Raw genomic sequence first — 72,089 nt, forward strand, 5'->3', positions numbered from 1 at the left:
CACCACATAAAGCAAAATAAAACAACATTAGCAACATAAAACTACATAACCTGCATAAAAAACATAAATCAACACAAAAACCATAACACAACATAAACAACATAAAAATCTGCAACCGAATTAATTATCACAAATTATCATAAATTAACATAAATTAACATAAATTAACATAAATTATAGTAATTTCGATTAAAGCTAAATGACCTAAATAACACCACATAAAGTCACATAAGCAACATAAAACTACGTAAACTGCATAAAAATACATGAAGCAACACAAAATAACATAAAGCAACACAAACAACATAAAAATCTGAAACCGCATTAATTATCACAAATTTACATAATTTTACATAAATTTACATAAATTTACATACATTAACATAGATTAACATAGATTAACATAGATTGTAGTAGTTTTCTGAAAGCAAAAGGACCTAAATAACACCACATAAAGCCACATAAGCAACATAAAACTACATAAACTGCATAAAAACACATGAAGCTACACAAAATAACATAAAGCAACACAAACAACATAAAAATCGGAAACCGCATAGATGATCATAAATTTACATAAATTAACACAAATTAACATACATTAACATAAATTGTAGTCATTTTTCTGAAAGCAAAAGGACCAACATAACACCACATAAAGCAACATAAGCAACATAAACAACCTAAAACTACATAAACTGCATAAAAAAACTTGAAGCAACACAAAATAACATAAAGCAAAACAAACAACATAAAAATCTGAAACCGCATAAATTATCATAAATTAACATATATTATCATAAATTAACATACATAATAGTAACTTCAATGAAAGCAAAATGACCAAAATAACACCACAGAAAGCAACATAAAACAACATTAGCAACATAAAAATACATAACCTGCATAAAAAACATAAAGCAACACAAAGGCCCTTATTCAGATATTATCGCAGTACAAATTTGTTCTCAAAATAGGCAAAACCATATGCACTGCATGTGGGGCAGATGAGTTTGAAGAAACTCAGGAGACCGAGGTGTGCTCCCTACCACCAGTGCTGTGCCTAAACATGTGCAAAGGGGGCCGTGCTATCGAATGGGCTTATCTCCCGAAGGAGACGGGCCCCGTTTTTCCCTTAACCCCTCTCAACCATAAGGCCGAAGAGGGGAAAATAGGGAACAGTGGGTCCTCTTTACCGAAGCTTAGAGAGAACCTCTTTCCTCAACCCCCGGAAGGGTTAGGACGGTGGGTCCTCCGCACCCGAAGGTTTGGAGAGACCCTCAGTGGACTTCCTTCCACCTTGCGGCTCAGGGTCGGCCTCGGGGGGACCGCAGCTCTCCCCAAAAGGCGAGAGCTTTGGCACGTTGGGGAAATGGAAGGCCCGTAAGGGTCGACCACACAACCCAAAAAAACGTAACAAACTACAGAAAACAGAAAACGTGAAAAGTGCATGAACGTGAGAAGAAGAGAAATAAATAATAAAGAGGACCCCAGCCAGAGGGCCGGGGTGGGGGTATGAAAAATTGTCCTACCCCATCCAAAATGACGAGGTAAGGACGTGAAGCACTAACCTAGAGGGAAGTGCGCAGTGCTAGTGCCATACTAGTGCATGGTGATTTTGGGATCACCCGTGCATGTTCGGCACCCCCGAGTTTCCCAGGGGGCACAGTGCAGCCTCGGACTCCAAGCAGCCGACCGATCAGCGTCCGACCAAGTCTTTCTCTGCTCCCATCATAGGGCACTTTCCAGCCCCTGGCATGGGAATGGGTACTCCACTGGGCTTTTCGAAAGACTCCCTTAGGGGCTGCACCCCCCTCAGAAGAGCAATCTAGTCAGTCTCAGTGTTTCTCCGATCCCAAGCTGGGCCTTTCGCGGTCTCCCCATCAGAGGCTACGAACCTCTAGAACAGGAGCCATCTACTCAGTCCCAGCCTTTCTCCGCTCCTTGGGAATGGATACTAGACTGAGCCTTTCGCTGGCTCATCCTTCCGGGGCTACGAACCCCGTCAAGAGAGTCAAACTACTAGGCTTAGTGTTTCTCCCCCCTCTTACCAGTGGATTTAAGGAAACAACACCTCCTACCAAAGGCAGAGGTGAAGGTACTCAGCCAGACTTTTCACCACTCCCAGGCAAAAAAGAGGGGTCCCACACCCTCCGCCCATCAGAGCAGCTACTCAGTCCAGCCTTTCTCTATTCTCTGCCAGAGGCCAGTCCATACCCACTGATTAGAACAGATACTACACTTGATCTTAGCCAAAAGGCTGAGATAACATGTGCAGAGAGAGTTACATTTGGGTGGGGTGTGTTGAAACTGAAATCTAAATTGCAGTGTAAACATAATGCAGCCAGTATTTATCCTGCACAGAAACAAAATAACTCACACAAATCTAACTCTCTCTTTACAAGTTACATCTGCCCCACCTGCTGTGCACATGGTTTTTCCCATTTTGAGAACAAATTTGTACTGTGATCAGATCTGAATAAGGGCCAAAAAAACATACAGTAACACAAACAACATAAAAATCTGAAACCGCATAAATTATAATAAATTATCATAAATTGTCATAAATTAACATAAATGAACATACATTAACATAAATTAACATAAATTAACATAAATTGTAGTAAGTTTAATGAAAGCAAAAGGACCAACATAACACCACATAAAGCAACATAAAACAACATTAGCAACATAAAACTACATAACCTGCATAAAAAACATAAAGCAACACAAAAACCATAACACAACATAAACCACATAAAAATATGCAACCGCATAAATTATCATAAATTATCATAAATTATCATAAATTAACATAAATTATAGTAATTTCAATGAAAGCAAAATGACCTAAATAACACCACATAAAGTCACATAAGCAACATAAAACTACATAAACTGCATAAAAATATATAAAGCAACACAAAATAACATAAAGCAACACAAACAACATAAAAATCTAAAACCACATACATTATCATAAATTTACATAAATTAACATACATTAACATAAATTAACAGAAATTGTAGGAAGTTTAATGAAAGCAAAAGGACCAACATAACACCACATAAAGCAAAATAAAACAACATTAGCAACATAAAACTACATAACCTGCATAAAAAAACATAAAGCAACACAAAGGCCCTTATTCGGATATTATCGCAGTACAAATTTGTTCTCAAAATAGGCAAAACCATATGCACTGCATGTGGGGCAGATGAGTTTGAAGAAACTCAGGAGCCCGAGGTGTGCTCCCTACCACCAGTGCTGTGCCTAAACACGTGCATAGTAATTTCAATGAAAGCAAAATGACCTTAATAACACCACATAAAGTCACATAAGCAACATAAAACTACATAAACTGCATAAAAATACATGAAGCAACACAAAATAACATAAAGCAACACAAACAACATAAAAATATGAAACCACATAAATTATCATAAATTATCATAAATTACCATAAATTAACATAAATTATAGTAATTTCAATGAAAGCAAAATGACCTAAATAACACCACATAAAGTCACATAAGCAACATAAAACTACATAAACTGCATAAAAATACATAAAGCAACACAAAATAACATAAAGCAACACAAACAACATAAAAATCTGAAACCACATAAATTATCATAAATTTACGTAAATTAACATACATTAACATAAATTAACAAAAATTGTAGGAAGTTTAATGAAAGCAAAAGGACCAACATAACACCACATAAAGCAAAATAAAACAACATTAGCAACATAAAACTACATAACCTGCATAAAAAAACATAAATCAACACAAAAACCATAACACAACATAAACAACATAAAAATCTGCAACCGAATAAATTATCACAAATTATCATAAATTAACAAAAATTAACATAAATTAACATAAATTAACATAAATTAACATAAATTAACATAAATTATAGTAATTTCAATTAAAGCAAAATGACCTAAATAACACCACATAAAGTCACATAAGCAACATAAAACTACGTAAACTGCATACAAATACATGAAGCAACACAAAATAACATAAAGCAACACAAACAACATAAAAATCTGAAACCGCATTAATTATCACAAATTTACATAATTTTACATACATTTACATAAATTTACATACATTAACATAGATTAACATAGATTAACATAGATTGTAGTAGTTTTCTGAAAGCAAAAGGACCTAAATAACACCACATAAAGCCACATAAGCAACATAAAACTACATAAACTGCATAAAAACACATGAAGCTACACAAAATAACATAAAGCAACACAAACAACATAAAAATCGGAAACCGCATAGATGATCATAAATTTACATAAATTAACACAAATTAACATACATTAACATAAATTGTAGTCATTTTTCTGAAAGCAAAAGGACCAACATAACACCACATAAAGCAACATAAGCAACATAAACAACCTAAAACTACATAAACTGCATAAAAAAACTTGAAGCAACACAAAATAACATAAAGCAACCCAAACAACATAAAAATCTGAAACCACATAAATTATCATAAATTAACATATATTATCATAAATTAACATACATAATAGTAACTTCAATGAAAGCAAAATGACCAAAATAACACCACAGAAAGCAACATAAAACAACATTAGCAACATAAAAATACATAACCTGCATAAAAAACATAAAGCAACACAAAGGCCCTTATTCAGATATTATCGCAGTACAAATTTGTTCTCAAAATAGGCAAAACCATATGCAATGCATGTGGGGCAGATGAGTTTAAAGAAACTCAGGAGACCGAGGTGTGCTCCCTAACACCAGTGCTGTGCCTAAACATGTGCAAAGGGGGCCGTGCTATCGAATGGGCTTAACTCCCGAAGGAGACGGGCCCCGTTTTTCCCTTAACCCCTCTCAACCATAAGGCCAAAGAGGGGAAAATAGGGAACGGTGGGTCCTCTTCACCGAAGCTTAGAGAGAACCTCTTTCCTCAACCCCCGGAAGGGTTAGGACGGTGGGTCCTCCGCACCCGAAGGTTTGGAGAGACCCTCAGTGGACTTCCTTCCACCTTGCGGCTCAGGGTCGGCCTCTGGGGGGACCGCAGCTCTCCCCAAAAGGCGAGAGCTTTGGCACGTTGGGGAAATGGAAGGCTCGTAAAGGTCGACCACACAACCCAAAAAAACGTAACAAACTACAGAAAACAGAAAACGTGAAAAGTGCATGAACGTGAGAAGAAGAGAAATAAATAATAAAGAGGACCCCAGCCAGAGGGCCGGGGTGGGGGTGTGAAAAATTGTCCTACCCCATCCAAAATGACGAGGTAAGGATGTGAAGCACTAACCTAGAGGGAAGTGCGCAGTGCAAGTGCCATACTAGTGCATGGTGATTTTGGGATCACCCGTGCATGTTCGGCACCCCCGAGTTTCCCAGGGGCACAGTGCAGCCTCGGACTCCAAGCAGCCGACCGATCAGCGTCCGACCAAGTCTTTCTCTGCTCCCATCATAGGGCACTTTCCAGCCCCTGGCATGGGAATGGGTACTCCACTGGGCTTTTCGAAAGACTCCCTTAGGGGCTGCACCCCCCTCAGAAGAGCAATCTACTCAGTCTCAGTGTTTCTCCGATCCCAAGCTGGGCCTTTCGCGGTCTCCCCATCAGAGGCTACGAACCTCTAGAACAGGAGCCATCTACTCAGTCCCAGCCTTTCTCCGCTCCTTGGGAATGGATACTAGACTGAGCCTTTTGCTGGCTCATCCTTCCGGGGCTACGAACCCCGTCAAGAGAGTCAAACTACTAGGCTTAGTGTTTCTCCCCCCTCTTACCAGTGGATTTAAGGAAACAACACCTCCTACCAAAGGCAGAGGTGAAGGTACTCAGCCAGACTTTTCACCACTCCCAGGCAAAAAAGAGGGGTCCCACACCCTCCGCCCATCAGAGCAGCTACTCAGTCCAGCCTTTCTCTATTCTCTGCCAGAGGCCAGTCCATACCCACTGATTAGAACAGATACTACACTTGATCTTAGCCAAAAGGCTGAGATAACATGTGCAGAGAGAGTTACATTTGGGTGGGGTGTGTTGAAACTGAAATCTAAATTGCAGTGTAAACATAATGCAGCCAGTATTTATCCTGCACAGAAACAAAATAACTCACACAAATCTAACTCTCTCTTTACAAGTTACATCTGCCCCACCTGCTGTGCACATGGTTTTTCCCATTTTGAGAACAAATTTGTACTGTGATCAGATCTGAATAAGGGCCAAAAAACATACAGTAACACAAACAACATAAAAATCTGAAACCGCATAAATTATAATAAATTATCATAAATTGTCATAAATTAACATAAATGAACATACATTAACATAAATTAACATAAATTAACATAAATTGTAGTAAGTTTAATGAAAGCAAAAGGACCAACATAACACCACATGAAGCAACATAAAACAACATTAGCAACATAAAACTACATAACCTGCATAAAAAACATAAAGCAACACAAAAACCATAACACAACATAAACCACATAAAAATCTGCAACCGCATAAATTATCATAAATTATCATAAATTAACATAAATTAATATAAATTATAGTAATTTCAATGAAAGCAAAATGACCTAAATAACACCACATAAAGTCACATAAGCAACATAAAACTACGTAAACTGTATAAAAATACATGAAGCAACACAAAATAACATAAAGCAACACAAACAACATAAAAATCTGAAACCACATAAATTATCATAAATTATCATAAATTACCATAAATTAACATAAATTATAGTAATTTCAATGAAAGCAAAATGACCTAAATAACACCACATAAAGTCACATAAGCAACATAAAACTACATAAACTGCATAAAAATACATAAAGCCACACAAAATAACATAAAGCAACACAAACAACATAAAAATCTGAAACCACATAAAGTATCATAAATTTACATAAATTAACATACATTAACATAAATTGTAGGAAGTTTAACCCCTTCCCGACATTTGACGTACATTTACGTCATGGTCGGGAAGCACTTCCCGACACATGGCGTAAATGTACGTCATGGATTTAAACTGTCACCGCGTCTATAGACGCGGTGACAGTTTCAACATGTCTGCTGTCCCTGACAGCAGACATGTCCGTGCATGCCCAGGGGGGGCTGCGATGCCGCCCCCCCGTCGGCGATCGCTGTGATTGGCTGTTCAGTGTGAACAGCCATTCACAGCGTTTTCCTGTGTCACCGGCGAATAACGTTCGCCGGTGACACGGGATCAGAGGTGATTGGTGCTGTAAAGTACAGCACCAATCACCGCGGGGTGTAAGGGTGACACTGGTGTCACCCCACCTCACCCCGCCCGCCCCCAAAGGCCGTGATTGGTCCGTCGGACCGACGGACCAATCACAGCCAAGGAGGGGGATTTAAACTAACGGTGACTGCACTGCAGACGCCATTCCGGTCTGGAATAGCGTGCAGTGCGGTCACCGTACCCCCCTGCCGCCATATACTGACCAGAACCTTGCTCCATACTTACCTGATCGCTGCTTCATCACTGCTTGATCACTGCTTGATCTGTGCTTGTAGTGTGCTGGATGCTTCCTGGATCCTGTTGCTACTTGTGCCTTCCTGTGCTGTGAAATTGTGCTGCTGCAGTGTAATAGCTAGATAGAGAGATAGATAGAGAGAGATAGAGAGATAGAGAGAGATAGAGAGAGATAGAGAGAGATATAGTGTCAGAGAGTGCTATATTTTGTGCTGCTGCAGTGTGATATAGTTATAGATAGAGAGAGAGAGATAGAGAGAGATAGAGAGAGAGAGAGAGATAGATAGAGAGGCCTAGTGACAGAGTGCTATATTTTGTGCTGCTGCAGTGTGATAGTTATAGAGAGATAGAGAGAGATAGAGAGAGAGAGATAGAGAGAGATAGTGACAGATTGTGCTATATATTTTTTATATAACTGACTGCTGCCCCCTCCTTTTGTGCTGATCAGTATAAATTAACTGATCAGCAACTTTTTGGGGGCGCAGGTTTTTTTTATATATAGATATACCTGTCAGTGCTGCTGCTGCAGTGTCATAGAGTGATAGATAGTGAGAGATAGAGAGATAGAGAGAGATAGTGACAGAGAGTGATAGAGAGTGCTAAATTTTGTGTCTGCTGCCCCCGCCTTTTGTGCTGATCACTATATCTGAGGTGATCAGCAACTTTTTTGGGGGTACAGAGGTTTTTTTTTTTTATATATACCTGTCAGTTGCACTGTCAGTTGCACCAAAGGTTGTGCACCTGCTGCACCTCACTGGTAATCAGTGTCGCATCACTGATCACCTTTTTTTTTTGTGTGTGTGCTGTGGGGTCTTTTTTTAATTTTTTTTTTACACACACTGTGATTTTGTGGGTGTCCTGTGGCCGCTGTGCGCTGATCAGTGACGTACATCACTGATCATCTTTTTCGGCACAGGGTTGATCTATTTTTTTTTTTTGATCAAATTCCTGTTGCCTTTGAGCGCTGTTCAGTGACAGACGTTACTGACCAACATCTGTGCTCAATTTTTGGCGCAGGACCTTTTTTTTTTTTTTTTTAACCCCTTCAATTTTTTTATTTTTAACCCCTTCATTTTTTTTTTTTTTATTGGTATAATGTATTTTTTTTTTCTGCACTACATACTCACTACACACTACATACCCCCCGGGTTGAAATAAAGTTTGTACCCCCCCCTACACTATACACGTGTTGAAACATTTCACTACCAGTAACACAAAAATAAAAATGGCATCCCAAATGTCCTCCCAAATGTCCTCCCAAATGTCCTCCCAGTCATCCAGGAGAATGTATTCAGTGGAGGAGGCATATGCCATGCTTGCCTCTGACTCAGACACAGCCAGTGATGCAAGCGGGGAATTTGAAGGATTCGTCTTAAGCTCCTCTTCCTCCTCTGGTGATGAGGGACCCCCTCAAAGACGCCCCCGTAGAGCAGCTGAGACCCCCCCCAACAATTGATCTCGTATGGACCCCACCACCAGACAATTTTGAGCCCCAGGTTCCTGAGTTTTTGGCCATGCCAGGAATCCAATTTGATTCCACAGGTCTCAGAGAAATTGACTTTTTCAAATTATTTTTCTCTGATGATTTTATAAATTTAATGGTGGACCAAACTAATTTATATGCCCAGCAGTTTATTGCTCAAAACCCCACGTCATCATTTGCTAGGTGGACCCCTGTAGATGCAGTAGAGATGATGACGTTTTGGGGTCTGGTGTTTCATATGGGCATAGTAAAAAAGCCAGAAATTAGGCAATATTGGAGTACAGATGTTCTGTACAGTACTCCATTTTACCGTATGGCCATGACCCGGACTCGATTTGAGACAATTCTTAAATTTATACATTACACCGATAATGCACAGTGCCCACCCAGAGATGATCCCACCTTTGACCGGCTATTCAAAGTCAGGCCGGTCATTGATCATTTCAGTGCCAAATTTGAAGAGGTGTACATCCCTGAAAAATTTATTTGTATCGACGAGTCCCTTATACATTTTAAAGGAAGGGTTAAATTCCGCCAGTACCTTCCCAGTAAGAGGGCAAGGTATGGCATAAAAATGTATAAACTGTGTGAAAGCACCTCAGGGTACACCCACAGGTTTAGGGTTTATGAAGGGAAGGATTCAAGAATTGAACCGCCAGAATGCCCCCCCTCCCTCGTAGGTGTTAGTGGGAAAATTGTCTGGGATTTAGTGCACCCCTTCCTGGATAAAGGTTATCACCTCTATGTGGATAACTTTTACACTAGCATCCCCCTGTTTAAGGCCCTTGGTTCAAGAGGTACAGCAGCTTGCGGTACTGTGCGCAAGAACCAAAGAGGCCTCCCAAAAACGCACATTGCCCAAGTAATGAGAAGGGGTGAAAGCAGGGGAATATGCAACGAAAATATGTTGTTGGTCAAATATAAGGACAAGAGGGATGTCCTTATACTGACAACAATTCACGGAGACAGTACCACCTCCGTCCCTGTACGAGGTACCAGTACCCACACCTCCCAACCTAATTGTATCCTGGATTACAATAGGTACATGGGCGGAGTGGATCTTTCAGATCAGGTACTGAAGCCGTACAGTGCCCTGCGGAAAACAAAAATCTGGTACAAGAAGGTGGCCGTGTATGTCATCCAGATGGCACTGTATAACGCTTACGTGCTATTCCGTTCTACCGGCCAGAGGGGGACATTTATGCACTTTCAAGAGGAAGTCATAAAGGGCCTAATATTTGGGAACCAGCAGGCAGAGGGCCCCAGTACTTCTAGTACTGGCCCCCGTATTGTACCAGGGCAGCATTTTCCTGATGAAATCCCCTCCACTGGAAAAAAGGGCAGGACACAAAAAAGGTGCAAAGTTTGCTATAAAAAGGGAATAAGAAAGCAAACTATTTTCCAGTGTGACACTTGCCCCGACAAACCCGGCCTATGTATAAAGGAGTGTTTTAAAATATACCACACATCTATGGAATATTAGGTTCATAATTTCACCGTGCTTCGGGGGTCTTGCAAATGCCACATAGCACCCACCATTCATTCCACCAGAATCTGAGCCGCAAAATCCAAAAATCACTCCTTCCCTTCTGAGTCCTGCCATGCACCCAACTGGTATTTTTTGGTCACATGTGAGGCATTGCCGTACTTGGGAGATATTGGGGCACAGATTTTGGGGTGCTTTTTCTCCTTCATTCCTTGTAAAAATGAAAAATTTTGAGCCAGAACTGCATTTTTGTGTAAAAAAATGTAATTTTTCATGTTCACTGCCCAGTTTTATCAAAATTGGTGAAACCCCTGGGGGTTTGAAATGTACACTATACCCCTAGATGAATTCCCTGAGGGGTGTAGTTTGCAAAATGGGGTCACTTGTGGGGGGGTTCCACTGTATTGGTGCTTTGGGGGTCTTGCTAATGCGACATAGCACCCACCATCATTCCACCAGAATTTGTGCTGCAAACTCCAAATATCACTCCTTCCCTTCTGAGTCCTGCCACTTTTTGGTCACACATGAGGCATTGCCGTACTCGGGAGAAATTGGGGCACAGATTTTGGGGTGCTTTGTCTCCTTCATTCCTTCTGAAAATGAAAAATTTTGAGCCAGAACTGCATTTTTGTGTAAAAAAATGTAATTTTTCATTTTCACTGCCCACTTGTATCAAAATTGGTGAAACCCCTGGGGGTTTGAAATGTACACTATACCCCTAGATGAATTCCCTGAGGGGTGTACTTCGCAAAATGGGGTGACTTGTGGGGGGGTTCCACTGTATTGGTGCAACATAGCACCCACCATTCATTCCACCAAAATCTGTGCTGCAAAATCCAAAAATCACTCCTTCCCTTCTGAGTCCTGCCATGCACCCAACTGGTATTTTTTGGTCACATGTGAGGCATTGCCGTACTTGGGAGATATTGGGGCACAGATTTTGGGGTGCTTTTTCTCCTTCATTCCTTGTGAAAATGAAAAATTTTGAGCCAGAACTGCATTTTTGTGTAAAAAAATGTAATTTTTCATGTTCACTGCCCACTTGTATCAAAATTGGTGAAACCCCTGGGGGTTTGAAATGTACACTATACCCCTAGATGAATTCCCTGAGGGGTGTAGTTTGCAAAATGGGGTCACTTGTGGGGGGGTTCCACTGTCTTGGTGCTTGGGGGGTCTTGCTAATGCGACATAGCACCCACCAAAATTCCACCAGAATCTGAGCTGCAAAATCCAAAAATCACTCCTTCCCTTCTGAGTCCTGCCATGCACCCAACTGGTATTTTTTGGTCACATGTGAGGCATTGCCGTACTCGGGAGAAATTGGGGCAAAGATTTTGGGGTGCTTTTTCTCCTTCATACCTTCTGAAAATGAAAAATTTTGAGCCAGAACTGCATTTTTGTGTAAAAAAATGTAATTTTTCATGTTCACTGCCCACTTGTATCAAAATTGGTGAAACCCCTGGGGGTTTGAAATGTACACTATACCCCTAGATGAATTCCCTGAGGGGTGTAGTTTGCAAAATGGGGTCACTTGTGGGGGGTTCCACTGTCTTGGTGCTTGGGGGGTCTTGATAATGCGACATAGCACCCACCAAAATTCCACCAGAATCTGAGCTGCAAAATCCAAAAATCACTCCTTCCCTTCTGAGTCCTGCCATGCACCCAACTGGTATTTTTTGGTCACATGTGAGGCATTGCCGTACTCGGGAGAAATTGGGGCACAGATTTTGGGGTGCTTTTTCTCCTTCATACCTTCTGAAAATGAAAAATTTTGAGCCAGAACTGCATTTTTGTGTAAAAAAATGTAATTTTTCATGTTCACTGCCCACTTGTATCAAAATTGGTGAAACCCCTGGGGGTTTGAAATGTACACTATACCCCTAGATGAATTCCCTGAGGGGTGTAGTTTGCAAAATGGGGTCACTTGTGGGGGGGTTCCACTGTCTTGGTGCTTGGGGGGTCTTGCTAATGCGACATAGCACCCACCAAAATTCCACCAGAATCTGAGCTGCAAAATCCAAAAATCACTCCTTCCCTTCTGAGTCCTGCCATGCACCCAACTGGTATTTTTTGGTCACATGTGAGGCATTGCCGTACTCGGGAGAAATTGGGGCACAGATTTTGGGGTGCTTTTTCTCCTTCATACCTTCTGAAAATGAAAAATTTTGAGCCAGAACTGCATTTTTGTGTAAAAAAATGTAATTTTTCATGTTCACTGCCCACTTGTATCAAAATTGGTGAAACCCCTGGGGGTTTGAAATGTACACTATACCCCTAGATGAATTCCCTGAGGGGTGTAGTTTGCAAAATGGGGTCACTTGTGGGGGGGTTCCACTGTCTTGGTGCTTGGGGGGTCTTGATAATGCGACATAGCACCCACCAAAATTCCACCTGAATCTGAGCTGCAAAATCCAAAAATCACTCCTTCCCTTCTGAGTCCTGCCATGCACCCAACTGGTATTTTTTGGTCACATGTGAGGCATTGCCGTACTCGGGAGAAATTGGGGCACAGATTTTGGGGTGCTTTTTCTCCTTCATACCTTCTGAAAATGAAAAATTTTGAGCCAGAACTGCATTTTTGTGTAAAAAAATGTAATTTTTCATGTTCACTGCCCACTTGTATCAAAATTGGTGAAACCCCTGGGGGTTTGAAATGTACACTATACCCCTAGATGAATTCCCTGAGGGGTGTAGTTTGCAAAATGGGGTCACTTGTGGGGGGGTTCCACTGTCTTGGTAATGGGGGTCTTGCTAATGCGACATAGCACCCACCAAAATTCCACCAGAATCTGAGCTGCAAAATCCAAAAATCACTCCTTCCCTTCTGAGTCCTGCCATGCACCCAACTGGTATTTTTTGTCACATGTGAGGCATTGCCGTACTCGGGAGAAATTGGGGCACAGATTTTGGGGTGCTTTTTCTCCTTCATACCTTCTGAAAATGAAAAATTTTGAGCCAGAACTGCATTTTTGTGTAAAAAAATGTAATTTTTCATTTTCACTGCCCACTTGTATCAAAATTGGTGAAACCCCTGGGGGTTTGAAATGTACACTATACCCCTAGATGAATTCCCTGAGGGGTGTACTTTGCAAAATGGGGTGACTTGTGGGGGGGTTCCACTGTATTGGTGCAACATAGCACCCACCATTCATTCCACCAAAATCTGTGCTGCAAAATCCAAAAATCACTCCTTCCCTTCTGAGTCCTGCCATGCACCCAACTGGTATTTTTTGTTCACATGTGAGGCATTGCCGTACTCGGGAGAAATTGGGGCACAGATTTTGGGGTGCTTTTTCTCCTTCATACCTTCTGAAAATGAAAAATTTTGAGCCAGAACTGCATTTTTGTGTAAAAAAATGTAATTTTTCATTTTCACTGCCCACTTGTATCAAAATTGGTGAAACCCCTGGGGGTTTGAAATGTACACTATACCCCTAGATGAGTTCCCTGAGGGGTGTAGTTTGAAAATGGGGTCACTTGTGGGGGGGTTCCACTGTATTGGTGCTTGGGGGGTCTTGCTAATGCGACATAGCACCCACCAAAATTCCACCAGAATCTGAGCTGCAAAATCCAAAAATCACTCCTTCCCTTCTGAGTCCTGCCATGCACCCAACTGGTATTTTTTGTCACATGTGAGGCATTGCCGTACTCGGGAGAAATTGGGGCACAGATTTTGGGGTGCTTTTTCTCCTTCATACCTTCTGAAAATGAAAAATTTTGAGCCAGAACTGCATTTTTGTGTAAAAAAATGTAATTTTTCATTTTCACTGCCCACTTGTATCAAAATTGGTGAAACCCCTGGGGGTTTGAAATGTACACTATACCCCTAGATGAATTCCCTGAGGGGTGTAGTTTGAAAATGGGGTCACTTGTGGGGGGGTTCCACTGTATTGGTGCTTGGGGGGTCTTGCTAATGCGACATAGCACCCACCAAAATTCCACCAGAATCTGAGCTGCAAAATCCAAAAATCACTCCTTCCCTTCTGAGTCCTGCCATGCACCCAACTGGTATTTTTTGTCACATGTGAGGCATTGCCGTACTCGGGAGAAATTGGGGCACAGATTTTGGGGTGCTTTTTCTCCTTCATACCTTCTGAAAATGAAAAATTTTGAGCCAGAACTGCATTTTTGTGTAAAAAAATGTAATTTTTCATTTTCACTGCCCACTTGTATCAAAATTGGTGAAACCCCTGGGGGTTTGAAATGTACACTATACCCCTAGATGAATTCCCTGAGGGGTGTACTTTGCAAAATGGGGTGACTTGTGGGGGGGTTCCACTGTATTGGTGCAACATAGCACCCACCATTCATTCCACCAAAATCTGTGCTGCAAAATCCAAAAATCACTCCTTCCCTTCTGAGTCCTGCCATGCACCCAACTGGTATTTTTTGTTCACATGTGAGGCATTGCCGTACTCGGGAGAAATTGGGGCACAGATTTTGGGGTGCTTTTTCTCCTTCATACCTTCTGAAAATGAAAAATTTTGAGCCAGAACTGCATTTTTGTGTAAAAAAATGTAATTTTTCATTTTCACTGCCCACTTGTATCAAAATTGGTGAAACCCCTGGGGGTTTGAAATGTACACTATACCCCTAGATGAATTCGCTGAGGGGTGTACTTTGCAAAATGGGGTGACTTGTGGGGGGGTTCCACTGTATTGGTGCAACATAGCACCCACCATTCATTCCACCAAAATCTGTGCTGCAAAATCCAAAAATCACTCCTTCCCTTCTGAGTCCTGCCATGCACCCAACTGGTATTTTTTGGTCACATGTGAGGCATTGCCGTACTCGGGAGAAATTGGGGCACAGATTTTGGGGTGCTTTTTCTCCTTCATACCTTCTGAAAATGAAAAATTTTGAGCCAGAAGTGCATTTTTGTGTAAAAAAATGTAATTTTTCATTTTCACTGCCCACTTGTATCAAAATTGGTGAAACCCCTGGGGGTTTGAAATGTACACTATACCCCTAGATGAATTCCCTGAGGGGTGTAGTTTGCAAAATGGGGTCACTTGTGGGGGGGTTCCACTGTATTGGTGCTTGGGGGGTCTTGCTAATGCGACATAGCACCCACCAAAATTCCACCAGAATCTGAGCTGCAAAATCCAAAAATCACTCCTTCCCTTCTGAGTCCTGCCATGCACCCAACTGGTATTTTTTGGTCACATGTGAGGCATTGCCGTACTCGGGAGAAATTGGGGCACAGATTTTGGGGTGCTTTTTCTCCTTCATACCTTCTGAAAATGAAAAATTTTGAGCCAGAACTGCATTTTTGTGTAAAAAATGTAATTTTTCATTTTCACTGCCCAGTTGTACCACAATTGGTGAAACCCCTGGGGGTTTGAAATGTACACTATACCCCTAGATGAATTCCCTGAGGGGTGTAGTTTGCAAAATGAGGTAACTTGTGGGGGGGGTTCCTAAATTTTAGCATCTTATGGTGCCTAGAAACCTACATGGTGCCTAAAAAATAATCTCATAAAAAGGAGGCTCCAAAATCAAGTAGGTGCTCCTTCTATTATGAAGCCTGTGGTTTGGTCAACGTGCACACTAGGGCCACATATAGGATATTTTTGAAAACAAAAGAATTGGGGGAATCAATTTTTAGTCACATTTCTCTAGTAAAATGTACTGTGTTCCTTAGAAAAATGTATTAAAATTGCAAATCTGCAAAAAAAATGAAATTTTGAAATTTCACCTACACTTTGTTTTAATTCCTGTGAAACACCTAAAGGGTTAACAAACTTCCAAAATGCTGTTTTGAATACTGTGAGGGGTGCAGTTTTTGAAATGGCATCATTTATGGGGGTGTCTCACATACAAGTCCCTCAAAGTCATATCAGAACTGAACTGGTCCCTAAAAAAATCAGTGTTTGAAATTTTCTTGAAAATTTGAGAATTTGCTATTCATATTGTAAGCCTCCTAGTGTCCAAAAAAATTAAAAGGAAGTTGAAATAATGATGGAAACATAAAGTAGACATATGGTCTATGTTAGTTATTAACTATTTTGAGTGGTATGATTATTTGTCTCACAAGCAGAAAATTTAACATTTTGCAAATCGCTAAATTTTCCATTTTTTCACGACATTTTGGTATTTTTCACAAAAAAACACAGACTGTATCGACCCAAATTTACCACTAATTTGAAGTACAATGTGTCACGAAAAAACAATCTCAAAATCACTGGGATAAGTAAAAGCAAAAAAAAGTTATCCCCACTTAAGTGAGACATGTCAGATTTGAAAAAAATGGCTCTGTCAGGAACGCAAAAACTAGCTCTGTCAGGAAGGGGTTAATGAAAGCAAAAGGACCAACATAACACCACATAAAGCAAAATAAAACAACATTAGCAACATAAAACTACATAACCTGCATAAAAAACATAAATCAACACAAAAACCATAACACAACATAAACAACATAAAAGTCTTTAACCGCATAAATTATCATTAATTATCATAAATTTTCATAAATTAACATAAATTAACATAAATTAACATAAAGTAACATAAATTATAGTAATTTCAATGAAAGCAAAATGACCTAAATAACACCACATAAAGTCACATAAGCAACATAAAACTACGTAAACTGCATAAAAATACATGAAGCAACACAAAATAACATAAAGCAACACAAACAACATAAAAATCTGAAACCGCATTAATTATCACAAATTTACATAATTTTACATAAATTTACATAAATTTACATACATTAACATAGATTAACATAGATTAACATAGATTGTAGTAGTTTTCTGAAAGCAAAAGGACCTAAATAACACCACATAAAGCCACATAAGCAACATAAAACTACATAAACTGCATAAAAACACATGAAGCTACACAAAATAACATAAAGCAACACAAACAACATAAAAATCGGAAACCGCATAGATGATCATAAATTTACATAAATTAACACAAATTAACATACATTAACATAAATTGTAGTAATTTTTCTGAAAGCAAAAGGACCAACATAACACCACATAAAGCAACATAAGCAACATAAACAACCTAAAACTACATAAACTGCATAAAAAAACTTGAAGCAACACAAAATAACATAAAGCAACCCAAACAACATAAAAATCTGAAACCGCATAAATTATCATAAATTAACATATATTATCATAAATTAACATACATAATAGTAACTTCAATGAAAGCAAAATGACCAAAATAACACCACAGAAAGCAACATAAAACAACATTAGCAACATAAAAATACATAACCTGCATAAAAACATAAAGCAACACAAAGGCCCTTATTCAGATATTATCGCAGTACAAATTTGTTCTCAAAATAGGCAAAACCATATGCACTGCATGTGGGGCAGATGAGTTTGAAGAAACTCAGGAGACCGAGGTGTGCTCCCTACCACCAGTGCTGTGCCTAAACATGTGCAAAGGGGGCTGTGCTATCGAATGGGCTTATCTCCCGAAGGAGACGGGCCCCGTTTTTCCCTTAACCCCTCTCAACCATAAGGCCGAAGAGGGGAAAATAGGGAACGGTGGGTCCTCTTCACCGAAGCTTAGAGAGAACCTCTTTCCTCAACCCCCGGAAGGGTTAGGACGGTGGGTCCTCCGCACCCGAAGGTTTGGAGAGACCCTCAGTGGACTTCCTTCCACCTTGCGGCTCAGGGTCGGCCTCGGGGGGACCGCAGCTCTCCCCAAAAGGCGAGAGCTTTGGCACGTTGGGGAAATGGAAGGCCCGTAAGGGTCGACCACACAACCCAAAAAAACGTAACAAACTACAGAAAACAGAAAACGTGAAAAGTGCATGAATGTGAGAAGAAGAGAAATAAATAATAAAGAGGACCCCAGCCAGAGGGCCGGGGTGGGGGTGTGAAAAATTGTCCTACCCCATCCAAAATGACGAGGTAAGGACGTGAAGCACTAACCTAGAGGGAAGTGCGCAGTGCTAGTGCCATACTAGTGCATGGTGATTTTGGGATCACCCGTGCATGTTTGGCACCCCCGAGTTTCCCAGGGGGCACAGTGCAGCCTCGGACTCCAAGCAGCCGACCGATCAGCATCCGACCAAGTGTTTCTCTGCTCCCATCATAGGGCACTTTCCAGCCCCTGGCATGGGAATGGGTACTCCACTGGGCTTTTCGAAAGACTCCCTTAGGGGCTGCACCCCCCTCAGAAGAGCAATCTACTCAGTCTCAGTGTTTCTCCGATCCCAAGCTGGGCCTTTCGCGGTCTCCCCATCAGAGGCTACGAACCTCTAGAACAGGAGCCATCTACTCAGTCCCAGCCTTTCTCCGCTCCTTGGGAATGGATACTAGACTGAGCCTTTCGCTGGCTCATCCTTCCGGGGCTACGAACCCCGTCAAGAGAGTCAAACTACTAGGCTTAGTGTTTCTCCCCCCTCTTACCAGTGGATTTAAGGAAACAACACCTCCTACCAAAGGCAGAGGTGAAGGTACTCAGCCAGACTTTTCACCACTCCCAGGCAAAAAAGAGGGGTCCCACACCCTCCGCCCATCAGAGCAGCTACTCAGTCCAGCCTTTCTCTATTCTCTGCCAGAGGCCAGTCCATACCCACTGATTAGAACAGATACTACACTTGATCTTAGCCAAAAGGCTGAGATAACATGTGCAGAGAGAGTTACATTTGGGTGGGGTGTGTTGAAACTGAAATCTAAATTGCAGTGTAAACATAATGCAGCCAGTATTTATCCTGCACAGAAACAAAATAACTCACACAAATCTAACTCTCTCTTTACAAGTTACATCTGCCCCACCTGCTGTGCACATGGTTTTTCCCATTTTGAGAACAAATTTGTACTGTGATCAGATCTGAATAAGGGCCAAAAAAACATACAGTAACACAAACAACATAAAAATCTGAAACCACATACATTATCATAAATTTACATAAATTAACATACATTAACATAAATTAACAGAAATTGTAGGAAGTTTAATGAAAGCAAAAGGACCAACATAACACCACATAAAGCAAAATAAAACAACATTAGCAACATAAAACTACATAACCTGCATAAAAAAACATAAAGCAACACAAGGGCCCTAATTCGGATATTATCGCAGTACAAATTTGTTCTCAAAATAGGCAAAACCATATGCACTGCATGTGGGGCAGATGAGTTTGAAGAAACTCAGGAGCCCGAGGTGTGCTCCCTACCACCAGTGCTGTGCCTAAACACGTGCATAGTAATTTCAATGAAAGCAAAATGACCTTAATAACACCACATAAAGTCACATAAGCAACATAAAACTACATAAACTGCATAAAAATACATGAAGCAACACGAAATAACATAAAGCAACACAAACAACATAAAAATCTGAAACCGCATAAATTAGCATAAATTTACATAAATTAACATACATTAACATAAATTAACAGAAATTGTAGGAAGTTTAATGAAAGCCAAAGGACCAACATAACACCACATAAAGCAAAATAAAACAACATTAGCAACATAAAACTACATAACCTGCATAAAAAAACATAAATCAACACAAAAACCATGACAAAACATAAACAACATAAAAATCTGCAACCGCATAAATTATCATAAATTATCATAAATTAACATAAATTAACATAAATTATAGTAATTTCAATGAAAGCAAAATGACCTAAATAACACCACATAAAGTCACATAAGCAACATAAAACTACATAAACTGCATAAAAATACATAAAGCAACACAAAATAACATAAAGCAACACAAACAACATAAAAATCTGAAACCACATAAATTATCATAAATTTACATAAATTAACATACATTAACATAAATTAACATAAATTGTAGGAAGTTTAATGAAAGCCAAAGGACCAACATAACACCACATAAAGCAAAATAAAACAACATTAGCAACATAAAACTACATAACCTGCATAAAAAACATAAATCAACAAAAAAACCATAACAAAACATAAACAACATAAAAATCTGCAACCACATAAATTATCATAAATTATCATAAATTAACATAAATTAACATAAATTATAGTAATTTCAATGAAAGCAAAATGACCTAAATAACACCACATAAAGTCACATAAGCAACATAAAACTACGTAAACTGTATAAAAATACATGAAGCAACACAAAATAACATAAAGCAACACAAACAACATAAAAATCTGAAACCACATAAATTATCATAAATTATCATAAATTACCACAAATTAACATAAATTATAGTAATTTCAATGAAAGCAAAATGACATAAATAACACCACATAAAGTCACATAAGCAACATAAAACTACATAAACTGCATAAAAATACATAAAGCAACACAAAATAACATAAAGCAACACAAACAACATAAAAATCTGAAACCACATAAATTATCATAAATTAACATAAATCAACATAAATTAACATAAATTAACATAAATTTACATAAATTATAGTAATTTCAATTAAAGCAAAATGACCTAAATAACACCACATAAAGTCACATAAGCAACATAAAACTACGTAAACTGCATAAAAATACATGAAGCAACACAAACAACATAAAAATCTGAAACCGCATTAATTATCACAAATTTACATAATTTTACATAAATTTACATAAATTTACATACATTAACATAGATTGTAGTAGTTTTCTGAAAGCAAAAGGACCTAAATAACACCACATAAAGCCACATAAGCAACATAAAACTACATAAACTGCATAAAAACACATGAAGCTACACAAAATAACATAAAGCAACACAAACAACATAAAAATAGGAAACCGCATAGATGATCATAAATTTACATAAATTAACACAAATTAACATACATTAACATAAATTGTAGTAATTTTTCTGAAAGCAAAAGGACCAACATAACACCACATAATGCAACATAAGCAACATAAACAACCTAAAACTACATAAACTGCATAAAAAAACTTGAAGCAACACAAAATAACATAAAGCAACCCAAACAACATAAAAATCTGAAACCGCATAAATTATCATAAATTAACATATATTATCATAAATTAACATACATAATAGTAACTTCAATGAAAGCAAAATGACCAAAATAACACCACAGAAAGCAACATAAAACAACATTAGCAACATAAAAATACATAACCTGCATAAAAAACATAAAGCAACACAAAGGCCCTTATTCAGATATTATCGCAGTACAAATTTGTTCTCAAAATAGGCAAAACCATATGCACTGCATGTGGGGCAGATGAGTTTGAAGAAACTCAGGAGACCGAGGTGTGCTCCCTAACACCAGTGCTGTGCCTAAACATGTGCAAAGGGGGCCGTGCTATCGAATGGGCTTAACTCCCGAAGGAGACGGGCCCCGTTTTTCCCTTAACCCCTCTCAACCATAAGGCCAAAGAGGGGAAAATAGGGAACGGTGGGTCCTCTTCACCGAAGCTTAGAGAGAACCTCTTTCCTCAACCCCCGGAAGGGTTAGGACGGTGGGTCCTCCGCACCCGAAGGTTTGGAGAGACCCTCAGTGGACTTCCTTCCACCTTGCGGCTCAGGGTCGGCCTCGGGGGGGACCGCAGCTCTCCCCAAAAGGCGAGAGCTTTGGCACGTTGGGGAAATGGAAGGCCCGTAAGGGTCGACCACACAACCCAAAAAAACGTAACAAACTACAGAAAACAGAAAACGTGAAAAGTGCATGAACGTGAGAAGAAGAGAAATAAATAATAAAGAGGACCCCAGCCAGAGGGCCGGGGTGGGGGTGTGAAAAATTGTCCTACCCCATCCAAAATGACGAGGTAAGGACGTGAAGCACTAACCTAGAGGGAAGTGCGCAGTGCTAGTGCCATACTAGTGCATGGTGATTTTGGGATCACCCGTGCATGTTCGGCACCCCCGAGTTTCCCAGGGGGCACAGTGCAGCCTCGGACTCCAAGCAGCCGACCGATCAGCGTCCGACCAAGTCTTTCTCTGCTCCCATCATAGGGCACTTTCCAGCCCCTGGCATGGGAATGGGTACTCCACTGGGCTTTTCGAAAGACTCCCTTAGGGGCTGCACCCCCCTCAGAAGAGCAATCTACTCAGTCTCAGTGTTTCTCCGATCCCAAGCTGGGCCTTTCGCGGTCTCCCCATCAGAGGCTACGAACCTCTAGAACAGGAGCCATCTACTCAGTCCCAGCCTTTCTCCGCTCCTTGGGAATGGATACTAGACTGAGCCTTTCGCTGGCTCATCCTTCCGGGGCTACGAACCCCGTCAAGAGAGTCAAACTACTAGGCTTAGTGTTTCTCCCCCCTCTTACCAGTGGATTTAAGGAAACAACACCTCCTACCAAAGGCAGAGGTGAAGGTACTCAGCCAGACTTTTCACCACTCCCAGGCAAAAAAGAGGGGTCCCACACCCTCCGCCCATCAGAGCAGCTACTCAGTCCAGCCTTTCTCTATTCTCTGCCAGAGGCCAGTCCATACCCACTGATTAGAACAGATACTACACTTGATCTTAGCCAAAAGGCTGAGATAACATGTGCAGAGAGAGTTACATTTGGGTGGGGTGTGTTGAAACTGAAATCTAAATTGCAGTGTAAACATAATGCAGCCAGTATTTATCCTGCACAGAAACAAAATAACTCACACAAATCTAACTCTCTCTTTACAAGTTACATCTGCCCCACCTGCTGTGCACATGGTTTTTCCCATTTTGAGAACAAATTTGTACTGTGATCAGATCTGAATAAGGGCCAAAAAAACATACAGTAACACAAACAACATAAAAATCTGAAACCGCATAAATTATAATAAATTATCATAAATTGTCATAAATTAACATAAATGAACATACATTAACATAAATTAACATAAATTAACATAAATTGTAGTAAGTTTAATGAAAGCAAAAGGACCAACATAACACCACATAAAGCAACATAAAACAACATTAGCAACATAAAACTACATAACCTGCATAAAAAACATAAAGCAACACAAAAACCATAACACAACATAAACCACATAAAAATCTGCAACCGCATAAATTATCATAAATTAACATAAATTAATATAAATTATAGTAATTTCAATGAAAGCAAAATGACCTAAATAACACCACATAAAGTCACATAAGCAACATAAAACTACGTAAACTGTATAAAAATACATGAAGCAACACAAAATAACATAAAGCAACACAAACAACATAAAAATCTGAAACCACATAAATTATCATAAATTATCATAAATTACCATAAATTAACATAAATTATAGTAATTTCAATGAAAGCAAAATGACCTAAATAACACCACATAAAGTCACATAAGCAACATAAAACTACATAAACTGCATAAAAATACATAAAGCCACACAAAATAACATAAAGCAACACAAACAACATAAAAATCTGAAACCACATAAAGTATCATAAATTTACATAAATTAACATACATTAACATAAATTGTAGGAAGTTTAATGAAAGCAAAAGGACCAACATAACACCACATAAAGCAAAATAAAACAACATTAGCAACATAAAACTACATAACCTGCATAAAAAACATAAATCAACACAAAAACCATAACACAACATAAACAACATAAAAGTCTTTAACCGCATAAATTATCATAAATTATCATAAATTTTCATAAATTAACATAAATTAACATAAAGTAACATAAATTATAGTAATTTCAATGAAAGCAAAATGACCTAAATAACACCACATAAAGTCACATAAGCAACATAAAACTACGTAAACTGCATAAAAATACATGAAGCAACACAAAATAACATAAAGCAACACAAACAACATAAAAATCTGAAACCGCATTAATTATCACAAATTTACATAATTTTACATAAATTTACATAAATTTACATAAATTTACATACATTAACATAGATTAACATAGATTAACATAGATTGTAGTAGTTTTCTGAAAGCAAAAGGACCTAAATAACACCACATAAAGCCACATAAGCAACATAAAACTACATAAACTGCTTAAAAACACATGAAGCTACACAAAATAACATAAAGCAACACAAACAACGGTACTTATGTAGTATCTGGGCTGCCGATTTTTGGATTGTATGCCTTAAGTTAAGGCATACAATCCGATGCGATGCGATGCGATATCGCATCGCATCGCATCGCATACAACCAAATCGCATGCGATCCGATGCGATGCGATCCGATGCGATGGGCCCGATTTTTCACCTATTGCACCTAATTTTTAATTTAGGCTTTGGCACAGGTGGCAAAAATTGGGAGAAAGGGTATTTTAGGAGGTTAGGGAGGAGTAAAATGTGAGGGTGTTTGAGAGGAGAAAGTGCTGTTTTGAGAGAGGTGATTTTGGAGGAGATTTGGATACGGATATGGCTACAGCTTCCACGTCAGCAGCTGCGTCGTCGGCAAGGCTGTTTACATTGCCGCAGACTGAAGAAGCTGCTGTTCTTTTCCTGCAGCAACATGGCCTTCTGCCCACCACAGCCACCTGCGACAACGGGCATCCCATGCGCCTGAACATGGCTGATCAAAAGTGGCGGTGTTATATCAAGGCTTGCGGCAAGAAAAAAAGTGTTCGTGCTGCGCTATTTAGTCCTGGGTGCCGACTCCCTTTTGTCACAATTGTCCGTTTCATATATTTGTGGAGCCAGGAGTTGACATCAGTGGAGTTGTGTCAAAAGGAACTGAATCTGTCAATCAAGACAGTGGTCGCATATAATGCGTTTATGCGTCAGGCCTGTGAGCAGGATATTCTTGCTCAGCCGCAGCGCAAGATTGGAGGCCCAGGAAAAGTGGTCGAGGTGGATGAGACTCTTTTTGTCCGTCGTAAGTCCAATGTGGGCCGACTACTTCCCCAGCAATGGGTGTTCGGCGGTGTCTGCAGAGAGACTGGGCAATGCTTCATGCTGCCAGTTGCCCAGAGAGATGCTGCAACCCTGATGGCTGCTATTCAAGCTAACATCGAACCTGGGTCCACTGTGATGTCGGATTGCTGGCGAGCATACCGAACCACTGATTTGGAGGCGGCTGGCTACACTCATGCCAGGGTGAACCACCGCTTCAACTTTGTGGATCCAGAAAGTGGGGCACACACCCAGAACATAGAACGTTTATGGGGTTGTGTCAAGTGGAGGAATAAGTGCCATCGTGGAACAGCTCGCAGCAATTTGACCAGCTACATGACCGAATTTGTATGGCGCAAGTCCCTAGCTGGCGATGATGTATTTGGCCGTATCCTGCATGCCTTAACATTGCTTAATAAGTCACATTAATTTGTTTGTTTGCTTTATTTTCTGTCACAAATATATCATTAATCCTTAACTACAGTTGTCATTAATGTGTCAGATGCAAGTGAGATTGAGTGAGATATGTGTTTTTCATACCCCTACTATCCAAGTGGGCATGGAGTTGGATATAAACCTGTGGCGAGCGTAGCGAGCCACCGAGCCCGAAGCGTGGCGAGCGCAGCGAGCCCCGCGAGGGGACGCAGAATACTGTTTAAGAAATCTGCGTCCCCTCGCGGGGCTCGCTGCGCTCGCCACGCTTCGGGCTCGGTGGCTCGCTACGCTCGCCACAGGTTTATATCCAACTCCATGCCCACTTGGATAGTAGGGGTATGAAAAGGACCCCTTTTTCCCATTGAATTACATGTTAAAATGGACCAAGTTTATTTTAACATGTAATTCAATGGGAAAAAGGGGTCCTTTTCATACCCCTACTATCCAAGTGGGCATGGAGTTGGATATAAACCTGTGGCGAGCGTAGCGAGCCACCGAGCCCGAAGCGTGGCGAGCGCAGCGAGCCCCGCGAGGGGACGCAGAATACTGTTTAAGAAATCTGCGTCCCCTCGCGGGGCTCGCTGCGCTCGCCACGCTTCGGGCTCGGTGGCTCGCTACGCTCGCCACAGGTTTATATCCAACTCCATGCCCACTTGGATAGTAGGGGTATGAAAAGGACCTATTTTTCCCATTGAATTCCATGTTAAAATGGACTCAGTCCATTTTAACATTGATTCCTATGGAAAAATCGGGTCATCGCATCGCATCGCATCGAATCGCATGGTCGCATGCGATGCGATGCGATCTCCCGATCCGACCCGATTTAGAAATCGGCAGCCCAGTTACTACATAAGTACCCAAACAACATAAAAATCGGAAACCGCATAGATGATCATAAATTTACATAAATTAACACAAATTAACATACATTAACATAAATTGTAGTAATTTTTCTGAAAGCAAAAGGACCAACATAACACCACATAAAGCAACATAAGCAACATAAACAACCTAAAACTACATAAACTGCATAAAAAAACTTGAAGCAACACAAAATAACATAAAGCAACCCAAACAACATAAAAATCTGAAACCGCATAAATTATCATAAATTAACATATATTATCATAAATTAACATACATAATAGTAACTTCAATGAAAGCAAAATGACCAAAATAACACCACAGAAAGCAACATAAAACAACATTAGCAACATAAAAATACATAACCTGCATAAAAAACATAAAGCAACACAAAGGCCCTTATTTAGATATTATCGCAGTACAAATTTGTTCTCAAAATAGGCAAAACCATATGCACTGCATGTGGGGCAGATGAGTTTGAAGAAACTCAGGAGACCGAGGTGTGCTCCCTACCACCAGTGCTGTGCCTAAACATGTGCAAAGGGGGCTGTGCTATCGAATGGGCTTATCTCCCGAAGGAGACGGGCCCCGTTTTTCCCTTAACCCCTCTCAACCATAAGGCCGAAGAGGGGAAAATAGGGAACGGTGGGTCCTCTTCACCGAAGCTTAGAGAGAACCTCTTTCCTCAACCCTCGGAAGGGTTAGGACGGTGGGTCCTCCGCACCCGAAGGTTTGGAGAGACCCTCAGTGGACTTCCTTCCACCTTGCGGCTCAGGGTCGGCCTCGGGGGGACCGCAGCTCTCCCCAAAAGGCGAGAGCTTTGGCACGTTGGGGAAATGGAAGGCCCGTAAGGGTCGACCACACAACCCAAAAAAACGTAACAAACTACAGAAAACAGAAAACGTGAAAAGTGCATGAACGTGAGAAGAAGAGAAATAAATAATAAAGAGGACCCCAGCCAGAGGGCCGGGGTGGGGGTGTGAAAAATTGTCCTACCCCATCCAAAATGACGAGGTAAGGACGTGAAGCACTAACCTAGAGGGAAGTGCGCAGTGCTAGTGCCATACTAGTGCATGGTGATTTTGGGATCACCCGTGCATGTTCGGCACCCCCGAGTTTCCCAGGGGGCACAGTGCAGCCTCGGACTTCAAGCAGCCGACCGATCAGCGTCCGACCAAGTGTTTCTCTGCTCCCATCATAGGGCACTTTCCAGCCCCTGGCATGGGAATGGGTACTCCACTGGGCTTTTCGAAAGACTCCCTTAGGGGCTGCACCCCCCTCAGAAGAGCAATCTACTCAGTCTCAGTGTTTCTCCGATCCCAAGCTGGGCCTTTCGCGGTCTCCCCATCAGAGGCTACGAACCTCTAGAACAGGAGCCATCTACTCAGTCCCAGCCTTTCTCCGCTCCTTGGGAATGGATACTAGACTGAGCCTTTCGCTGGCTCATCCTTCCGGGCTACGAACCCCGTCAAGAGAGTCAAACTACTAGGCTTAGTGTTTCTCCCCCCTCTTACCAGTGGATTTAAGGAAACAACACCTCCTACCAAAGGCAGAGGTGAAGGTACTCAGCCAGACTTTTCACCACTCCCAGGTAAAAAAGAGGGGTCCCACACCCTCCGCCCATCAGAGCAGCTACTCAGTCCAGCCTTTCTCTATTCTCTGCCAGAGGCCAGTCCATACCCACTGATTAGAACAGATGAGTTTGAAGAAACTCAGGAGCCCGAGGTGTGCTCCCTACCACCAGTGCTGTGCCTAAACACGTGCAAAAGCGGCCGTGCGATCAAGTGGGCTTATCTCCCGAAGGAGACGGGCCCCGTTTTTCCCCTAACCCCTCTCAGCCATAAGGCCGACAAGGGGAAAATAGGGAACGGTGGGTCCTCTTCGCCGAAGCTTAGAGAGACCCTCATTCCTCAACCCCCGAAAGGGTTAGGACGGTGGGTCCTCCGCACCCCGTGGTTTGGAGAGACCCGCTGTGGACTTCCCTCTGCCTTGCCGCTCGGGGTCGTCCTCGGGGGGGCACGAAGCTCTCCCCAAAAGGCGAGAGCTTCGGCACATTGGGGAAATGGAAGGCCCGTAAGGGACGACCACACAACCCCAAAAAACGTGACAAACTACAAAAAAACAGAAAACGTGAAGTGACGAACGTGAGAAGGAAAAGAAATAAATAATAAAGAAGACCCTAGCCAGAAGGCCAGATACTACACTTGATCTTAGCCAAAAGGCTGAGATAACATGTGCAGAGAGAGTTACATTTGGGTGGGGTGTGTGTTGAAACTGAAATCTAAATTGCAGTGTAAACATAATGCAGCCAGTATTTATCCTGCACAGAAACAAAATAACTCACACAAATCTAACTCTCTCTTTACAAGTTACATCTGCCCCACCTGCTGTGCACATGGTTTTTCCCATTTTGAGAACAAATTTGTACTGTGATCAGATCTGAATAAGGGCCAAAAAAACATACAGTAACACAAACAACATAAAAATCTGAAACCACATACATTATCATAAATTTACATAAATTAACATACATTAACATAAATTAACAGAAATTGTAGGAAGTTTAATGAAAGCAAAAGGACCAACATAACACCACATAAAGCAAAATAAAACAACATTAGCAACATAAAACTACATAACCTGCATAAAAAAACATAAAGCAACACAAGGGCCCTAATTCGGATATTATCGCAGTACAAATTTGTTCTCAAAATAGGCAAAACCATATGCACTGCATGTGGGGCAGATGAGTTTGAAGAAACTCAGGAGCCCGAGGTGTGCTCCCTACCACCAGTGCTGTGCCTAAACACGTGCATAGTAATTTCAATGAAAGCAAAATGACCTTAATAACACCACATAAAGTCACATAAGCAACATAAAACTACATAAACTGCATAAAAATACATGAAGCAACACAAAATAACATAAAGCAACACAAACAACATAAAAATCTGAAACCGCATAAATTAGCATAAATTTACATAAATTAACATACATTAACATAAATTAACAGAAATTGTAGGAAGTTTAATGAAAGCCAAAGGACCAACATAACACCACATAAAGCAAAATAAAACAACATTAGCAACATAAAACTACATAACCTGCATAAAAAAACATAAATCAACAAAAAAACCATAACAAAACATAAACAACATAAAAATCTGCAACCGCATAAATTATCATAAATTAACATAAATTAACATAAATTAACATAAATTAACATAAATTAACATAAATTATAGTAATTACAATGGAAGCAAAATGACCTAAATAACACCACATAAAGTCACATAAGCAACATAAAACTACGTAAACTGTATAAAAATACATGAAGCAACACAAAATAACATAAAGCAACACAAACAACATAAAAATCTGAAACCACATAAATTATCATAAATTACCATAAATTAACATAAATTATAGTAATTTCAATGAAAGCAAAATGACATAAATAACACCACATAAAGTCACATAAGCAACATAAAACTACATAAACTGCATAAAAATACATAAAGCAACACAAAATAACATAAAGCAACACAAACAACATAAAAACCTGAAACCACATAAATTATCATAAATTAACATAAATCAACATAAATTAACATAAATTAACATAAATTAACATAAATTAACATAAATTAACATAAATTAACATAAATTAACATAAATTATAGTAATTTCAATTAAAGCAAAATGACCTAAATAACACCACATAAAGGCCCTTATTCTAAATCGGACGGTACGGCCCGCGTGCGGCCGTACCGCCGATGTTTTTAGTCTGCACATGCGCAGAGGTCAATCTGCGCATGTGCAGCCCCCTTCGCCGCAGACGTATTTCGTCCGCCGCAAAGGGGGCGTATAGGGGCGTGAGGGGCTTCATACCCTCATTTCCCTATGTGTACGCCCCGCGTTTCATGGGCGTTCCCATGCAAACGCGGGGCGTATGCATGGTAATGAGGGTATGACGCAACTCATGGGGCGGAAAGCTGACGTCGCCGGATGTCAGCTCTCAGCCCCATACAAGCTATCACACGGACGATTGTCCGTGTGGTCTCAGCTTGCGGGAGCTGCTGGGGCGTGCGGACCTGCCTTCGATGGTCGACGACCATCGAATGCAGGGGCAGCTCCCTCCATGGTGGAGGCATACGCCTCCACCATTTTTATGCGGATCGCCAGCCGTCCGTGTACGGACGGCCGTGGCGATCCGTCTCGTGGGCGGGGATTGGTTTGTGCGGCCGGAGCACCGTGTGCGGCTCCGGCCGCACCAACCAGAATAAGGGCCAAAGTCACATAAGCAACATAAAACTACGTAAACTGCATAAAAATACATGAAGCAACACAAAATAACATAAAGCAACACAAACAACATAAAAATCTGAAACCGTATTAATTATCACAAATTTACATAATTTTACATAAATTTACATAAATTTACATACATTAACATAGATTGTAGTAGTTTTCTGAAAAGCAAAAGGACCTAAATAACACCACATAAAGCCACATAAGCAACATAAAACTACATAAACTGCATAAAAACACATGAAGCTACACAAAATAACATAAAGCAACACAAACAACATAAAAATCGGAACCGCATAGATGATCATAAATTTACATAAATTAACACAAATTAACATACATTAACATAAATTGTAGTAATTTTCTGAAAGCAAAAGGACCAACATAACGCCACATAAAGCAACATAAGCAACATAAACAACCTAAAACTACATAAACTGCATAAAAAACTTGAAGCAACACAAAATAACATAAAGCAACCCAAACAACATAAAAATCTGAAACCGCATAAATTATCATAAATTAACATATATTATCATAAATTAAACATACATAATAGTAACTTCAATGAAAGCAAAATGACCAAAATAACACCACAGAAAGCAACATAAAACAACATTAGCAACATAAAAAATACATAACCTGCATAAAAACATAAAGCAACACAAAGGCCCTTATTCAGATATTATCGCAGTACAAATTTGTTCTCAAAATAGGCAAAACCATATGCACTGCATGTGGGGCAGATGAGTTTGAAGAAACTCAGGAGACCGAGGTGTGCTCCCTACCACCAGTGCTGTGCCTAAACATGTGCAAAGGGGGCTGTGCTATCGAATGGGCTTATCTCCCGAAGGAGACGGGCCCCGTTTTTCCCTTAACCCCTCTCAACCATAAGGCCGAAGAGGGGAAAATAGGGAACGGTGGGTCCTCTTCACCGAAGCTTAGAGAGAACCTCTTTCCTCAACCCGCGGAAGGGTTAGGACGGTGGGTCCTCCGCACCCGAAGGTTTGGAGAGACCCTCAGTGGACTTCCTTCCACCTTGCGGCTCAGGGTCGGCCTCGGGGGGACCGCAGCTCTCCCCAAAAGGCGAGAGCTTTGGCACGTTGGGGAAATGGAAGGCCCATAAGGGTCGACCACACAACCCAAAAAAATGTAACAAACTACAGAAAACAGAAAACGTGAAAAGTGCATGAACGTGAGAAGAAGAGAAATAAATAATAAAGAGGACCCCAGCCAGAGGGCCGGGGTGGGGGTGTGAAAAATTGTCCTACCCCATCCAAAATGACGAGGTTAGGACGTGAAGCACTAACCTAGAGGGAAGTGCGCAGTGCTAGTGCCATACTAGTGCATGGTGATTTTGGGATCACCCGTGCATGTTCGGCACCCCCGAGTTTCCCAGGGGGCACAGTGCAGCCTCGGACTCCAAGCAGCCGACCGATCAGCGTCCGACCAAGTGTTTCTCTGCTCCCATCATAGGGCACTTTCCAGCCCCTGGCATGGGAATGGGTACTCCACTGGGCTTTTCGAAAGACTCCCTTAGGGGCTGCACCCCCCTCAGAAGAGCAATCTACTCAGTCTCAGTGTTTCTCCAATCCCAAGCTGGGCCTTTCGCGGTCTCCCCATCAGAGGCTACGAACCTCTAGAACAGGAGCCATCTACTCAGTCCCAGCCTTTCTCCGCTCCTTGGGAATGGATACTAGACTGAGCCTTTCGCTGGCTCATCCTTCCGGGGCTACGAACCCCGTCAAGAGAGTCAAACTACTAGGCTTAGTGTTTCTCCCCCCTCTTACCAGTGGATTTAAGGAAACAACACCTCCTACCAAAGGCAGAGGTGAAGGTACTCAGCCAGACTTTTCACCACTCCCAGGCAAAAAAGAGGGGTCCCACACCCTCCGCCCATCAGAGCAGCTACTCAGTCCAGCCTTTCTCTATTCTCTGCCAGAGGCCAGTCCATACCCATTGATTAGAACAGATACTACACTTGATCTTAGCCAAAAGGCTGAGATAACATGTGCAGAGAGAGTTACATTTGGGTGGGGTGTGTTGAAACTGAAATCTAAATTGCAGTGTAAACATAATGCAGCCAGTATTTATCCTGCACAGAAACAAAATAACTCACACAAATCTAACTCTCACTTTACAAGTTACATCTGCCCCACCTGCTGTGCACATGGTTTTTCCCATTTTGAGAACAAATTTGTACTGTGATCAGATCTGAATAAGGGCCAAAAAAACATACAGTAACACAAACAACATAAAAATCTGAAACCACATACATTATCATAAATTTACATAAATTAACATACATTAACATAAATTAACAGAAATTGTAGGAAGTTTAATGAAAGCAAAAGGACCAACATAACACCACATAAAGCAAAATAAAACAACATTAGCAACATAAAACTACATAACCTGCATAAAAAAACATAAAGCAACAAAAGGGCCCTAATTCGGATATTATCGCAGTACAAATTTGTTCTCAAAATAGGCAAAACCATATGCACTGCATGTGGGGCAGATGAGTTTGAAGAAACTCAGGAGCCCAAGGTGTGCTCCCTACCACCAGTGCTGTGCCTAAACACGTGCATAGTAATTTCAATGAAAGCAAAATGACCTTAATAACACCACATAAAGTCACATAAGCAACATAAAACTACATAAACTGCATAAAAATACATGAAGCAACACAAAATAACATAAAGCAACACAAACAACATAAAAATCTGAAACCGCATAAATTAGCATAAATTTACATAAATTAACATACATTAACATAAATTAACAGAAATTGTAGGAAGTTTAATGAAAGCCAAAGGACCAACATAACACCACATAAAGCAAAATAAAACAACATTAGCAACATAAAACTACATAACCTGCATAAAAAACATAAAGCAACACAAAAACCATAACACAACATAAACCACATAAAAATCTGCAACCGCATACATTATCATAAATTTTCATAAATTAACATAAATTAACATAAATTAAAGTAATTTCAAAGAAAGCAAAATGACCTAAATAACACCACATAAAGTCACATAAGCAACATAAAACTACATAAACTGCATAAGAATACATAAAGCAACACAAAATAACATAAAGCAACACAAACAACTTAAAAATCTGAAACCAAATAAAGTATCATAAATTTACATAAATTAACATACATTAACATAAATTGTAGGACGTTTAATGAAAGCAAAAGGACCAACATAACACCACATAAAGCAAAATAAAACAACATTAGCAACATAAAACTACATAACCTGCATAAAAAAACATAAATCAACACAAAAACCATAACACAACATAAAAATCTGCAAACGCATAAATTATCATAAATTTTCATAAATTAACATAAATTAACATAAATTAACATACATTAACATAAATTATAGTAATTTCAATGAAAGCAAAATGACCTAAATAACACCACATAAAAAGTCACATAAGCAACATAAAACTACGTAAACTGCATAAAAATACATGAAGCAACACAAAATAACATAAAGCAACACAAACAACATAAAAATATGAAACCACATAAATTATCATAAATTTACATAAATGTACATACATTTACATAAATTTACATAAATGTACATAAAGTTACATAAATTTACATACATTAACATAAATTAACATAGATTGTAGTAGTTTTCTGAAAGCAAAAGGACCTAAATAACACCACATAAAGCCACATAAGCAACATAAAACTACATAAACTGCATAAAAACACATGAAGCTACACAAAATAACATAAAGCAACACAAACAACATAAAAATCGGAAACCACATAGATTATCATAAATTTACATAAATTAACACAAATTAACATACATTAACATAAATTGTAGTAATTTTTCTGAAAGCAAAAGGACCAACATAACACCACATAAAGCAACATAAGCAACATAAAACAACCTAAAACTACATAAACTGCATAAAAACTTGAAGCAACACAAAATAACATAAAGCAACCCAAACAACATAAAAATCTGAAACAGCATAAATTATCATAAATTAACATATATTATCATAAATTAACATACATAATAGTAACTTCAATGAAAGCAAAATGACCAAAATAACACCACATAAAGCAACATAAAACAACATTAGCAACATAAAACTACATAAACTGAATAAAAATACATGAAGCAACACAAAATAACATAAAGCAACACAAACAACATAAAAATCTGAAACCGCATAAATTAGCATAAATTTACAAAAATTAAAATACATTAACATAAATTAACAGAAATTGTAGGAAGTTTAATGAAAGCCAAAGGACCAACATAACACCACATAAAGCAAAATAAAAATACATTAGCAACATAAAACTACATAACCTGCATAAAAAACCTAAAGCAACACAAAAACCATAACACAACATAAACCACATAAAAATCTGCAACCGCATAAATTATCATAAATTAACATAAATTATAGTAATTTCAATGAAAGCAAAATGACCTTAATAACACCACATAAAGTCACATAAGCAACATAAAACTACATAAACTGCATAAAAATACATGAAGCAACACAAAATAACATAAAGCAACACAAACAACATAAAAATCTGAAACCGCATAAATTAGCATAAATTTACATGAATTAACATATATTAACATAAATTAACAGAAATTGTAGGAAGTTTAATGAAAGCAAAAGGACCAACATAACACCACATAAAGCAAAATAAAACAACATTAGCAACATAAAACTACATAACCTGCATAAAAAAACATAAATCAACACAAAAACCATAACAAAACATAAACAACATAAAAATCTGCAACCGCATAAATTATCATAAATTATCATAAATTAACATAAATTAACATAAATTATAGTAATTTCAATGAAAGCAAAATGACCTAAATAACACCACATAAAGTCACATAAGCAACATAAAACTACATAAACTGCATAAAAATACATAAAGCAACACAAAATAACATAAAGCAACACAAACAACATAAAAATCTGAAACCACATAAATTATCATACATTAACATAAATTGTAGTAATTTTTCTGAAAGCAAAAGGACCAACATAACACCACATAAAGCAACATAAGCAACATAAAACAACCTAAAACTACATAAACTGCATAAAAAACTTGAAGCAACACAAAAAAACATAAAGCAACCCAAACAACATAAAAATCTGAAACCGCATAAATTATCATAAATTAACATATCTTATCATAAATTAACATACATAATAGTAACTTCAATGAAAGCAAAATGACCAAAATAACACCACATAAAGCAACATAAAACAACATTAGCAACATAAAACTAAATAACCTGCATAAAAAACATAAAGCAACACAAAGGCCCTTATTCAGATATTATCGCAGTACAAATTTGTTCTCAAAATAGGCAAAACCATATGCACTGCATGTGGGGCAGATGAGTTTGAAGAAACTCAGGAGCCCGAGGTGTGCTCCCTACCACCAGTGCTGTGCCTAAACACGTGCAAAGGGGGCCGTGCTATCGAATGGGCTTATCTCCCGAAGGAGACGGGCCCCGTTTTTCCCCTAACCCCTCTCAACCATAAGGCCGAAGAGGGGAAAAAAGGGAACGGTGGGTCCTCTTCACCGAAGCTTAGAGAGACCCTCTTTCCTCAACCCCCGGAAGGGTTAGGACGGTGGGTCCTCCGCACCCGAAGGTTTGGAGAGACCCTCAGTGGACTTCCCTCCGCCTTGCGGCTCGGGGTCGGCCTCGGGGGGACCGCAGCTCTCCCCAAAAGGCGAGAGCTTTGGCACATTGGGGAAATGGAAGGCCCGTAAGGGTCGACCACACTACCCAAAAAAACCTGACAAACTACAGAAAACAGAAAACGTGAAAAGTGCATGAACGTGAGAAGAAGAGAAATAAATAAAAAAGAGGACCCCAGCCAGAGGGCCGGGGTGGGGGTGTGAAAAATTGTCCTACCCCATCCAAAATGACGAGGTAAGGACGTGAAGCACTAACCTAGAGGGAAGTGCGCAGTGCTAGTGCCATACTAGTGCATGGTGATTTTGGGATCACCCGTGCATGTTCAGCACCCCCGAGTTTTCCAGGGGGCACAGTGCGGCCTCGGACTCCAAGCAGCCGACCGATCAGCGTCCGACCAAGTGTTTCTCTGCTCCCATCATAGGGCACTTTCCAGCCCCTGGCATGGGAATGGGTACTCCACTGGGCTTTTCGAAAGACTCCCTTAGGGGCTGCACCCCCCTCGGAAGAGCAATCTACTCAGTCTCAGTGTTTCTCCAATCCCAAGGTTAAGGTACTAAGCTGGGCCTTTCGCGGTCTCCCCATCAGAGGCTACGAACCTCTAGAACAGGAGCCATCTACTCAGTCCCAGCCTTTCTCCGCTCCTTGGGAATGGATACTAGACTGAGCCTTTCGCTGGCTCATCCTTCGGGGGCTACAAACCCCGTCAAGAGAGTCAAACTACTAGGCCCAGTGTTTCTCCCCCCCTCTTACCAGTGGATTTAAGGAAACAACACCTCCTACCAAAGGCAAAGGTGAAGGTACTCAGCCAGACTTTTCACCACTCCCAGGCAAAAAAGAGGGGTCCCACACCCTCCACCCATCAGAGCAGCTACTCAGTCCAGCCTTTCTCTATTATCTGCCAGAGGCCAGTCCATACCCACTGATAAGAACAGATACTACACTTGATCTTAGCCAAAAGGCCGAAGTAACATGTGCAGAGAGAGTTACATTTGGGTGGGGTGTGTTGAAACTGAAATCTAAATTGCAGTGTAAACATAATGCAGCCAGTATTTATCCTGCACAGAAACAAAATAACACACAAATCTAACTCTCTCTTTACAAGTTACATCTGCCCCACCTGCTGTGCACATGGTTTTTCCCATTTTGAGAACAAATTTGTACTGTGATCAGATCTGAATAAGGGCCAAAATAACAATTATAATAAATGATCATAAATTGTCATAAATTAACATAAATGAACACACATTAACATAAATTAACATAAATTGTAGTAAGTTTAATGAAAGCAAAAGGACCAACATAACACCACATAAAGCAACATAAAACAACATTAGCAACATAAAACTACATAACCTGCATAAAAAACATAAAGAACACAAAAACCATAACACAACATAAACAACATAAAAATCTGCAACCGCATACATTATCATAAATTTTCATAAATTAACATAAATAACATAAATTATAGTAATTTCAATGAAAGCAAAATGACCTTAATAACACCAGATAAATTCACATAAGCAACATAAAACTACATAAACTGCATAAAAATACATGAATCAACACTAAATAACATAAAGCAGCACAAACAACATAAAAATCTGAAACTGCATAAATTATCATAAATTTACAAAAATTAACATACATTAACATAAATTAACATAAATTGTAGGAAGTTTAATGAAAGCCAAATGACCAACATAACACCACATAAAGCAAAATAAAACAACATTAGCAACATAAAACTACATAACCTGCATAAAAAACATAAAGCAACACAAAAACCATAACACAACATAAACCACATAAAAATCTGCAACCGCATACATTATCATAAATTTTCATAAATTAACATAAATTAACATAAATTAAAGTAATTTCAAAGAAAGCAAAATGACCTAAATAACACCACATAAAGTCACATAAGCAACATAAAACTACATAAACTGCATAAAAATACATAAAGCAACACAAAATAACATAAAGCAACACAAACAACTTAAAAATCTGAAACCAAATAAAGTATCATAAATTTACATAAATTAACATACATTAACATAAATTGTAGGAAGTTTAATGAAAGCAAAAGGACCAACATAACACCACATAAAGCAAAATAAAACAACATTAGCAACATAAAACTACATAACCTGCATAAAAAAACATAAATCAACACAAAAACCATAACACAACATAAAAATCTGCAAACGCATAAATTATCATACATTTTCATAAATTTTCATAAATTAACATAAATTAACATAAATTAACATAAATTAACATAAATTAACATAAATTATAGTTATTTCAATGAAAGCAAAATGACCTAAATAACACCACATAAAAAGTCACATAAGCAACATAAAACTACGTAAACTGCATAAAAATACATGAAGCAACACAAAATAACATAAAGCAACACAAACAACATAAAAATCGGAAACCGCATAGATTATCATAAATTTACATAAATTAACACAAATTAACATACATTAACATAAATTGTAGTAATTTTTCTGAAAGCAAAAGGACCAACATAACACCACATAAAGCAACATAAGCAACATAAAACTACATAAACTGCATAAAAACACATGAAGCTACACAAAATAACATAAAGCAACACAAACAACATAAAAATCGGAAACCGCATAGATTATCATAAATTTACATAAATTAACACAAATTAACATACATTAACATAAATTGTAGTAATTTTTCTGAAAGCAAAAGGACCAACATAACACCACATAAAGCAACATAAGCAACATAAAACAACCTAAAACTACATAAACTGCATAAAAACTTGAAGCAACACAAAATAACATAAAGCAACCCAAACAACATAAAAATCTGAAACAGCATAAATTATCATAAATTAACATATATTATCATAAATTAACATACATAATAGTAACTTCAATGAAAGCAAAATGACCAAAATAACACCACATAAAGCAACATAAAACAACATTAGCAACATAAAACTACATAAACTGCATAAAAATACATGAAGCAACACAAAATAACATAAAGCAACACAAACAACATAAAAATCTGAAACCGCATAAATTAGCATAAATTTACAAAAATTAAAATACATTAACATAAATTAACAGAAATTGTAGGAAGTTTAATGAAAGCCAAAGGACCAACATAACACCACATAAAGCAAAATAAAACAACATTAGCAACATAAAACTACATAACCTGCATAAAAAACCTAAAGCAACACAAAAACCATAACACAACATAAACCACATAAAAATCTGCAACCGCATAAATTATCATAAATTAACATAAATTATAGTAATTTCAATGAAAGCAAAATGACCTTAATAACACCACATAAAGTCACATAAGCAACATAAAACTACATAAACTGCATAAAAATACATGAAGCAACACAAAATAACATAAAGCAACACAAACAACATAAAAATCTGAAACCGCATAAATTAGCATAAATTTACATAAATTAACATACATTAACATAAATGAACATAAATTGTAGGAAGTTTAATGAAAGCAAAAGGACCAACATAACACCACATAAAGCAAAATAAAACAACATTAGCAACATAACACTACATAACCTGCATAAAAAAACATAAATCAACACAAAAACCATAACACAACATAAACAGCATAAAAATCTGCAACCGAATAAATTATCACAAATTATCATAAATTATCATAAATTAACATAAATTAACATAAATTTACATAAATTAACATAAATTATAGTAATTTCAATGAAAGCAAAATGACCTAAATAACACCACATAAAGTCACATAAGCAACATAAAACTACGTAAACTGCATAAAAATACATGAAGCAACACAAAATAACATAAAGCAACACAAACAACATAAAAATCTGAAACCGCATTAATTATCACAAATTTACATAATTTTACATAAATTTACATAAATTTACATACATTAACATAGATTAACATAGATTAACATAGATTGTAGTAGTTTTCTGAAAGCAAAAGGACCTAAATAACACCACATAAAGCCACATAAGCAACATAAAACTACATAAACTGCATAAAAACACATGAAGCTACACAAAATAACATAAAGCAACACAAACAACATAAAAATCGGAAACCGCATAGATTATCATAAATTAACATAATTAACACAAATTAACTTACATTAACATAAATTGTAGTAATTTTTCTGAAAGCAAAAGGACCAACATAACACCACATAAAGCAACATAAGCAACATAAAACAACCTAAAACTACATAAACTGCATAAAAAACTTGAAGCAACACAAAATAACATAAAGCAACCCAAACAACATAAAAATCTGAAACCGCATAAATTATCATAAATTAACATATCTTATCATAAATTAACATACATAATAGTAACTTCAATGAAAGCAAAATGACCAAAATAACACCACATAAAGCAACATAAAACAACATTAGCAACATAAAACTAAATAACCTGCATAAAAAACATAAAGCAACACAAAGGCCCTTATTCAGATATTATCGCAGTACAAATTTGTTCTCAAAATAGGCAAAACCATATGCACTGCATGTGGGGCAGATGAGTTTGAAGAAACTCAGGAGCCCGAGGTGTGCTCCCTACCACCAGTGCTGTGCCTAAACACGTGCAAAGGGGGCCGTGCTATCGAATGGGCTTATCTCCCGAAGGAGACGGGCCCCGTTTTTCCCCTAACCCCTCTCAACCATAAGGCCGAAGAGGGGAAAAAAGGGAACGGTGGGTCCTCTTCACCGAAGCTTAGAGAGACCCTCTTTCCTCAACCCCCGGAAGGGTTAGGACGGTGGGTCCTCCGCACCCGAAGGTTTGGAGAGACCCTCAGTGGACTTCCCTCCGCCTTGCGGCTCGGGGTCGGCCTCGGGGGGACCGCAGCTCTCCCCAAAAGGCGAGAGCTTTGGCACATTGGGGAAATGGAAGGCCCGTAAGGGTCGACCACACTACCCAAAAAAACCTGACAAACTACAGAAAACAGAAAACGTGAAAAGTGCATGAACGTGAGAAGAAGAGAAATAAATAAAAAAGAGGACCCCAGCCAGAGGGCCGGGGTGGGGGTGTGAAAAATTGTCCTACCCCATCCAAAATGACGAGGTAAGGACGTGAAGCACTAACCTAGAGGGAAGTGCGCAGTGCTAGTGCCATACTAGTGCATGGTGATTTTGGGATCACCCGTGCATGTTCAGCACCCCCGAGTTTTCCAGGGGGCACAGTGCGGCCTCGGACTCCAAGCAGCCGACCGATCAGCGTCCGACCAAGTGTTTCTCTGCTCCCATCATAGGGCACTTTCCAGCCCCTGGCATGGGAATGGGTACTCCACTGGGCTTTTCGAAAGACTCCATTAGGGGCTGCACCCCCCTCGGAAGAGCAATCTACTCAGTCTCAGTGTTTCTCCAATCCCAAGGTTAAGGTACTAAGCTGGGCCTTTCGCGGTCTCCCCATCAGAGGCTACGAACCTCTAGAACAGGAGCCATCTACTCAGTCCCAGCCTTTCTCCGCTCCTTGGGAATGGATACTAGACTGAGCCTTTCGCTGGCTCATCCTTCGGGGGCTACAAACCCCGTCAAGAGAGTCAAACTACTAGGCCCAGTGTTTCTCCCCCCCTCTTACCAGTGGATTTAAGGAAACAACACCTCCTACCAAAGGCAAAGGTGAAGGTACTCAGCCAGACTTTTCACCACTCCCAGGCAAAAAAGAGGGGTCCCACACCCTCCACCCATCAGAGCAGCTACTCAGTCCAGCCTTTCTCTATTATCTGCCAGAGGCCAGTCCATACCCACTGATAAGAACAGATACTACACTTGATCTTAGCCAAAAGGCCGAGGTAACATGTGCAGAGAGAGTTACATTTGGGTGGGGTGTGTTGAAACTGAAATCTAAATTGCAGTGTAAACATAATGCAGCCAGTATTTATCCTGCACAGAAACAAAATAACACACAAATCTAACTCTCTCTTTACAAGTTACATCTGCCCCACCTGCTGTGCACATGGTTTTTCCCATTTTGAGAACAAATTTGTACTGTGATCAGATCTGAATAAGGACCAAAATAACAATTATAATAAATGATCATAAATTGTCATAAATTAACATAAATGAACACACATTAACATAAATTAACATAAATTGTAGTAAGTTTAATGAAAGCAAAAGGACCAACATAACACCACATAAAGCAACATAAAACAACATTAGCAACATAAAACTACATAACCTGCATAAAAAACATAAAGAACACAAAAACCATAACACAACATAAACAACATAAAAATCTGCAACCGCATACATTATCATAAATTTTCATAAATTAACATAAATAACATAAATTATAGTAATTTCAATGAAAGCAAAATGACCTTAATAACACCAGATAAATTCACATAAGCAACATAAAACTACATAAACTGCATAAAAATACATGAATCAACACAAAATAACATAAAGCAGCACAAACAACATAAAAATCTGAAACTGCATAAATTATCATAAATTTACAAAAATTAACATACATTAACATAAATTAACATAAATTGTAGGAAGTTTAATGAAAGCCAAAGGACCAACATAACACCACATAAAGCAAAATAAAACAACATTAGCAACATAAAACTACATAACCTGCATAAAAAACATAAAGCAACACAAAAACCATAACACAACATAAACCACATAAAAATCTGCAACCGCATACATTATCATAAATTTTCATAAATTAACATAAATTAACATAAATTAAAGTAATTTCAAAGAAAGCAAAATGACCTAAATAACACCACATAAAGTCACATAAGCAACATAAAACTACATAAACTGCATAAAAATACATAAAGCAACACAAAATAACATAAAGCAACACAAACAACTTAAAAATCTGAAACCAAATAAAGTATCATAAATTTACATAAATTAACATACATTAACATAAATTGTAGGAAGTTTAATGAAAGCAAAAGGACCAACATAACACCACATAAAGCAAAATAAAACAACATTAGCAACATAAAACTACATAACCTGCATAAAAAAACATAAATCAACACAAAAACCATAACACAACATAAAAATCTGCAAACGCATAAATTATCATAAATTTTCATAAATTTTCATAAATTAACATAAATTAACATAAATTAACATAAATTAACATAAATTATAGTTATTTCAATGAAAGCAAAATGACCTAAATAACACCACATAAAAAGTCACATAAGCAACATAAAACTACGTAAACTGCATAAAAATACATGAAGCAACACAAAATAACATAAAGCAACACAAACAACATAAAAATCGGAAACCGCATAGATTATCATAAATTTACATAAATTTACACAAATTAACATACATTAACATAAATTGTAGTAATTTTTCTGAAAGCAAAAGGACCAACATAACACCACATAAAGCAACATAAGCAACATAAAACTACATAAACTGCATAAAAACACATGAAGCTACACAAAATAACATAAAGCAACACAAACAACATAAAAATCGGAAACCGCATAGATTATCATAAATTTACATAAATTAACACAAATTAACATACATTAACATAAATTGTAGTAATTTTTCTGAAAGCAAAAGGACCAACATAACACCACATAAAGCAACATAAGCAACATAAAACAACCTAAAACTACATAAACTGCATAAAAACTTGAAGCAACACAAAATAACATAAAGCAACCCAAACAACATAAAAATCTGAAACAGCATAAATTATCATAAATTAACATATATTATCATAAATTAACATACATAATAGTAACTTCAATGAAAGCAAAATGACCAAAATAACACCACATAAAGCAACATAAAACAACATTAGCAACATAAAACTACATAAACTGCATAAAAATACATGAAGCAACACAAAATAACATAAAGCAACACAAACAACATAAAAATCTGAAACCGCATAAATTAGCATAAATTTACAAAAATTAAAATACATTAACATAAATTAACAGAAATTGTAGGAAGTTTAATGAAAGCCAAAGGACCAACATAACACCACATAAAGCAAAATAAAACAACATTAGCAACATAAAACTACATAACCTGCATAAAAAACCTAAAGCAACACAAAAACCATAACACAACATAAACCACATAAAAATCTGCAACCGCATAAATTATCATAAATTAACATAAATTATAGTAATTTCAATGAAAGCAAAATGACCTTAATAACACCACATAAAGTCACATAAGCAACATAAAACTACATAAACTGCATAAAAATACATGAAGCAACACAAAATAACATAAAGCAACACAAACAACATAAAAATCTGAAACCGCATAAATTAGCATAAATTTACATAAATTAACATATATTAACATAAATTAACAGAAATTGTAGGAAGTTTAATGAAAGCAAAAGGACCAACATAACACCAAATAAAGCAAAATAAAACAACATTAGCAACATAAAACTACATAACCTGCATAAAAAAACATAAATCAACACAAAAACCATAACAAAACATAAACAACATAAAAATCTGCAACCGCATAAATTATCATAAATTATCATAAATTATCATAAATTAACATATATTAACATAAATTAACAGAAATTGTAGGAAGTTTAATGAAAGCAAAAGGACCAACATAACACCACATAAAGCAAAATAAAACAACATTAGCAACATAAAACTACATAACCTGCATAAAAAAACATAAATCAACACAAAAACCATAACACAACATAAAAATCTGCAAACGCATAAATTATCATAAATTTTCATAAATTAACATAAATTAACATAAATTAACATAAATTAACATAAATTATAGTAATTTCAATGAAAGCAAAATGACCTAAATAACACCACATAAAAAGTCACATAAGCAACATAAAACTACGTAAACTGCATAAAAATACATGAAGCAACACAAAATAACATAAAGCAACACAAACAACATAAAAATCGGAAACCGCATAGATTATCATAAATTTACATAAATTAACACAAATTAACATACATTAACATAAATTGTAGTAATTTTTCTGAAAGCAAAAGGACTAACATAACACCACATAAAGCAACATAAGCAACATAAAACTACATAAACTGCATAAAAACACATGAAGCTACACAAAATAACATAAAGCAACACAAACAACATAAAAATCGGAAACCGCATAGATTATCATAAATTTACATAAATTAACACAAATTAACATTCATTAACATAAATTGTAGTAATTTTTCTGAAAGCAAAAGGACCAACATAACACCACATAAAGCAACATAAGCAACATAAAACAACCTAAAACTACATAAACTGCATAAAAACTTGAAGCAACACAAAATAACATAAAGCAACCCAAACAACATAAAAATCTGAAACAGCATAAATTATCATAAATTAACATATATTATCATAAATTAACATACATAATAGTAACTTCAATGAAAGCAAAATGACCAAAATAACACCACATAAAGCAACATAAAACAACATTAGCAACATAAAACTACATAAACTGCATAAAAATACATGAAGCAACACAAAATAACATAAAGCAACACAAACAACATAAAAATCTGAAACCGCATAAATTAGCATAAATTTACAAAAATTAAAATACATTAACTTAAATTAACATAAATTGTAGGAAGTTTAATGAAAGCAAAAGGACCAACATAACACCACATAAAGCAAAATAAAACAACATTAGCAACATAAAACTACATAACCTGCATAAAAAAACATAAATCAACACAAAAACCATAACACAACATAAAAATCTGCAAACGCATAAATTATCATAAATTTTCATAAATTTTCATAAATTAACATAAATTAACATAAATTAACATAAATTAACATAAATTAACATAAATTATAGTTATTTCAATGAAAGCAAAATGACCTAAATAACACCACATAAAAAGTCACATAAGCAACATAAAACTACGTAAACTGCATAAAAATACATGAAGCAACACAAAATAACATAAAGCAACACAAACAACATAAAAATCGGAAACCGCATAGATTATCATAAATTTACATAAATTTACACAAATTAACATACATTAACATAAATTGTAGTAATTTTTCTGAAAGCAAAAGGACCAACATAACACCACATAAAGCAACATAAGCAACATAAAACTACATAAACTGCATAAAAACACATGAAGCTACACAAAATAACATAAAGCAACACAAACAACATAAAAATCGGAAACCGCATAGATTATCATAAATTTACATAAATTAACACAAATTAACATACATTAACATAAATTGTAGTAATTTTTCTGAAAGCAAAAGGACCAACATAACACCACATAAAGCAACATAAGCAACATAAAACAACCTAAAACTACATAAACTGCATAAAAACTTGAAGCAACACAAAATAACATAAAGCAACCCAAACAACATAAAAATCTGAAACAGCATAAATTATCATAAATTAACATATATTATCATAAATTAACATACATAATAGTAACTTCAATGAAAGCAAAATGACCAAAATAACACCACATAAAGCAACATAAAACAACATTAGCAACATAAAACTACATAAACTGCATAAAAATACATGAAGCAACACAAAATAACATAAAGCAACACAAACAACATAAAAATCTGAAACCGCATAAATTAGCATAAATTTACAAAAATTAAAATACATTAACATAAATTAACAGAAATTGTAGGAAGTTTAATGAAAGCCAAAGGACCAACATAACACCACATAAAGCAAAATAAAACAACATTAGCAACATAAAACTACATAACCTGCATAAAAAACCTAAAGCAACACAAAAACCATAACACAACATAAACCACATAAAAATCTGCAACCGCATAAATTATCATAAATTAACATAAATTATAGTAATTTCAATGAAAGCAAAATGACCTTAATAACACCACATAAAGTCACATAAGCAACATAAAACTACATAAACTGCATAAAAATACATGAAGCAACACAAAATAACATAAAGCAACACAAACAACATAAAAATCTGAAACCGCATAAATTAGCATAAATTTACATAAATTAACATATATTAACATAAATTAACAGAAATTGTAGGAAGTTTAATGAAAGCAAAAGGACCAACATAACACCAAATAAAGCAAAATAAAACAACATTAGCAACATAAAACTACATAACCTGCATAAAAAAACATAAATCAACACAAAAACCATAACAAAACATAAACAACATAAAAATCTGCAACCGCATAAATTATCATAAATTATCATAAATTATCATAAATTAACATATATTAACATAAATTAACAGAAATTGTAGGAAGTTTAATGAAAGCAAAAGGACCAACATAACACCACATAAAGCAAAATAAAACAACATTAGCAACATAAAACTACATAACCTGCATAAAAAAACATAAATCAACACAAAAACCATAACACAACATAAAAATCTGCAAACGCATAAATTATCATAAATTTTCATAAATTAACATAAATTAACATAAATTAACATAAATTAACATAAATTATAGTAATTTCAATGAAAGCAAAATGACCTAAATAACACCACATAAAAAGTCACATAAGCAACATAAAACTACGTAAACTGCATAAAAATACATGAAGCAACACAAAATAACATAAAGCAACACAAACAACATAAAAATCGGAAACCGCATAGATTATCATAAATTTACATAAATTAACACAAATTAACAACATTAACATAAATTGTAGTAATTTTTCTGAAAGCAAAAGGACTAACATAACACCACATAAAGCAACATAAGCAACATAAAACTACATAAACTGCATAAAAACACATGAAGCTACACAAAATAACATAAAGCAACACAAACAACATAAAAATCGGAAACCGCATAGATTATCATAAATTTACATAAATTAACACAAATTAACATTCATTAACATAAATTGTAGTAATTTTTCTGAAAGCAAAAGGACCAACATAACACCACATAAAGCAACATAAGCAACATAAAACAACCTAAAACTACATAAACTGCATAAAAACTTGAAGCAACACAAAATAACATAAAGCAACCCAAACAACATAAAAATCTGAAACAGCATAAATTATCATAAATTAACATATATTATCATAAATTAACATACATAATAGTAACTTCAATGAAAGCAAAATGACCAAAATAACACCACATAAAGCAACATAAAACAACATTAGCAACATAAAACTACATAAACTGCATAAAAATACATGAAGCAACACAAAATAACATAAAGCAACACAAACAACATAAAAATCTGAAACCGCATAAATTAGCATAAATTTACAAAAATTAAAATACATTAACTTAAATTAACAGAAATTGTAGGAAGTTTAATGAAAGCAAAAGGACCAACATAACACCACATAAAGCAAAATAAAACAACATTAGCAACATAAAACTACATAACCTGCATAAAAAAACATAAATCAACACAAAAACCATAACAAAACATAAACAACATAAAAATCTGCAACCGCATAAATTATCATAAATTATCATAAATTATCATAAATTAACATAAATTAACATAAATTATAGTAATTTCAATGAAAGCAAAATGACCTAAATAACACCACATAAAGTCACATAAGCAACATAAAACTACATAAACTGCATAAAAATACATAAAGCAACACAAAATAACATAAAGCAACACAAACAACATAAAAATCTGAAACCACATAAATTATCATAAATTTACATAAATTAACATACATTTACATAAATTAACAGAAATTGTAGGAAGTTTAATGAAAGCCAAAGGACCAACATAACACCACATAAAGCAAAATAAAACAACATTAGCAACATAAAACTACATAACCTGCATAAAAAACATAAAGCAACACAAAAACCATAACACAACATAAACCACATAAAAATCTGCAACCGCATAAATTATCATAAATTATCATAAATTAACATAAATTATAGTAATTTCAATGAAAGCAAAATGACCTAAATAACACCACATAAAGTCACATAAGCAACATAAAACTACATAAACTGCATAAAAATACATAAAGCAACACAAAATAACATAAAGCAACACAAACAACATAAAAATCTGAAACCACATAAAGTATCATAAATTTACATAAATTAACATAAATTAACAGAAATTGTAGGAAGTTTAATGAAAGCAAAAGGACCAACATAACACCACATAAAGCAAAATAAAACAACATTAGCAACATAAAACTACATAACCTGCATAAAAAACATAAATCAACACAAAAACCATAACACAACATAAACAACATAAAAGTATTTAACCGCATAAATTATCATAAATTATCATAAATTAACATAAATTAACATAAATTATAGTAATTTCAATGAAAGCAAAATGACCTAAATAACACCACATAAGCAACATAAAACTACATAAACTGCATAAAAATACATAAAGCAACACAAAATAACATAAAGCAACACAAACAACATAAAAATCTGAAACCACATAAATTATCATAAATTTACGTAAATTAACATACATTAACATAAATTAACAGAAATTGTAGGAAGTTTAATGAAAGCAAAAGGACCAACATAACACCACATAAAGCAAAATAAAACAACATTAGCAACATAAAACTACATAACCTGCATAAAAAACATAAAGCAACACAAAAACCATAACACAACATAAACCACATAAAAATCTGCAACCGCATAAATTATCATAAATTATCATAAATTAACATAAATTATAGTAATTTCAATGAAAGCAAAATGACCTAAATAACACCACATAAAGTCACATAAGCAACATAAAACTACATAAACTGCATAAAAATACATAAAGCAACACAAAATAACATAAAGCAACACAAACAACATAAAAATCTGAAACCACATAAAGTATCATAAATTTACATAAATTAACATAAATTAACAGAAATTGTAGGAAGTTTAATGAAAGCAAAAGGACCAACATAACACCACATAAAGCAAAATAAAACAACATTAGCAACATAAAACTACATAACCTGCATAAAAAACATAAATCAACACAAAAACCATAACACAACATAAACAACATAAAAGTATTTAACCGCATAAATTATCATAAATTATCATAAATTAACATAAATTAACATAAATTAACATAAATTATAGTAATTTCAATGAAAGCAAAATGACCTAAATAACACCACATAAGCAACATAAAACTACATAAACTGCATAAAAATACATAAAGCAACACAAAATAACATAAAGCAACACAAACAACATAAAAATCTGAAACCACATAAATTATCATAAATTTACGTAAATTAACATACATTAACATAAATTAACAGAAATTGTAGGAAGTTTAATGAAAGCAAAAGGACCAACATAAAACCACATAAAGCAAAATAAAACAACATTAGCAACATAAAACTACATAACCTGCATAAAAAAACATAAATCAACACAAAAACATAACACAACATAAACAACATAAAAATCTGCAACCGAATAAATTATCACAAATTATCATAAATTATCATAAATTAACATAAATTTACATAAATTAACATAAATTATAGTAATTTCAATGAAAGCAAAATGACCTAAATAACACCACATAAAGTCACATAAGCAACATAAAACTACGTAAACTGCATAAAAATACATGAAGCAACACAAAATAACATAAAGCAACACAAACAACATAAAAATCGGAAACCGCATAGATTATCATAAATTTACATAAATTTACACAAATTAACATACATTAACATAAATTGTAGTAATTTTTCTGAAAGCAAAAGGACCAACATAACACCACATAAAGCAACATAAGCAACATAAAACTACATAAACTGCATAAAAACACATGAAGCTACACAAAATAACATAAAGCAACACAAACAACATAAAAATCGGAAACCGCATAGATTATCATAAATTTACATAAATTAACACAAATTAACATACATTAACATAAATTGTAGTAATTTTTCTGAAAGCAAAAGGACCAACATAACACCACATAAAGCAACATAAGCAACATAAAACAACCTAAAACTACATAAACTGCATAAAAACTTGAAGCAACACAAAATAACATAAAGCAACCCAAACAACATAAAAATCTGAAACAGCATAAATTATCATAAATTAACATATATTATCATAAATTAACATACATAATAGTAACTTCAATGAAAGCAAAATGACCAAAATAACACCACATAAAGCAACATAAAACAACATTAGCAACATAAAACTACATAAACTGCATAAAAATACATGAAGCAACACAAAATAACATAAAGCAACACAAACAACATAAAAATCTGAAACCGCATAAATTAGCATAAATTTACAAAAATTAAAATACATTAACATAAATTAACAGAAATTGTAGGAAGTTTAATGAAAGCCAAAGGACCAACATAACACCACATAAAGCAAAATAAAACAACATTAGCAACATAAAACTACATAACCTGCATAAAAAACCTAAAGCAACACAAAAACCATAACACAACATAAACCACATAAAAATCTGCAACCGCATAAATTATCATAAATTAACATAAATTATAGTAATTTCAATGAAAGCAAAATGACCTTAATAACACCACATAAAGTCACATAAGCAACATAAAACTACATAAACTGCATAAAAATACATGAAGCAACACAAAATAACATAAAGCAACACAAACAACATAAAAATCTGAAACCGCATAAATTAGCATAAATTTACATAAATTAACATATATTAACATAAATTAACAGAAATTGTAGGAAGTTTAATGAAAGCAAAAGGACCAACATAACACCAAATAAAGCAAAATAAAACAACATTAGCAACATAAAACTACATAACCTGCATAAAAAAACATAAATCAACACAAAAACCATAACAAAACATAAACAACATAAAAATCTGCAACCGCATAAATTATCATAAATTATCATAAATTATCATAAATTAACATATATTAACATAAATTAACAGAAATTGTAGGAAGTTTAATGAAAGCAAAAGGACCAACATAACACCACATAAAGCAAAATAAAACAACATTAGCAACATAAAACTACATAACCTGCATAAAAAAACATAAATCAACACAAAAACCATAACACAACATAAAAATCTGCAAACGCATAAATTATCATAAATTTTCATAAATTAACATAAATTAACATAAATTAACATAAATTAACATAAATTATAGTAATTTCAATGAAAGCAAAATGACCTAAATAACACCACATAAAAAGTCACATAAGCAACATAAAACTACGTAAACTGCATAAAAATACATGAAGCAACACAAAATAACATAAAGCAACACAAACAACATAAAAATCGGAAACCGCATAGATTATCATAAATTTACATAAATTAACACAAATTAACATACATTAACATAAATTGTAGTAATTTTTCTGAAAGCAAAAGGACTAACATAACACCACATAAAGCAACATAAGCAACATAAAACTACATAAACTGCATAAAAACACATGAAGCTACACAAAATAACATAAAGCAACACAAACAACATAAAAATCGGAAACCGCATAGATTATCATAAATTTACATAAATTAACACAAATTAACATTCATTAACATAAATTGTAGTAATTTTTCTGAAAGCAAAAGGACCAACATAACACCACATAAAGCAACATAAGCAACATAAAACAACCTAAAACTACATAAACTGCATAAAAACTTGAAGCAACACAAAATAACATAAAGCAACCCAAACAACATAAAAATCTGAAACAGCATAAATTATCATAAATTAACATATATTATCATAAATTAACATACATAATAGTAACTTCAATGAAAGCAAAATGACCAAAATAACACCACATAAAGCAACATAAAACAACATTAGCAACATAAAACTACATAAACTGCATAAAAATACATGAAGCAACACAAAATAACATAAAGCAACACAAACAACATAAAAATCTGAAACCGCATAAATTAGCATAAATTTACAAAAATTAAAATACATTAACTTAAATTAACAGAAATTGTAGGAAGTTTAATGAAAGCAAAAGGACCAACATAACACCACATAAAGCAAAATAAAACAACATTAGCAACATAAAACTACATAACCTGCATAAAAAAACATAAATCAACACAAAAACCATAACAAAACATAAACAACATAAAAATCTGCAACCGCATAAATTATCATAAATTATCATAAATTAACATAAATTAACATAAATTATAGTAATTTCAATGAAAGCAAAATGACCTAAATAACACCACATAAAGTCACATAAGCAACATAAAACTACATAAACTGCATAAAAATACATAAAGCAACACAAAATAACATAAAGCAACACAAACAACATAAAAATCTGAAACCACATAAATTATCATAAATTTACATAAATTAACATACATTTACATAAATTAACAGAAATTGTAGGAAGTTTAATGAAAGCCAAAGGACCAACATAACACCACATAAAGCAAAATAAAACAACATTAGCAACATAAAACTACATAACCTGCATAAAAAACATAAAGCAACACAAAAACCATAACACAACATAAACCACATAAAAATCTGCAACCGCATAAATTATCATAAATTATCATAAATTAACATAAATTATAGTAATTTCAATGAAAGCAAAATGACCTAAATAACACCACATAAAGTCACATAAGCAACATAAAACTACATAAACTGCATAAAAATACATAAAGCAACACAAAATAACATAAAGCAACACAAACAACATAAAAATCTGAAACCACATAAAGTATCATAAATTTACATAAATTAACATAAATTAACAGAAATTGTAGGAAGTTTAATGAAAGCAAAAGGACCAACATAACACCACATAAAGCAAAATAAAACAACATTAGCAACATAAAACTACATAACCTGCATAAAAAACATAAATCAACACAAAAACCATAACACAACATAAACAACATAAAAGTATTTAACCGCATAAATTATCATAAATTATCATAAATTAACATAAATTAACATAAATTATAGTAATTTCAATGAAAGCAAAATGACCTAAATAACACCACATAAGCAACATAAAACTACATAAACTGCATAAAAATACATAAAGCAACACAAAATAACATAAAGCAACACAAACAACATAAAAATCTGAAACCACATAAATTATCATAAATTTACGTAAATTAACATACATTAACATAAATTAACAGAAATTGTAGGAAGTTTAATGAAAGCAAAAGGACCAACATAACACCACATAAAGCAAAATAAAACAACATTAGCAACATAAAACTACATAACCTGCATAAAAAACATAAAGCAACACAAAAACCATAACACAACATAAACCACATAAAAATCTGCAACCGCATAAATTATCATAAATTATCATAAATTAACATAAATTATAGTAATTTCAATGAAAGCAAAATGACCTAAATAACACCACATAAAGTCACATAAGCAACATAAAACTACATAAACTGCATAAAAATACATAAAGCAACACAAAATAACATAAAGCAACACAAACAACATAAAAATCTGAAACCACATAAAGTATCATAAATTTACATAAATTAACATAAATTAACAGAAATTGTAGGAAGTTTAATGAAAGCAAAAGGACCAACATAACACCACATAAAGCAAAATAAAACAACATTAGCAACATAAAACTACATAACCTGCATAAAAAACATAAATCAACACAAAAACCATAACACAACATAAACAACATAAAAGTATTTAACCGCATAAATTATCATAAATTATCATAAATTAACATAAATTAACATAAATTAACATAAATTATAGTAATTTCAATGAAAGCAAAATGACCTAAATAACACCACATAAGCAACATAAAACTACATAAACTGCATAAAAATACATAAAGCAACACAAAATAACATAAAGCAACACAAACAACATAAAAATCTGAAACCACATAAATTATCATAAATTTACGTAAATTAACATACATTAACATAAATTAACAGAAATTGTAGGAAGTTTAATGAAAGCAAAAGGACCAACATAACACCACATAAAGCAAAATAAAACAACATTAGCAACATAAAACTACATAACCTGCATAAAAAAACATAAATCAACACAAAAACATAACACAACATAAACAACATAAAAATCTGCAACCGAATAAATTATCACAAATTATCATAAATTATCATAAATTAACATAAATTTACATAAATTAACATAAATTATAGTAATTTCAATGAAAGCAAAATGACCTAAATAACACCACATAAAGTCACATAAGCAACATAAAACTACGTAAACTGCATAAAAATACATGAAGCAACACAAAATAACATAAAGCAACACAAACAACATAAAAATCGGAAACCGCATAGATTATCATAAATTTACATAAATTTACACAAATTAACATACATTAACATAAATTGTAGTAATTTTTCTGAAAGCAAAAGGACCAACATAACACCACATAAAGCAACATAAGCAACATAAAACTACATAAACTGCATAAAAACACATGAAGCTACACAAAATAACATAAAGCAACACAAACAACATAAAAATCGGAAACCGCATAGATTATCATAAATTTACATAAATTAACACAAATTAACATACATTAACATAAATTGTAGTAATTTTTCTGAAAGCAAAAGGACCAACATAACACCACATAAAGCAACATAAGCAACATAAAACAACCTAAAACTACATAAACTGCATAAAAACTTGAAGCAACACAAAATAACATAAAGCAACCCAAACAACATAAAAATCTGAAACAGCATAAATTATCATAAATTAACATATATTATCATAAATTAACATACATAATAGTAACTTCAATGAAAGCAAAATGACCAAAATAACACCACATAAAGCAACATAAAACAACATTAGCAACATAAAACTACATAAACTGCATAAAAATACATGAAGCAACACAAAATAACATAAAGCAACACAAACAACATAAAAATCTGAAACCGCATAAATTAGCATAAATTTACAAAAATTAAAATACATTAACATAAATTAACAGAAATTGTAGGAAGTTTAATGAAAGCCAAAGGACCAACATAACACCACATAAAGCAAAATAAAACAACATTAGCAACATAAAACTACATAACCTGCATAAAAAACCTAAAGCAACACAAAAACCATAACACAACATAAACCACATAAAAATCTGCAACCGCATAAATTATCATAAATTAACATAAATTATAGTAATTTCAATGAAAGCAAAATGACCTTAATAACACCACATAAAGTCACATAAGCAACATAAAACTACATAAACTGCATAAAAATACATGAAGCAACACAAAATAACATAAAGCAACACAAACAACATAAAAATCTGAAACCGCATAAATTAGCATAAATTTACATAAATTAACATATATTAACATAAATTAACAGAAATTGTAGGAAGTTTAATGAAAGCAAAAGGACCAACATAACACCAAATAAAGCAAAATAAAACAACATTAGCAACATAAAACTACATAACCTGCATAAAAAAACATAAATCAACACAAAAACCATAACAAAACATAAACAACATAAAAATCTGCAACCGCATAAATTATCATAAATTATCATAAATTATCATAAATTAACATATATTAACATAAATTAACAGAAATTGTAGGAAGTTTAATGAAAGCAAAAGGACCAACATAACACCACATAAAGCAAAATAAAACAACATTAGCAACATAAAACTACATAACCTGCATAAAAAAACATAAATCAACACAAAAACCATAACACAACATAAAAATCTGCAAACGCATAAATTATCATAAATTTTCATAAATTAACATAAATTAACATAAATTAACATAAATTAACATAAATTATAGTAATTTCAATGAAAGCAAAATGACCTAAATAACACCACATAAAAAGTCACATAAGCAACATAAAACTACGTAAACTGCATAAAAATACATGAAGCAACACAAAATAACATAAAGCAACACAAACAACATAAAAATCGGAAACCGCATAGATTATCATAAATTTACATAAATTAACACAAATTAACATACATTAACATAAATTGTAGTAATTTTTCTGAAAGCAAAAGGACTAACATAACACCACATAAAGCAACATAAGCAACATAAAACTACATAAACTGCATAAAAACACATGAAGCTACACAAAATAACATAAAGCAACACAAACAACATAAAAATCGGAAACCGCATAGATTATCATAAATTTACATAAATTAACACAAATTAACATTCATTAACATAAATTGTAGTAATTTTTCTGAAAGCAAAAGGACCAACATAACACCACATAAAGCAACATAAGCAACATAAAACAACCTAAAACTACATAAACTGCATAAAAACTTGAAGCAACACAAAATAACATAAAGCAACCCAAACAACATAAAAATCTGAAACAGCATAAATTATCATAAATTAACATATATTATCATAAATTAACATACATAATAGTAACTTCAATGAAAGCAAAATGACCAAAATAACACCACATAAAGCAACATAAAACAACATTAGCAACATAAAACTACATAAACTGCATAAAAATACATGAAGCAACACAAAATAACATAAAGCAACACAAACAACATAAAAATCTGAAACCGCATAAATTAGCATAAATTTACAAAAATTAAAATACATTAACTTAAATTAACAGAAATTGTAGGAAGTTTAATGAAAGCAAAAGGACCAACATAACACCACATAAAGCAAAATAAAACAACATTAGCAACATAAAACTACATAACCTGCATAAAAAAACATAAATCAACACAAAAACCATAACAAAACATAAACAACATAAAAATCTGCAACCGCATAAATTATCATAAATTATCATAAATTAACATAAATTAACATAAATTATAGTAATTTCAATGAAAGCAAAATGACCTAAATAACACCACATAAAGTCACATAAGCAACATAAAACTACATAAACTGCATAAAAATACATAAAGCAACACAAAATAACATAAAGCAACACAAACAACATAAAAATCTGAAACCACATAAATTATCATAAATTTACATAAATTAACATACATTTACATAAATTAACAGAAATTGTAGGAAGTTTAATGAAAGCCAAAGGACCAACATAACACCACATAAAGCAAAATAAAACAACATTAGCAACATAAAACTACATAACCTGCATAAAAAACATAAAGCAACACAAAAACCATAACACAACATAAACCACATAAAAATCTGCAACCGCATAAATTATCATAAATTATCATAAATTAACATAAATTATAGTAATTTCAATGAAAGCAAAATGACCTAAATAACACCACATAAAGTCACATAAGCAACATAAAACTACATAAACTGCATAAAAATACATAAAGCAACACAAAATAACATAAAGCAACACAAACAACATAAAAATCTGAAACCACATAAAGTATCATAAATTTACATAAATTAACATAAATTAACAGAAATTGTAGGAAGTTTAATGAAAGCAAAAGGACCAACATAACACCACATAAAGCAAAATAAAACAACATTAGCAACATAAAACTACATAACCTGCATAAAAAACATAAATCAACACAAAAACCATAACACAACATAAACAACATAAAAGTATTTAACCGCATAAATTATCATAAATTATCATAAATTAACATAAATTAACATAAATTATAGTAATTTCAATGAAAGCAAAATGACCTAAATAACACCACATAAGCAACATAAAACTACATAAACTGCATAAAAATACATAAAGCAACACAAAATAACATAAAGCAACACAAACAACATAAAAATCTGAAACCACATAAATTATCATAAATTTACGTAAATTAACATACATTAACATAAATTAACAGAAATTGTAGGAAGTTTAATGAAAGCAAAAGGACCAACATAACACCACATAAAGCAAAATAAAACAACATTAGCAACATAAAACTACATAACCTGCATAAAAAACATAAAGCAACACAAAAACCATAACACAACATAAACCACATAAAAATCTGCAACCGCATAAATTATCATAAATTATCATAAATTAACATAAATTATAGTAATTTCAATGAAAGCAAAATGACCTAAATAACACCACATAAAGTCACATAAGCAACATAAAACTACATAAACTGCATAAAAATACATAAAGCAACACAAAATAACATAAAGCAACACAAACAACATAAAAATCTGAAACCACATAAAGTATCATAAATTTACATAAATTAACATAAATTAACAGAAATTGTAGGAAGTTTAATGAAAGCAAAAGGACCAACATAACACCACATAAAGCAAAATAAAACAACATTAGCAACATAAAACTACATAACCTGCATAAAAAACATAAATCAACACAAAAACCATAACACAACATAAACAACATAAAAGTATTTAACCGCATAAATTATCATAAATTATCATAAATTAACATAAATTAACATAAATTAACATAAATTATAGTAATTTCAATGAAAGCAAAATGACCTAAATAACACCACATAAGCAACATAAAACTACATAAACTGCATAAAAATACATAAAGCAACACAAAATAACATAAAGCAACACAAACAACATAAAAATCTGAAACCACATAAATTATCATAAATTTACGTAAATTAACATACATTAACATAAATTAACAGAAATTGTAGGAAGTTTAATGAAAGCAAAAGGACCAACATAACACCACATAAAGCAAAATAAAACAACATTAGCAACATAAAACTACATAACCTGCATAAAAAAACATAAATCAACACAAAAACATAACACAACATAAACAACATAAAAATCTGCAACCGAATAAATTATCACAAATTATCATAAATTATCATAAATTAACATAAATTTACATAAATTAACATAAATTATAGTAATTTCAATGAAAGCAAAATGACCTAAATAACACCACATAAAGTCACATAAGCAACATAAAACTACGTAAACTGCATAAAAATACATGAAGCAACACAAAATAACATAAAGCAACACAAACAACATAAAAATCTAAAACCGCATTAATTATCACAAATTTACATAATTTTACATAAATTTACATAAATTTACATACATTAACATAGATTAACATAGATTGTAGTAGTTTTCTGAAAGCAAAAGGACCTAAATAACACCACATAAAGCCACATAAGCAACATAAAACTACATAAACTGCATAAAAACACATGAAGCTACACAAAATAACATAAAGCAACACAAACAACATAAAAATCGGAAACCGCATAGATTATCATAAATTAACATAATTAACACAAATTAACTTACATTAACATAAATTGTAGTAATTTTTCTGAAAGCAAAAGGACCAACATAACACCACATAAAGCAACATAAGCAACATAAAACAACCTAAAACTACATAAACTGCATAAAAAACTTGAAGCAACACAAAATAACATAAAGCAACCCAAACAACATAAAAATCTGAAACCGCATAAATTATCATAAATTAACATATCTTATCATAAATTAACATACATAATAGTAACTTCAATGAAAGCAAAATGACCAAAATAACACCACATAAAGCAACATAAAACAACATTAGCAACATAAAACTAAATAACCTGCATAAAAAACATAAAGCAACACAAAGGCCCTTATTCAGATATTATCACAGTACAAATTTGTTCTCAAAATAGGCAAAACCATATGCACTGCATGTGGGGCAGATGAGTTTGAAGAAACTCAGGAGCCCGATGTGTGCTCCCTACCACCAGTGCTGTGCCTAAACACGTGCAAAGGGGGCCGTGCTATCGAATGGGCTTATCTCCCGAAGGAGACGGGCCCCGTTTTTCCCCTAACCCCTCTCAACCATAAGGCCGAAGAGGGGAAAAAAGGGAACGGTGGGTCCTCTTCACCGAAGCTTAGAGAGACCCTCTTTCCTCAACCCCCGGAAGGGTTAGGACGGTGGGTCCTCCACACCCGAAGGTTTGGAGAGACCCTCAGTGGACTTCCCTCCGCCTTGCGGCTCGGGGTCGGCCTCGGGGGGACCGCAGCTCTCCCCAAAAGGCGAGAGCTTTGGCACATTGGGGAAATGGAAGGCCCGTAAGGGTCGACCACACTACCCAAAAAAACCTGACAAACTACAGAAAACAGAAAACGTGAAAAGTGCATGAACGTGAGAAGAAGAGAAATAAATAAAAAAGAGGACCCCAGCCAGAGGGCCGGGGTGGGGGTGTGAAAAATTGTCCTACCCCATCCAAAATGACGAGGTAAGGACGTGAAGCACTAACCTAGAGGGAAGTGCGCAGTGCTAGTGCCATACTAGTGCATGGTGATTTTGGGATCACCCGTGCATGTTCAGCACCCCCGAGTTTTCCAGGGGGCACAGTGCGGCCTCGGACTCCAAGCAGCCGACCGATCAGCGTCCGACCAAGTGTTTCTCTGCTCCCATCATAGGGCACTTTCCAGCCCCTGGCATGGGAATGGGTACTCCACTGGGCTTTTCGAAAGACTCCCTTAGGGGCTGCACCCCCCTCGGAAGAGCAATCTACTCAGTCTCAGTGTTTCTCCAATCCCAAGGTTAAGGTACTAAGCTGGGCCTTTCGCGGTCTCCCCATCAGAGGCTACGAACCTCTAGAACAGGAGCCATCTACTCAGTCCCAGCCTTTCTCCGCTCCTTGGGAATGGATACTAGACTGAGCCTTTCGCTGGCTCATCCTTCGGGGGCTACAAACCCCGTCAAGAGAGTCAAACTACTAGGCCCAGTGTTTCTCCCCCCCTCTTACCAGTGGATTTAAGGAAACAACACCTCCTACCAAAGGCAAAGGTGAAGGTACTCAGCCAGACTTTTCACCACTCCCAGGCAAAAAAGAGGGGTCCCACACCCTCCACCCATCAGAGCAGCTACTCAGTCCAGCCTTTCTCTATTATCTGCCAGAGGCCAGTCCATACCCACTGATAAGAACAGATACTACACTTGATCTTAGCCAAAAGGCCGAGGTAACATGTGCAGAGAGAGTTACATTTGGGTGGGGTGTGTTGAAACTGAAATCTAAATTGCAGTGTAAACATAATGCAGCCAGTATTTATCCTGCACAGAAACAAAATAACACACAAATCTAACTCTCTCTTTACAAGTTACATCTGCCCCACCTGCTGTGCACATGGTTTTTCCCATTTTGAGAACAAATTTGTACTGTGATCAGATCTGAATAAGGGCCAAAATAACAATTATAATAAATGATCATAAATTGTCATAAATTAACATAAATGAACACACATTAACATAAATTAACATAAATTGTAGTAAGTTTAATGAAAGCAAAAGGACCAACATAACACCACATAAAGCAACATAAAACAACATTAGCAACATAAAACTACATAACCTGCATAAAAAACATAAAGAACACAAAAACCATAACACAACATAAACAACATAAAAATCTGCAACCGCATACATTATCATAAATTTTCATAAATTAACATAAATAACATAAATTATAGTAATTTCAATGAAAGCAAAATGACCTTAATAACACCAGATAAATTCACATAAGCAACATAAAACTACATAAACTGCATAAAAATACATGAATCAACACAAAATAACATAAAGCAGCACAAACAACATAAAAATCTGAAACTGCATAAATTATCATAAATTTACAAAAATTAACATACATTAACATAAATTAACATAAATTGTAGGAAGTTTAATGAAAGCCAAAGGACCAACATAACACCACATAAAGCAAAATAAAACAACATTAGCAACATAAAACTACATAACCTGCATAAAAAACATAAAGCAACACAAAAACCATAACACAACATAAACCACATAAAAATCTGCAACCGCATACATTATCATAAATTTTCATAAATTAACATAAATTAACATAAATTAAAGTAATTTCAAAGAAAGCAAAATGACCTAAATAACACCACATAAAGTCACATAAGCAACATAAAACTACATAAACTGCATAAAAATACATAAAGCAACACAAAATAACATAAAGCAACACAAACAACTTAAAAATCTGAAACCAAATAAAGTATCATAAATTTACATAAATTAACATACATTAACATAAATTGTAGGAAGTTTAATGAAAGCAAAAGGACCAACATAACACCACATAAAGCAAAATAAAACAACATTAGCAACATAAAACTACATAACCTGCATAAAAAAACATAAATCAACACAAAAACCATAACACAACATAAAAATCTGCAAACGCATAAATTATCATACATTTTCATAAATTTTCATAAATTAACATAAATTAACATAAATTAACATAAATTAACATAAATTAACATAAATTATAGTTATTTCAATGAAAGCAAAATGACCTAAATAACACCACATAAAAAGTCACATAAGCAACATAAAACTACGTAAACTGCATAAAAATACATGAAGCAACACAAAATAACATAAAGCAACACAAACAACATAAAAATCGGAAACCGCATAGATTATCATAAATTTACATAAATTAACACAAATTAACATACATTAACATAAATTGTAGTAATTTTTCTGAAAGCAAAAGGACCAACATAACACCACATAAAGCAACATAAGCAACATAAAACTACATAAACTGCATAAAAACACATGAAGCTACACAAAATAACATAAAGCAACACAAACAACATAAAAATCGGAAACCGCATAGATTATCATAAATTTACATAAATTAACACAAATTAACATACATTAACATAAATTGTAGTAATTTTTCTGAAAGCAAAAGGACCAACATAACACCACATAAAGCAACATAAGCAACATAAAACAACCTAAAACTACATAAACTGCATAAAAACTTGAAGCAACACAAAATAACATAAAGCAACCCAAACAACATAAAAATCTGAAACAGCATAAATTATCATAAATTAACATATATTATCATAAATTAACATACATAATAGTAACTTCAATGAAAGCAAAATGACCAAAATAACACCACATAAAGCAACATAAAACAACATTAGCAACATAAAACTACATAAACTGCATAAAAATACATGAAGCAACACAAAATAACATAAAGCAACACAAACAACATAAAAATCTGAAACCGCATAAATTAGCATAAATTTACAAAAATTAAAATACATTAACATAAATTAACAGAAATTGTAGGAAGTTTAATGAAAGCCAAAGGACCAACATAACACCACATAAAGCAAAATAAAACAACATTAGCAACATAAAACTACATAACCTGCATAAAAAACCTAAAGCAACACAAAAACCATAACACAACATAAACCACATAAAAATCTGCAACCGCATAAATTATCATAAATTAACATAAATTATAGTAATTTCAATGAAAGCAAAATGACCTTAATAACACCACATAAAGTCACATAAGCAACATAAAACTACATAAACTGCATAAAAATACATGAAGCAACACAAAATAACATAAAGCAACACAAACAACATAAAAATATGAAACCACATAAATTATCATAAATTATCATAAATTACCATAAATTAACATAAATTATAGTAATTTCAATGAAAGCAAAATGACCTAAATAACACCACATAAAGTCACATAAGCAACATAAAACTACATAAACTGCATAAAAATACATAAAGCAACACAAAATAACATAAAGCAACACAAACAACATAAAAATCTGAAACCACATAAATTATCATAAATTTACGTAAATTAACATACATTAACATAAATTAACAAAAATTGTAGGAAGTTTAATGAAAGCAAAAGGACCAACATAACACCACATAAAGCAAAATAAAACAACATTAGCAACATAACACTACATAACCTGCATAAAAAAACATAAATCAACACAAAAACCATAACACAACATAAACAGCATAAAAATCTGCAACCGAATAAATTATCACAAATTATCATAAATTATCATAAATTAACATAAATTAACATTAATTTACATAAATTAACATAAATTATAGTAATTTCAATGAAAGCAAAATGACCTAAATAACACCACATAAAGTCACATAAGCAACATAAAACTACGTAAACTGCATAAAAATACATGAAGCAACACAAAATAACATAAAGCAACACAAACAACATAAAAATCTGAAACCGCATTAATTATCACAAATTTACATAATTTTACATAAATTTACATAAATTTACATACATTAACATAGATTAACATAGATTAACATAGATTGTAGTAGTTTTCTGAAAGCAAAAGGACCTAAATAACACCACATAAAGCCACATAAGCAACATAAAACTACATAAACTGCATAAAAACACATGAAGCTACACAAAATAACATAAAGCAACACAAACAACATAAAAATCGGAAACCGCATAGATTATCATAAATTAACATAATTAACACAAATTAACTTACATTAACATAAATTGTAGTAATTTTTCTGAAAGCAAAAGGACCAACATAACACCACATAAAGCAACATAAGCAACATAAAACAACCTAAAACTACATAAACTGCATAAAAAACTTGAAGCAACACAAAATAACATAAAGCAACCCAAACAACATAAAAATCTGAAACCGCATAAATTATCATAAATTAACATATCTTATCATAAATTAACATACATAATAGTAACTTCAATGAAAGCAAAATGACCAAAATAACACCACATAAAGCAACATAAAACAACATTAGCAACATAAAACTAAATAACCTGCATAAAAAACATAAAGCAACACAAAGGCCCTTATTCAGATATTATCGCAGTACAAATTTGTTCTCAAAATAGGCAAAACCATATGCACTGCATGTGGGGCAGATGAGTTTGAAGAAACTCAGGAGCCCGAGGTGTGCTCCCTACCACCAGTGCTGTGCCTAAACACGTGCAAAGGGGGCCGTGCTATCGAATGGGCTTATCTCCCGAAGGAGACGGGCCCCGTTTTTCCCCTAACCCCTCTCAACCATAAGGCCGAAGAGGGGAAAAAAGGGAACGGTGGGTCCTCTTCACCGAAGCTTAGAGAGACCCTCTTTCCTCAACCCCCGGAAGGGTTAGGACGGTGGGTCCTCCACACCCGAAGGTTTGGAGAGACCCTCAGTGGACTTCCCTCCGCCTTGCGGCTCGGGGTCGGCCTCGGGGGGACCGCAGCTCTCCCCAAAAGGCGAGAGCTTTGGCACATTGGGGAAATGGAAGGCCCGTAAGGGTCGACCACACTACCCAAAAAAACCTGACAAACTACAGAAAACAGAAAACGTGAAAAGTGCATGAACGTGAGAAGAAGAGAAATAAATAAAAAAGAGGACCCCAGCCAGAGGGCCGGGGTGGGGGTGTGAAAAATTGTCCTACCCCATCCAAAATGACGAGGTAAGGACGTGAAGCACTAACCTAGAGGGAAGTGCGCAGTGCTAGTGCCATACTAGTGCATGGTGATTTTGGGATCACCCGTGCATGTTCAGCACCCCCGAGTTTTCCAGGGGGCACAGTGCGGCCACGGACTCCAAGCAGCTGACCGATCAGCGTCCGACCAAGTGTTTCTCTGCTCCCATCATAGGGCACTTTCCAGCCCCTGGCATGGGAATGGGTACTCCACTGGGCTTTTCGAAAGACTCCCTTAGGGGCTGCACCCCCCTCGGAAGAGCAATCTACTCAGTCTCAGTGTTTCTCCAATCCCAAGGTTAAGGTACTAAGCTGGGCCTTTCGCGGTCTCCCCATCAGAGGCTACGAACCTCTAGAACAGGAGCCATCTACTCAGTCCCAGCCTTTCTCCGCTACTTGGGAATGGATACTAGACTGAGCCTTTCGCTGGCTCATCCTTCGGGGGCTACAAACCCCGTCAAGAGAGTCAAACTACTAGGCCCAGTGTTTCTCCCCCCCTCTTACCAGTGGATTTAAGGAAACAACACCTCCTACCAAAGGCAGAGGTGAAGGTACTCAGCCAGACTTTTCACCACTCCCAGGCAAAAAAGAGGGGTCCCACACCCTCCACCCATCAGAGCAGCTACTCAGTCCAGCCTTTCTCTATTATCTGCCAGAGGCCAGTCCATACCCACTGATAAGAACAGATACTACACTTGATCTTAGCCAAAAGGCCGAGGTAACATGTGCAGAGAGAGTTACATTTGGGTGGGGTGTGTTGAAACTGAAATCTAAATTGCAGTGTAAACATAATGCAGCCAGTATTTATCCTGCACAGAAACAAAATAACACACAAATCTAACTCTCTCTTTACAAGTTACATCTGCCCCACCTGCTGTGCACATGGTTTTTCCCATTTTGAGAACAAATTTGTACTGTGATCAGATCTGAATAAGGGCCAAAATAACAATTATAATAAATGATCATAAATTGTCATAAATTAACATAAATGAACACACATTAACATAAATTAACATAAATTGTAGTAAGTTTAATGAAAGCAAAAGGACCAACATAACACCACATAAAGCAACATAAAACAACATTAGCAACATAAAACTACATAACCTGCATAAAAAACATAAAGAACACAAAAACCATAACACAACATAAACAACATAAAAATCTGCAACCGCATACATTATCATAAATTTTCATAAATTAACATAAATAACATAAATTATAGTAATTTCAATGAAAGCAAAATGACCTTAATAACACCAGATAAATTCACATAAGCAACATAAAACTACATAAACTGCATAAAAATACATGAATCAACACAAAATAACATAAAGCAGCACAAACAACATAAAAATCTGAAACTGCATAAATTATCATAAATTTAAAAAAATTAACATACATTAACATAAATTAACATAAATTGTAGGAAGTTTAATGAAAGCCAAAGGACCAACATAACACCACATAAAGCAAAATAAAACAACATTAGCAACATAAAACTACATAACCTGCATAAAAAACATAAAGAACACAAAAACCATAACACAACATAAACAACATAAAAATCTGCAACCGCATACATTATCATAAATTTTCATAAATTAACATAAATAACATAAATTATAGTAATTTCAAAGAAAGCAAAATGACCTAAATAACACCACATAAAGTCACATAAGCAACATAAAACTACATAAACTGCATAAAAATACATAAAGCAACACAAAATAACATAAAGCAACACAAACAACTTAAAAATCTGAAACCAAATAAAGTATCATAAATTTACATAAATTAACATACATTAACATAAATTGTAGGAAGTTTAATGAAAGCAAAAGGACCAACATAACACCACATAAAGCAAAATAAAACAACATTAGCAACATAAAACTACATAACCTGCATAAAAAAACATAAATCAACACAAAAACCATAACACAACATAAAAATCTACAAACGCATAAATTATCATAAATTTTCATAAATTAACATAAATTAACATAAATTAACATAAAGTAACATAAATTATAGTAATTTCAATGAAAGCAAAATGACCTAAATAACACCACATAAAAAGTCACATAAGCAACATAAAACTACGTAAACTGCATAAAAATACATGAAGCAACACAAAATAACATAAAGCAACACAAACAACATAAAAATATGAAACCACATAAATTATCATAAATTTACATAAATGTACATACATTTACATAAATTTACATAAATGTACATAAAGTTACATAAATTTACATACATTAACATAAATTAACATAGATTGTAGTAGTTTTCTGAAAGCAAAAGGACCTAAATAACACCACATAAAGCCACATAAGCAACATAAAACTACATAAACTGCATAAAAACACATGAAGCTACACAAAATAACATAAAGCAACACAAACAACATAAAAATCGGAAACCGCATAGATTATCATAAATTTACATAAATTAACACAAATTAACATACATTAACATAAATTGTAGTAATTTTTCTGAAAGCAAAAGGACCAACATAACACCACATAAAGCAACATAAGCAACATAAAACAACCTAAAACTACATAAACTGCATAAAAACTTGAAGCAACACAAAATAACATAAAGCAACCCAAACAACATAAAAATCTGAAACAGCATAAATTATCATAAATTAACATATATTATCATAAATTAACATACATAATAGTAACTTCAATGAAAGCAAAATGAACAAAATAACACCAGATAAAGCAACATAAAACAACATTAGCAACATAAAACTACATAAACTGCATTAAAATACATGAAGCAACACAAAATAACATAAAGCAACACAAACAACATAAAAATCTGAAACCGCATAAATTAGCATAAATTTTCAAAAATTAAAATACATTAACATAAATTAACAGAAATTGTAGGAAGTTTAATGAAAGCCAAAGGACCAACATAACACCACATAAAGCAAAATAAAACAACATTAGCAACATAAAACTACATAACCTGCATAAAAAACCTAAAGCAACACAAAAACCATAACACAACATAAACCACATAAAAATCTGCAACCGCATAAATTATCATAAATTAACATAAATTATAGTAATTTCAATGAAAGCAAAATGACCTTAATAACACCACATAAAGTCACATAAGCAACATAAAACTACATAAACTGCATAAAAATACATGAAGCAACACAAAATAACATAAAGCAACACAAACAACATAAAAATCGGAAACCGCATAAATTAGCATAAATTTACATAAATTAACATATATTAACATAAATTAACATAAATTGTAGGAAGTTTAATGAAAGCAAAAGGACCAACATAACACCACATAAAGCAAAATAAAACAACATTAGCAACATAAAACTACATAACCTGCATAAAAAAACATAAATCAACACAAAAACCATAACAAAACATAAACAACATAAAAATCTGCAACCGCATAAATTATCATAAATTATCATAAATTAACATAAATTAACATAAATTATAGTAATTTCAATGAAAGCAAAATGACCTAAATAACACCACATAAAGTCACATAAGCAACATAAAACTACATAAACTGTATAAAAATACATGAAGCAACACAAAATAACATAAAGCAACACAAACAACATAAAAATCTGAAACCACATAAATTATCATAAATTATCATAAATTAACATAAATTAACATAAATTATAGTAATTTCAATGAAAGCAAAATGACCTAAATAACACCACATAAAGTCACATAAGCAACATAAAACTACATAAACTGCATAAAAATACATAAAGCAACACAAAATAACATAAAGCAACACAAACAACATAAAAATCTGAAACCACATAAATTATCATAAATTTACATAAATTAACATACATTAACATAAATTAACATAAATTGTAGGAAGTTTAATGAAAGCCAAAGGACCAACATAACACCACATAAAGCAAAATAAAACAACATTAGCAACATAAAACTACATTGTGAAACTACAGTTTTGAAAAGATGTCGAAATCAATTATGACATCATCAGTGATGTCACAATTGACATAATCGGTTTTAAAATTACTGTCGTAGATGATACCCGTGCCATCCGTGAGTTCAGAATAGTCAAATTTATAGTTTTAAAAAGACGGTTAAAATCAATTATGACATCATCAGTAATGTCACAATTGACATTATCGGTTTTAAAATTACTGTCGTAGATGATGTCCGTGCCATCCGTGAGTTCAGAATCGTCAAATTTACAATTTTGAAAAGATGGTCAAAATCAATTATGACATCGTCAGTGATGTCACAATTGACATTATCGGTTTTAAAATTACTGTCGTAGATGATGTCCGTGCCATCCGTGAGTTCAGAATCGTCAAGTTTACAGTTTTGAAAAGATGGTCAAAATCAATTATGACATCATCAGTGATGTCACAATTGACATTATCGGTTTTAAAATTACTGTCATAGATGATGTCCTTGCCATTCGTGAGTTCAGAAGCATCAATTTTACAGTTTTTAAAAGATGTCGAAATCAATTATGACATCATCAGTGATGTCACAATTGACATTATCGGTTTTAAAATTACTGTCGTAGATGAAGTCTGTGCCATCCGTGAGTTCAGAATCGTCAAATTTACAATTTTGAAAAGATGGTCAAAATCAATTATGACATCATCAGTGATGTCACAATTGACTTAATTGGTTTTAAAATTACTGTCATAGATGATGTCCGTGCCATTCGTGAGTTCAGAAGCATAAATTTTACAGTTTTGAAAAGATGTCGAAATCAATTATGACATCATCAGTGAAGTCACAATTGACATAATCGGTTTTAAAATTACTGTCGTAAATGATATCCGTGCCATCCGTGAGTTCAGAATAGTCAAATTTACAGTTTTAAAAAGACGGTTAAAATCGATTATGACATCATCAGTGATGTCACAATTGACATTATCGGTTTTAAAATTACTGTCGTAGATGATGTCCGTGCCATCCGTGAGTTCAGAATCGTCAAATTTACAATTTTGAAAAGATGGTCAAAATCAATTATGACATCATCAGTGATGTCACAATTGACATTATC

At 34.7% G+C, this 72,089-nt stretch overlaps 9 pseudogenes; all 9 read right to left on the minus strand.

Annotated features, from left to right (window-relative positions):
• Positions 1-2,136: 2,136 nt before the first annotated feature.
• LOC146006183 (U2 spliceosomal RNA) lies at positions 2,137-2,272 on the minus strand (annotated as a pseudogene).
• A 3,615-nt stretch (positions 2,273-5,887) lies between these two features.
• LOC146006184 (U2 spliceosomal RNA) lies at positions 5,888-6,023 on the minus strand (annotated as a pseudogene).
• A 12,948-nt stretch (positions 6,024-18,971) lies between these two features.
• Positions 18,972-19,107, minus strand: LOC146006185 (U2 spliceosomal RNA; annotated as a pseudogene).
• A 3,720-nt stretch (positions 19,108-22,827) lies between these two features.
• LOC146006186 (U2 spliceosomal RNA) lies at positions 22,828-22,963 on the minus strand (annotated as a pseudogene).
• Positions 22,964-28,713: 5,750 nt separating this feature from the next.
• On the minus strand, positions 28,714-28,817 carry LOC146005885 (U2 spliceosomal RNA; annotated as a pseudogene).
• A 3,952-nt stretch (positions 28,818-32,769) lies between these two features.
• On the minus strand, positions 32,770-32,905 carry LOC146005860 (U2 spliceosomal RNA; annotated as a pseudogene).
• Positions 32,906-42,358: 9,453 nt separating this feature from the next.
• LOC146005865 (U2 spliceosomal RNA) lies at positions 42,359-42,494 on the minus strand (annotated as a pseudogene).
• Positions 42,495-62,526: 20,032 nt separating this feature from the next.
• On the minus strand, positions 62,527-62,662 carry LOC146005864 (U2 spliceosomal RNA; annotated as a pseudogene).
• Positions 62,663-67,605: 4,943 nt separating this feature from the next.
• Positions 67,606-67,741, minus strand: LOC146005866 (U2 spliceosomal RNA; annotated as a pseudogene).
• Between the last annotated feature and the right edge of the window lie 4,348 nt (positions 67,742-72,089).

This window comes from Crinia signifera, chromosome 5 (assembly GCF_055691185.1).
Source record: "Crinia signifera chromosome 5, ASM5569118v1, whole genome shotgun sequence".
Taxonomy (NCBI): domain Eukaryota; kingdom Metazoa; phylum Chordata; class Amphibia; order Anura; family Myobatrachidae; genus Crinia; species Crinia signifera.